The sequence below is a fragment of the Anolis carolinensis genome, unplaced genomic scaffold, assembly GCF_035594765.1.
Source record: "Anolis carolinensis isolate JA03-04 unplaced genomic scaffold, rAnoCar3.1.pri scaffold_8, whole genome shotgun sequence".
Lineage (NCBI taxonomy): Eukaryota > Metazoa > Chordata > Lepidosauria > Squamata > Dactyloidae > Anolis > Anolis carolinensis.
The window spans coordinates 23,763,098-23,835,186 of record NW_026943819.1 but is presented as its reverse complement, the minus strand read 5'-3'; the positions used below and the strand labels follow the sequence as shown (position 1 = coordinate 23,835,186).

General features: G+C 41.8%; 1 protein-coding gene across 1 annotated transcript; it reads left to right on the top strand.

The window, feature by feature from the left end:
• Positions 1–20,255: 20,255 nt before the first annotated feature.
• adamts15 (ADAM metallopeptidase with thrombospondin type 1 motif 15) lies at positions 20,256–56,559 on the top strand. Its single transcript, XM_062960891.1, has 8 exons — positions 20,256–21,472; positions 40,484–40,616; positions 46,530–46,697; positions 48,553–48,836; positions 49,172–49,349; positions 50,946–51,127; positions 52,245–52,420; positions 54,192–56,559. The coding sequence occupies exons 1-8, from the start codon at positions 20,483–20,485 to the stop codon at positions 54,970–54,972; spliced, it is 2,892 nt and encodes a 963-aa protein (XP_062816961.1). The 5' UTR covers positions 20,256–20,482; the 3' UTR covers positions 54,973–56,559.
• Positions 56,560–72,089: the final 15,530 nt, after the last annotated feature.

The following is a 72,089-nucleotide window of genomic DNA, read 5'->3' as shown; positions in this document are numbered from 1 at the left end:
TTGTGTTACATTTTTATTTAAATGTGATTTTTTTTGCACTCTCCCTTTTTTCCAGGCTGTCTCTTATAAATGGTTTCCCCCCATTCCTTGATAGCTTAATGTCATCTTGTCGATTTCATTGTTTGCTTCTGATTCTAGATCATTATGAGGAAATCAACAAATAGTGATCCTAGAGCAGAAACTTTGGGGGACCCACTTCCTATTTTGGGTTTTAAAAAATCCTTTTTAGTACAGTTTTTGCTGTGTGCCTTCAAGTCATTTTGGAATTATGACAATCTGCTATCATAGGGGTTTCTGGGGCTGAGAGTGTGTGACTCGCCCAAGGTCACTTAGGGGGTTTCCATGGTTGAATGGGAATTGAACCCTGGTCTCTAGAAACATAATCTAAGATGCAAACCACTACACCATACTGGAGAATAGCCTCCAACATACCATCTAAGAAGAAGTAATATTTGTGCATAAGCAACATTTATGTGCTGTTAGGTCTCTAACAGCATCCCTCTCAACATCTGCCTGATACTATTTAAGGAAGATTATGTTGAGAACCAAAAATCAATTCTGGTTCTAGGATATGATCCTAGGAACTATATCAAATTCCCACCAGTTCCTGATCTATTGGTTAGGGACCGATAAAAGTTTGATGTAGTTCTGTTGCCTTAGATAATAACTTTCTCTTCTCTTTATATTCAGAAGAGAAACTGTGTTTGTAGTGTTGAAAGTTTTGCCACCAAGTTTTGTTTACCATTTTCATCTTGAACAGCTTTGCGATGGAGAGCTATAAAATGTTCTTCTCTATGTTGAGAATCCCTGTACTGAAGGATGGCGGAGAATTTCATTTGATTTATTTTTGTTAAGAATAACTCATCATCTGGATTTGACTTTTCATTGTAAATTAGAGAGAAAGAGGTAGAGATTTAAGAAATGAGAGAGAAAAGAATATGGACAGATTCAGCTGGACATAGGAGAAGTGCATCTGGGTCATAGGATAACCACAGAAATCTTAAACTTCATACAAGTGAATACAAGTGAATGGCCGGGACTTTGCATCTGTGTGATACTTGGCCATAGAATTGTTTGAGGCATCCAGATGTGATCATGTAATACAATCTTCAATTGAATGAACTGAATGAAGATTTTAAAAACAAACAAAACAAAAGTGCAACTCTCTCAAGCACTTGCTTAACTCAGAAAGCAATTCAGTTGCCCATCTTTGTGTTATCTGGGGATGATCAACTGGAATAACCACAGTCAACATCAGCTGGAAAAAAACGAGAAGGCTCTCATCCAGACTGTGTGGGTTGCTGTGTTTAGATAAAGAAATGAAGTTTAAAAAAGAAGACAAAACCATTGGCCTGGCCACGATGTACACGCTTGGTATTTGGGTAGTGAACATGCTGTGAGCCAGGTTTATTCCAGATGTGTAAACTCTGAGCAACCTCTCGCAGCCTGTTGCTTTGCAATTTGGTATGGGCAAGTTTCTTTTGACACAAGCTAAGGCTCTGCCCACACGTTTCCAGTTGGAGATACCCAGCAGGGGGTTTATTAATCTGGAAGGAACCTCCTACAGAACAGGTGTATGCAATATAATTTATATCAAAATTGGCTGGGCACTAAAGCCTCAATATATGAAGACTCAGTCCAACACACTCCACTGTACAGATGGCCGTTCTGCTACATATGTGAAAAGCCTTCTGTGATTGTGGTGAGCATTCCCCAAATATCCTTTTGGCCAAGCTCATTTCTTTGAGCAGAGATTGAGAAGCTCTGTTTTTCCAGATGTTTAGAGCACCATCTCCACATTCCCTTACTATTGACTATAATAACCAGGGGTGTATCTACACTGTAGAATTAATGTATTTTGACACCACTTGAACTCCCATGGCTCAATGGTATTGAATCATGGAGACTGTAGCTTTATTTTGGGAATCTAGACTAAAAAAAAATAGACCCTCTTTTGAGGGTGATTCCTCAAAAATACAGCAGAGTGGCAGAACCACGATTCATAAACAGCAGAAACTTATGTGTGGTGAGATTGGAAAAGCCTTTGTTTCTTAGGATGGCAAAGGATTGCAAAGTCTCCTTGAAAGTTCAACAAATCATTTACTGAGGTAAAAAGAAATCCTTTGTGGATAGAAAAGTTTCTTGGAGCTAACTAGCTCTCTAAGCTAGCATCTAAGGAAAGTAAGTAGGTAAAAATAACAAAATATCTAAATAGCTACATTTTCCCAGGCGAGTGGGCAAAATATGTCCTTCTCAGGTAGAAGACAAAGGAGGAAGAGATATGCCTGACCACACAGTCCAAGCCTTTGGGGCAAATAACATTCCAATCTAGATAGAGGAAGTTGCCTCATCCCTAAAAGGGTTCACATTACTATAACAACAATGTGGGGAGTGGATGTAAACAGGAAAGGAAGAGAGAAACCAGCAAAGGCCTATCTAGGCATGCATGGAATATAGAGAGAGGTTTCCCTCATTCTAACCTATCCACTACATAACTAATTGAGACTTGTGTAGTCCAGGATGATATCCAACACTTTATAAAGCCTTTAGCCTTCTCTACCAAAGAGTCCTGGTACCTCACCAAACTATAGCTCCCAGGATTCCATACCATTGAGCTATCACAGTTCAAGTGGTGTCAATTTGCATTCATTCTACAGCAGTGGTTCTCAACCTGTGGGTCTCCAGATGTTTCAGCCTTCAACTCCCAGAAATCCTAACAGCTGGTAAACTGGCTGGGATTTCTGGGAGTCATAGACCAAATCACTTGGGGACCCACAGATTGAGAACCACTGTTCTACAGTGTAGATGCACTCCTAGTCATTATAGTCAATAATAAGGGAATGTGGAGATGATGTCCTAAACATCTGGAAAAACATGGCTTCTCAACATCTTTTCAAAGAAGTGAGCTTGACCAAAATAATATTTGGGGAATACTCACTTCTGGTGTCAAACTGCATTAATTTTACATTGTAGATTCACATTGGGTCTTCTGGGAGATGAAGTCTAAAATTTCTGGAGAGTCACAGTTGCGCCATCTCTTGACACAGAGATTAAATGGTAGGCAAGCTTCTGCTTCTGGGAATGAAGATTTGCTTCTCTTTCGAAGACTGCAACAGCATATTTCTTGTTTACAATATTTACTCGTTGCACCTTACCCAGTTCATTTTATCCTCTTTACTTGGGTGCCAAATCCATGTTTTTATTATGTTTATTATTTTTATATTTTAAAATGTTCATTTAATTCTCGTGTTTTGTATTTTCTGATGTTAGTTTATTTTGTTTTGTTTGCTCTATCCGGGCTTGGCCCCATGTAAGCCGCCCCGAGTCCCTTCGGGGAGATGGAAGTGGGGTATAAAAATAAAGTATTATTATTATTATTATTATTATTATTATTATTATTATTATTATTATTATTATTTCCTTCCCCAGGTCCTATCATTTGAGAATTCATTCATTAGCAGCTGGTGGCTTCCATGTCAGCGAGAAAGTGAATCTATTCTTGGTTTTCAGCTGAACTTTAAAGATTGCAATGTAATTTATTAACCTATTTTAGGAACTGAGTTCAGCACCTAGGACAACATTAAAGCTGAGGCTAAAATATGGAACAGATTCATTGCCTTACTGACATGGAAGCCACCAGCCATGGATGGAGCTGCAGCTAATGACATGTAGTTGCAAATATACACTTGTTTCATTAAAGCTTTCTATGTCCTGGCTTAAAACATACTAGATGTATTTGTTGAAAAGAAATCTCTGAAATCCTTCTTTTGTTGGGTTGTTCAGGCTACTGTCTGAACACACAAAGCTTTTGTCTGTACTCTGCATCTCTTCTTGTCATCGGTTATCCTGACATGAACTGGCATACCTTTTTATTCAGGCAGGTCTTTGCCAACTGTTTGTTGCCGCAGGGTTTACTTTTGTGTGTGGAAAAAAACTGGATGAGTGTAGTATTTTTCCTTTACTGGGGTATTTTTAAATTCAGCTTTTAAACTTTTCTTTTGCATTGGCTCACTTTATGTATTTATATTATCTTACTGTTAGGTGTGTTAGCCCCATTTGAAAGAGGCAGGATATTAATTCAGTGGGTTTACTCTAGAAACCCAATTTGATAGAGACCTTTCTGTGACTCATGGGGTTGAATGCAGGACTCTCAGCTACGTACGACTTTCTGCATGTATTGAAGTTCAAAGTCAGGGTTTCTACAGGCTTTGATGGGCATGTGGTGAACTGGGTTTGCTGGGTCACATTTAAGATCTTATTCACAGATGCCAACTCTCTAACTGTAGTGATACAATTGAAATGTGTCAGGCTGGATGTCTCCAGTTTTTAATGCCCGAGTTCATTCCAGATTAAGCACTATTTTCTTAAGATGTCTTTTTCTATTTAGGAAGTTTGGCCTGAAATGCCATTGTGCACTGATGCTCATTGCACATGGATGTGCACACACTTGGTTGCACACTCGGTATCTCAGTTCAATTGTGGAATGTTGCCATTTCTAATGTGATTAATGTGTAACTCTGTATGTAGGGATGTGATTTATGCTATGTAAAAGATCTTGGCCAGATAAGATAATAAATAGTGACACACAGGCAAGATTTCTATTTCATCTTGGAATGTATTACACTATAAACAATACAAAGTGCTGTTATGAATGGAATCCATATTTTAACACAAAGACAGGCCAGGTTAATCCCACTTTAACACCAGTAGAGCCAGCGCAGTGTAGTCATTTGAGTTTTGGCCAAGAACACTGAAATCCCAGAGTCTGAATCCATGCTGAGACGTGGAAACCCACTTGGTTACCATGTCTGCGTAATGTAGTGTATATTATCATTTATTGTTTTGTTCAATGTGTTATGATTTGTTGTTCTATTTATATTCTGTTATATTGTATTGTTCTGGGCATGGCCCCATGTAAGCCGCCCCGAGTCCCCGTTGGGGAGATGGTGGTTATTATTATTATTATTATTATTATTATTATTATTATTATTATTAGGCAAGTCACATTCTCTCAGCCTCAAAGAAAGGCAATGGTAAACCCCCTCTAAATATATTTTGCCAAGAAAGCATGTTTGCCCAAAGGTCACCAGAAACCAGAAATGACTTGATGACACACAAAACCAACAAAACAGGTCCACTGAAATCAGCTGGACATATGTCAATAGTGACCTAGTGTATTAACTCCAGTTGGAACTAAAGTTGGATTTAGTCCTGCGATCTGCACAGGACTGTGCAAAGTAGCTATTGATGGCTGGAACATTTTATGAAACCAGGGACTATTTATTATCTTTGGATAAGAACCAGGTAAGTGGGTTCACATATGCATGGAGGCTATTTGGTTGAGCAACATTTGATAAATAAATGAGAGAAGAGATGGTGGGGCCAGAGCAGCTCTTCCTGGTGCATCATGGAAAGGGAATATAGCCAGTAGTATCCATATACAAAAATATATTGTATATGGACTACTACTGGCTATATTCCCTTTCCATGATGCACCAGGAAAATATAAAAATATTCCTGCAAAAATATTCCAGTTTCAATCTTTGTTGGTCAAGCTGGAAAAGACCTCTTCTTGCAACCTTGGAAGAAGGCAAGACTGAACTAGATGAACTAGTGGTGTGATTCATGATGATGGAAATTACTATATTTCCAATGGCAATGGGAAGGTCCATAGTTCAGTGGCAGCATTTTTCCCAGGTTCATCCTGGAAGAACTCCTTTGCACCATCATCTTCCCAAGCCTTGTGCGATTGACCTCCCACTTCTCCTCTGGAAGCCCACCGACTGAGCTTTATTCCCCACCATGTGTTCATTATTAGGCATTATTTGTATTTTCTTGAAACATTTTATCATCAGTTAAGGAAAAACTATGGATGGGAATCGTTCCAAACTTCATTCTGCAATCAAAGAAGAATTTCAAATTAGTCCTCATATGTATCAAATACCTGTGATCTAAGAGTAATTTTGAATGAATTTTAAGAAAGATGTCATGATAATTCTTCACTCAAATGTGCTGTTGAAGGAAATTATACAGAGGTATAGCTATGTCTCAGGTTAGGGCCAATGCAGTTTTAAAATCTGAATCCCTGTTAAGATTGATGTGTGAGATGCAGGGGGAAAAGGCACTCTCCTTGGACTCTGCCTCCTATATTTTGTCTATTGATTTTGTCCATTGATTTAAGCCTTAAGTCTTTGCTTCATAAATGACTGTGGTTTTCAGGTATGTTAATAACCCATCATCTGTATTACTTGGCTACAAGAGGAAAGCCTTTTGCCTCTTCCAAATCCATCACCTGGATTTGTTTAAATTTCCAGGAGGAATCTTCTCCATTGCCAGGGTCCAGGATGATACACGACGACTCGATCCAACTGGCCTGCCTTTCAAGCAAGGGATGAAACAATGATCTGGAACAACCCACTCCTTTTCGAAGGCATCCTGTTTAAATATAACACCATCCCTCACCTTCCACATTACTGACAACCGGCTGCCTTATTTGGTGGCCACTTTGAGGGCTCCAGACAATGGAGGATGCTGTGTTGTTGTTGCCAGGCAACCCTGGGATGTGCTTTTGAGAAGGTGACAGAGGAGCATCTCCTAGTGTTGCCTGGCAACTGTTGCATGCCTTTCACACACCTCCGTTTTCCCTCGCAGAAGGGCTGGCACTACATTCATGGCAATAGTAAGGAGACGCTACAGGCAGGAGTATTCTAAGAAAAGTGACACGTGGGCCACTTTGCATATTAGGTATGCCTAGCATGCTTGTTTACATCTAAAGCATGTGTCTTATCAAATGGACCGCAGTAGTATATCCAGTGTGGTGTAGTGCTTTGAACATTGGACTACGACTCTGGAGACTAGGATTCAATTTCCTGCTCAGCCCCAAGAAACCCCATTATCGGTTTACCATAAATTGAAAATGACTTGGAAGTGCATAAGAACAATATGCTCAGACTGAGAATACCATTGGTGGCAAACCCATCATTCTTGATCCATAAAATGCAGAAGAGCCTTGCAGGAGAGTCTAGGAAAGATCCAGAAACTGGCTCTGCATCAAGGGAGAGGGGTAATGGAAGGGAAACTAATGAGGAAGCTGTTCCAGGTTCACACTGGGGGGGGGGGGGTCACTGAGTTATTATAATTGTTGAGGATCATCCTGTATCTTTAATGGCTGTGGAGAAGAGGGGATTTCAGCATGGGCTGCTCATCATGCATCCAGGTAGCATGATGAGTTGTCGAAGGCTTTCATGGCCGGAATCAAAATCGTCCAGCAGCGTGTGGAAAAATGAGGAAGTAATCCATCAAGGACTCGGTGTCACAGTGGATGATGAAGCAGCAGCTCCCCCTGTGGCCAGAATCGAGCATACCCTCAAGAAGCCAGAAGCTGGAAAATGTTTAATTGCCTCTTTCTCTTTGTCTCTGTCTCTGTATGTCATATGGCACTGAATGTTTGCCATGTTTATATATATTGTGATCTGCCCTGAGTCCCCTTGGGGTGAGAAGGGCGGAATATAAATACTGTAAATAAATAAATAAATAATCACTGGATTGGTGTGAGTTTTCCAGGCTGTATGGTCATGTTCCAGAAGCATTCTCACCTGATGTTTCACCTGATTCTATGGCAGGCATCCTCAGAGATTGTGAGGACTGTAGAAAACTAGGCAAGAGGGATTTATATATCTGTGGAAAGTCCAGGATGGGAGAAAGAACTTTAGTCTGTTTGATGTAGAAATTGGTCATCTTGATTAGCATTGAATGGTCTTGCAGCTTCAAGGACTGGCTGCTTACTCCCTTGGGGAATCAATGTGATCAGACTGCTACTTTAACACTTGCCTCAAACAGACAAGCGTTCCAGAAGAGTATCTGCTTCAAATTGGTTTGTATGAGTCTACAAAGCAGATAATCTGGAGTTAGAAATTGGATTATATGGCAGTGTTGATGGGGCCACAGTTTATTCCCATCAAAAACAGCCATGACAGTTCTGAGAATGTGTGATAGATAGATAGATAGATAGATAGATAGATAGATAGATAGATAGATAGATAGATAGATAGATAGATGATAGATACATGGTTTTGCTCCCATCTGGAACATGAATTGGAAGGAGAGATTCAGGGGGCCAATGGAAAATGCCAAGAATCTTTGAGACTCATACATGTCAGGTATGGGGGCCTTGCATGGTCCATAGGCTATGCTCTCAAAACTCTTTCCTCCCATTGTGAATACTTGGCTTGAGAAGGAGGAAGAATGCACTTGTTCCCCCCTTGGGCTAGGATCCAATTTGTACCACTGCCAGCCTCCTAAGTAAAGACAAGTGGAGTGCAGATACAAAGCCAGATATTTATTTTCAGCATTTTAGGTCATTACCAGTCTATCTTTGGCTCGGAACACTCAAAAGAACTGTATTAAAACAATATTCTTCTTGTTGTTGGGAAAGTAGACTCAAATCTCTTGATGTCTTCTTTTATCTCCTTTAGCAGAAAATAGTGACTTTTTTGGGTTTAAAAAACCAAACTCCAAAAGAGATCAGACTCCCAAGGCAAATTTTGAGTCCAATGAAAAAACAGACCTGTTCATTTGTAAAAATTGTATAATGGTTTCCAGATTATGGCATAAAATTTTGAATTTGGAAATGAGCAAGTTAGAATATAATTACCTGGTTGTGGAAAGTGGATTTATATATTGTTTTCTGATATGATCTGCAAAATTTCATAAAGTCAAAGGAAAATCCGAAAGAAATTGATGTTGATAGAGGCCCCATCTGCACTGCTATATAATAATAATAATAATAATAATAATAATAATAATAATAATAATAATAATAATAACTACTTTATTTTTATACCCCGCCCCATCTCCCCGAAGGGACTTGGGGCGGCTTACATGGGGCCTTGCCCGATAAAACAATCAAATATCAAAACACAGCAATAAAACAATTATCCAATAAAAACATCAATTACAGTAAAAACAATCGTTAAAATCGACATAAAACATACAATATTAACACAGGAGACTAATTCATTGAACCCAGGCAAAGTGCAGAATGTGCCAAAATGGGCCGAAATGGGGAAGGTAATTTCACAGTAGAAATGGACAAAATGCAATATAACATTGGCAACACCTTGAGAATGGGGCTATTATAAAATGGGCAGATAGATCAGTCCGACAACAAATTAAGTGTCAAAGGCCTTTTGAAAGAGCCAGGTTTTGAACCTGCATTGTATGGTCAGTATAGAGTCATGTAATGCACTTTAATTGCATTGAACTGCATTATATGAGTCTACACTGACCATATAAGGCAGTTTCAAACTGCATTGTAAGGCAGTGTAGATAGAACCAAAGACTTGTTATTCCAGGTTTGTACTGCATTCAATAAGCTATACATCATAGCTGGGAAACATTAAAATTTGCACAACAACCTCCAGAATGTCTTGCCAGAATTAATATGGGGCATTCTGCTTGGGGATTCTGGGAAATGAAATCCACAATATCACTTTTTCTGGCCCTGCAATTGAAAGATTAGATACGATATTGTTGGGCAGTCAATCCCATATGATATATATGAGCTGATTAACTTCCCAAGTTTTGTTCAGTAACTAAACTGGCTACTATACTGCCTTATAACGGGTGGTAGGTTGATGATATGGAATGAAGAAAATGAACTAATAAGACAGGAATGTTGTTTCAGTCCTTCATATTGCCTTTTCCCCCAGCTGAAATTAGACGTTGGTGGCAAAAGCGGCATTTTGCCACTGATGCTTGAATGATTCTCCAGATGTGCCTCTCTTTCAAAAATAGAAACCCTAAGAATGTTTGCTCAAAAATTAAAAGTTCAGCATATGGACTATATCTTGATCTTAGTCCTAGTATTTTCCCTTTCCACCAGTCTTGACCTATGGCTGGACAACACTATTATTGACAGATACTGCTCTAAGTCATTCTTGCATCAACAGCCCTTCTCTGGTCTTGAAAACTTATCCTTCTATAATGTCATCCTTCTTTTCCTATTGCCTGCCTTCTACTATGCCAAGCATCATTGTCTTTCTAGTGAGTTATGTCTTCTCATGATCAAGCCGAAGTACAACAGCCTTGGTTTAGTCATCTTGGCATCTACAGAAAGTCCAAACTTGATTTACTCTCAGAGCCATTTATTTTTCTTTTTGGCCGTACAAGACAGCTGCAGAAGTCTCCTCCAGCAGCCTATTGTATTAAGATAATTTACATGAATTGCTTGAACACTTGAAGTGCATCCTGTTAAACCTTGGCCCGAATCCTGTCCTTTAGTCTCAGCAACTAAGCTTAAGGCACACGTGATAATGACAACCTGCAAATAAAGAAATTGCTTATTTTTTTATTCTAGAAAATACTTCTCTAGAAATGTCTACATCTTCCAGAATTGCAGTATGGTTATTTCTATTGGGAACTTGTCATAGAAGCACTGCTTGACTTTCTAGCTTCCCTAGTTTCATTTGTTAACAAGCAAAAAGTGGGCGCTAGAAATAACCATACAAAAGTTGACTGGCACAACCTGGGGATCATAACCAGATAGTGAAGACATCTGCCCTTGCGCTTTGCTACTCTGCTGCTGAATATGCATGCACAGTGTGGAATACAACTCACCATGTTAAAACAATGGATGTGGCCCTTAATGAGACATGCCATATCATCACAGCATGTCTATGCCCCACCCCACTGGAGAAATTATACTGTTTACCCGGCATTGCATCACCTGACATCTGTCGGGAAGTAGCAGCCAGCAATGAAAGGACCAAGGCATTGACATCTCCGGCCCATCCTGGAGATGTCAATGCCAGCCAGCATGCCAATGCCTTAAATCAAGACATATTTTTCTAATATCTACAGAGATACTTGTAGGATCACCTCAGCAAGCAAGAGTCCAAAAGTGGCAGGCTAAAACCCAGAACCTCAAACAGTGGCTGACGCTGGATGAGAGACTCCCTCCTGGGCACACAGAAGACTGGGCGACTTGGAAGGCGCTGAACAGACTGTGCTCTGGCACCACAAGATGCAGAGCCGACCTTAAGAAATGGGGCTACAAAGTGGAGTCCACGACATGTGAATGTGGAGAAGAGCAAACCACAGATCACCTCTTACAACACAGTCTGATCCCTGCCACATGCACTATTGGAGGACCTTTTTACAGCAACCCCAAAGGCACTCCAAGTAGCCAGCTACTGGTCAAAGGCTATTTAGTATAATGCCAAGTTTTTGTTTTTTAAAAACTTTGTGTTTTCAAATACATTACAACTTGTACCCTTGGTTCGCTTCTGACACAATAAATAAATAAATCATAGAGTCCCATTGGAGGACCTTGAGACTCCTAGACAGATGTTCTTTCTAGAAACCTAGATCCATCAACATGGCTGAAGCAGGACTTTTGAATTTCTAGAGAGAATTTTTCAAATCCGCAGAGAATCAGATCCTCAAAAGTCAAAATTGCAAATGTGGAGGAATTACTGTAGAGCAGAGCCACTGAATCAATGGCTGTCAACACATAGGTAAATCCCGATAATTTTGAGCAATGAGATGCAACCCATTAAGTGTGAACATGTCATCCTGCCTGTTTGCATCCTGAGAACTTACAAAAGTTACCTTTGTGGGTACCAGCTTCCATAATCCCCCATCTAGCATGACCTCAAAGGAGCTGCAATAGAAAAAAGCAACTTTTCAAACTCAGTGACCTCGCCATGCCTTCCATTCTGAGGAAACACACCTTTATAGTGCATCTACTTGTGCCTGAAGTGCCCTACTGCCCTTAACGATGCAGTGCAATTAAAACGTGCTTTTCTTCCATGGAGTACAACTGTTATCAGCTCCTTTTCAAGAGCCTGCCTTCCTGCCGGATGGATCTGGCCTATGCCATTGTGTCCCAGTGCCCTGCCCTCAACAGTTGTTGCCCAGCCTTTGCCAAAAAACGATCCAGGTGCCCAGGAAGGGAAGGAAGGCATGTCGTGTTGACTTAGCAATTAACAACTCCTGCTTGACCTCTCCATCTCCTTTATATACCCGCACTTGAAACACAACTGACAAAAATAATATAGTAACTTAGAGGAAATTGAACAAAACACAAGGAGAAAACATAGGGTCCATCTATATGTTTCAAAGGCTTTGCCAGCAGTCATAGTGAATTGTGCAAGGCATTCCAGCAAATATGAGTTTCTCCACAGCTGCAGACGGCGGACTTAAGATAAAGGCTGGTTCGCACACATGACAAAACTCTTATTTGCTTAAAATATTAGCAGACTGCTTTTCTGGCATACGCAACAGTAAAAGAGAACCTGAAGATTTTACTCAAATCTAACAAGTAACAGCTACCATTCTGAAAGCGTAAACACCAGAAGAAAGCATTGAAGGTTTTGATTTATAGACCTATGTTTAAAGAGCTGCAATCTTCTTTGAAGAGCTGTTGTTCTGCCCCGTCACCATCTCAGGCTTGTTTGGTGGGAGCAAAGGAGAAAGACATCTCAGGCTGGATCTACACTGCAATATACCGTATATACTCGAAGATAAGCTGAGTTTTTCAGCCCTTTTTAAGAGCTGAAAAAGCTTTCCCCAGCTTATAATCGGGTCAAGGTCAAGCCCACAATGGAGCCTGCAAGCTATTGCTTGCAATATGTAAATATTCAAAAATATTTAACCTACTGATGCCTCAATTAATGAAATTTTACTGGTATGCATTTTTATTTTGAAATTTACCCATAGGTGCTGCATTTCCCACCCTCGGCTTATACTTGAGTCAATAAGTTATCCTAGTTTTTTGTGGTAAAATTAGGCACCTCGGCTTATATTCTGGTCGGCTTCTACCCGAGTATATACGGGTAATGCATTTCAGGATGCCTTTTAACTGCGTTGAATGGCACTGTATGAGTTTACATTGATATATAATCCAGGTTAGTGCTGTTAAACTGCATTCCATAGCTGCTCCCAGGCTTTGAAACACTATTCTTTAGGAAGTCAGAATGGCGTCTCTGCTCTCCTTCCAACAGTAAGTTAAAACATCTCTATGTTTTCAGGCTTTTTGAATCTGCCCAGGATTGGCATGTAATTGACTGCCATGCTCTGCTGTATTGTGGTTTGTTATGAAGGGTTATTTCATGTTTGGTTTAGTGTTTTGAGAATTGGACTATGGCTCTGCAGACCAAGGCTTGAGTCCCTGTTTTTGCCACGGAAAGCCATTGAGTAACTTTAAGCAAGTCATTCTCTCTCAGACCCCATCTGCACTGCCATATAATCCAATTTGTCAATCCAGATTATCTGTGATGGGATTACTTTATGCCAGGCATGGGCAATCTTTGTCCCTCCAGGTGTTTTGGACTTCAACGCCCACCATTCCTAACACACAATGGCTGATTATTCTTTTTGAAGGAATCCAATTTTAAAACACACATATATCTCATCGGAAATTGCTGGAACAAAGTCAAAACAGAGTCATTTTATTTTTTAGCACTCCTTTATTGAGAAGCCATAGAATTGGGAGGAATTCTTTGAAAATGCAAGATATCTGATTCTATTTTTTTTAATAGAAAGAGTGTGTGAGATGCACTTTGCAGTGAAATTAAGTTGGCCTGTGATAAAAACCCTTCACCTCAATAAAACACTCCCTTTTTTTCATCCGGTCTGCTAAACACAGTTCATAAAGTTAACTGAGCTCATTAGCTAAACCTGCCCACATTCCCTGAGTCTGGGGAATTCAAAAAACCTTTGCTGGTCAAGTCTTTTCGGAGTGAGGAAGAGAAATCTCAGGGTGAGGATCCTGCCTTGAAAGGTATATATATATGTTTATGCATATTATATGTAATAATGTTCTATTATTATTATTATTATTATTATTATTATTATTATTATTATTATTATTATCTTCACTGGTTCAATTTTACAGGGTTCTTTTTATTGGAATGGTGCATTCTTTGTAACTGTGATCAATTAACGTTTAATATAAAATGTTGAATGACATCATCATGGTCCACTCCTAAGTCTCCGTTTCTGGCTCCGCAACCTAGGGGTCTACAATAATCCTGACCCGGCAACACTAGGTACAGCTATTTCCCTGCCACATCTTTAACTCAAAGCAAGGACTATTTTGTCTATTAGAATAGTTTATTAACCACAAAACCCACGCTGGGTAGTAAAAATGATCACGAATTCTGATATTGTGACTTATGTGCAGACTTCCAGATGCTGATGAATTGCAGTTCCCAGTGGCTATGCTTCCTAGGTTTGCTGGGAGCAACCATTTGGTGATATCCGAATTCTTTCAAAAGTTGATCAAAGTCATGCTGTAGCACCTAGAAATTTATGGAGAGAACACCTTTCTCTTTAGATTCTCCAGAATGATTCTGTGGTCAACCAATGGAAGCTGCTGAGTAAAGTGTTATGATGGAAGACCTAGAGATTCCTAGGGAGATGTTCTCTCAGGTTAAAAAAAAGCAAATTTTAATTCATGTTTTTTCATTTTCATGGGAATTCTGTGACCCTAACTCCAGAAAATATGGAAAGTTGGCTATATATAAATCTGGGGAAGGAATAATGTGATCTTCTAGATATTCTTTAGTTCCCAGCAACCCTACCCAAGTTAGCCAATGGTGCATAATGCTGAGAGTTGGAGTCTCACACCATCTGAAGGACCACATGGCTCCCACTCCCAGAGGCATTATTTCAAATACAAAATAAGCCCAATGTGTCACAATGGTTTTAAGTGTTTATGAAATCTTGGAAGTCTCTTCTTTTTTATGGGGAGGGTGAGATCATGCTGGCATTGCAAAAAAATTTAAAAAATGGATTAATTGTTTTAGAGTGCATAACTCAATAAAGACTTCCTTTGCTCTTTTCAATAAAATGAAATTGTTTGTATTGGTTTCAAGTGAAGAACAATTCTCATTTTTGCATTTCTTTCCAGAAATCTGCTCCATTTGATGCTTTGGCCGGCTTTCACCATTTGTTTTTATGTCTTTTGAAAAAAGCAGCAAACAGTATTGTCTTCTGCTGCTGCTGAAGTCAGCACGGAAGGATAGTTTTGGAGGCTGCAGGAGAGGCTACAAGAGGGCTGAGATCCCAGTGGAGTCTTTTTCATTTCCACATGTACATTTGTATTTTATTTTGTTCTTAAAGATCGCTGCCACATATTGTGTCGATCACGGCTCAATTCAGATGGTTCCAAGATGGCCTGAGATGATGGGAGCCGTAGTCCAAACATCTAGAGAACGTTGGGCTGGGAAAGGGTGATTTAAAGAGAGATTATTTTGTGAGTATTCTGCATCAAACATATGCACTGCAGGAAATTTGGCAGAGTATATACATTTGAGGATTGTTTGGGTTATATATTTCAAAAGAATGTATTTTTACACACTTGGTTAAGAAACTATGCTAGATTCAAACTGAATCTCTCTTCGCTTCAGGATGGAAGCCAGAGGTACCTCTCTAGCTTTTAATTTTCAACAGCGTGGCAAAATTACAACTCCCAGCATTCTTTAGGTTAGGTCACAAGAATGTTTCTTCTGTTGATGTGAATGTTTGCATACATGATCTGAAAGATGATCCCAGTAATGCTAATACAACTGGGGGATAAGTTTGGTTTAAATACCACACACACATACCTATCCAAGTAACCTGTCAATGTATGGAGACCCATGGATTTCACAGTTTTCTTTAGCATTACTTTCCCCTGCAATGTAGCCAACAACTGCTGGTATTCCTATACACAAACTGACCTTGCTTGGCTTCTAAGATCACACTGAATCTGGTGCCTTCAGGATATTGATCTCCAGAGCCATAGTCAATGCTCAAACCACTACTAAATATGACATAAGAAGAGGAGGAGGAGGAAAAAGAAGATGTAAATAGCAAAAGGAAATAGATCAGTGGGACTTTTTTTTGGTGCTGTTTGTTTTGTGTGTCTAGTTTCTGCAGGGGATACATTCCAAGTTTCTCCATTGATACTACAGGTGTGCAATTTGGTTAAACCCCATGCCGTTTTCAGGGTCTGGATTTCAGTGACCCCCTGATCTGTTTTTCAAGGGTCTCCGAATTCAGCTGGGGAAAAAAATCCAGTTTTTGGTTTGGCAGCCGAAAGATCCAGGAAGATCTGTTCCATTGGTGGCAATGGGGAACGTACGAGGCTCCCCTTTCCATCATTTTAGGGCATCAGTCTTAAGACTGACACCTGCTTCTGACATCATTCTATATAATCTCCTTCAGATAGCCTTGGGTTAAAGCAACTGTCTTAAGAAACCCCTGCTTCCAGTTTCCTCCCCTTTAATCTCCTTCAGATAGCCTTGGGTTAAAGCAGTGGTTCTCAACCCGGGATCCCCAGATGTTTTTGGCCTTCAACTCCCAGAAATCCCAGCCAGTTTACCAGCTGTTAGGATTTATGAGAGTTGAATGCCAAAAACATTTGGGGACCCCAGGTTGAGAACCACTGGGTTAAAGCATCAGTCTTAAGAAACAGCCATGTTTTGGCAGCCATGTGGTCTGTTGCAGCCGATTAAAAAAAAAGGTGGTGGCACCTGTGTTGTTACGACTAGCCGAAAGAACTGAGTGAGCTGAATCAGCCAGAGCCCATTTTACAAAACAGATACGTGCACAGCCCTAATGGATACCTGAAACTGTGGATAAGAGCAAATCCTATACTTTGAGTATATCTGGGCAGGAGGCATAACATAGAATTGTATTAGAAGACTGAAGGAGGCCCACAAGCACCTCCATGGGGGAATATTTTTGGAAGCATGGATAAGAGAAATGGTGATCAAATCTATGCATGAGGAGGTTGTAGGCAAAGGTAAAGGTTTCCCCTGACATTAAGTCAGTCATGGCCGACTCTGGGGGTTGGTCCTCATCTCCATTTCTAAGCCGAAGAGCCGGCGTTGTCCGTAGACACCTCCAAGGTCATGTGGCCACTGGCATGACTGCATGGAGCGCCGTTACCTTCCCGCCGGAGCGGTACCTATTGATCTACTCACATTTGCATGTTTTTGAACTGCTACCGGTAGGTTGGCAGGAGCTGGGGCTAACAGCGGGTGCTCATTCCGCTCCCGGGATTTGAACCTGGCACCTTTTGGTCCACAAGTTCAGCAGCTCAGAGTTTTAATGCACTGTGCCACCAGGGGAACTGAGGATGTTGTACTAGATGGCAAACAGCTGAAACTTGAGGCAATGATTTGCAAGTGTTTGGCTGATGCAGCCCCAGAAAGGATGTTGCAACTCGAAGTTCAGCACGAATCCTGTACCCGAACATGACTCTCAAAGCACACCACCTCCTGGTGCACAAGTACATGTTCTAGCCTGGATTGCACTTGGAACAAATTTCGCTCTCAGTCCAGATGCTTGTCCTGCAATGTGTGAACTTGGCCAGGGGTTGGACTCAGCAAGAGAAGGGAAAGGAGGAGGACAATAGTAAGAATATAGCTTCTTGGTTGGATTTCAAGTGACCGGTTGCTCTCAGAAGAGCACAGGGAGAGCTTTCCAAGTCGGAAACGATAAGGCCGACACTAATGAAGCGAAGGGAGACAGCAGGCAGGCCGATGCTCTTTTGGGCCCACTTCAAATGAGTTTCCCTTCCTCGCTCCCTCCCCCAAAAGAGCATAAACAATTAAACATCCTCTCGGCTGTCGCCTTTGGCTCGTGGAGGCTTTTTCCTGCGGCTCAGGAAGACTCCAAAGGCTTGGCCACAAACAAAACACAGCCCTAGGAAGGGAAAACAGCCGAGTCAGAGAAACAAGAGGAACTTTAATTAGAGAAGGAAGGAAGGGCAGAAAAGAGAGAGAGAGAGAGCAAGGGCACAGCAGCCTTGAAGTAGAGCGAAGGGGGAAAGGGGAGGCAGGAAGAAATCCAACCCCAAATAGGGAAAGAAGTCATCCAGGAATACCTGGCCACTCTAATGAATTCAAGTCCCCAGAGCCAGATCAACTACATCCAAGAGTATTGAAGGAACTAGCGGAAGTTATTTCAGGACCACTGGCAGTCATCTTTGAGAGCTCTTGGAGAACAGGAGAAGTCCCAGAAGATTGGAAGATGTCATCCCTATCTTCAAGAAGGGGGAAAAGGATGACCCAAACAATTATCGCCCAGTCAGTTTCACATCAATACCAGGCAAAATTCTGGAAAAGATCATTAAGGAAGTGATTTGCAAACACTTAGAAATGAATGCAGTCATTGCTAATAGTCAACACGGATTTATCAGAAACAAGTCATGCCAGACTAATCTGATATCTTTTTCGATAGAATTACAAGCTGGGTAGATGCAGGGAATGCCATGGATGTAGTGTATTTGGATATCAGGAAGGTCTTCCTTCAACAAGGTCCCCACAACCTTCTGGCAAACAAACGAGTCCAATGTGGGTTAAGCAAACATTAGGCGTATCTGTAATTGGCTAAGTGAATGAACCCAAAGGGTGCCCACCAATGCTTCCTCTTCATCCTGGAAAGAAGTGATGAGTGGAGGGCCATAAGCAGGGTTCCGTCCCGGTTCTGTTTAACATGTTTGTTAATGATTTAGATGAAGGGTTAGAAGGCACAATCATCAAGTTTGCAGATGGAACCAAATGGGGAGGGGTAGCCAACACTCCAGAAGACAGGAGCAGAATCCAAAACGATCTTAACAGATTAGAGAGATGATTGGCCTAAACTAACAAAATGAACTTCAACAGGGACAAATGCAAGATAGGTACTCTACTCAGGAAGAAAAAATGAAATGCAGAGATACAGAATGTGGGACACCTGGCTTAACAGCAGAATGTGTGAAAAAGATCTTGGAGTCCTCGTGGGGAGGAAGGTGAACATGAGCCAACAATGTCATGCGGCAGCTAAAAAAGCCAATGGGATTTTGGGCTGTATCAATAGGAGTATAGTGCCTAGATGCAGATAAGTCATGCTACCCTTCTATTCTGCCTTGGTCAGACCACAGCTGGAATACTGTGTCCATTTCTGGGCATTGCCATTGATTGGAGATGTTGATAAGCAGGAATGTGTCCAGAGGAGGGTGACTAAAATGATCAAAGGTCTGGAGAACAAGCCCTATGAGAAGTGGCTTAAAGAACTGGGCATGTTTAGCCTGCAGAAGAGAAGGCTGAGAGGAGACATGATAGCCATGTACAAATATGTGAAGGGAAGTCATAGGGAAGAGGGAGCAAGCTTGTTTTCTGCTGCCCTGCAGACTAGGACGAGGAATAATGGCTTCAAACTTCAGGAAAGGAGATTCCACCTAAACATTAGGAAGAACTTTCTGTGAGGGCTGTTTGGCAGTGGAACTCTCTCCCCGGGGCCGTGGTGGAGGCTCCTTTTTTGGAGGCTTTTAAGCAGAGGCTGGATGGCCATCTGTCGGGGGTGCTTTGAACGTGATTTCCTGCTTCTTGGCAGGGGGTTGGACTGGATGGCTCACAAGGTCTCTTCCAACTCTACTATTCTATGATTCTATGATTCTAGGCATGCTTTGGATACAGGGAAAGGATTCCCTCAATCTAATCCTATCATCTATCTAACTACATTGAGACTTGAGTGGTCCAGGGTCACCCCCAACACTTTGAACATGATTTTCCTGCTTTTTGGCCCAATGGGGTTGGGCTGGATGGCCCATGAGGTCTCTTCCAACTCTAGGATTGTATGAAGAAAGGAAACCCCCGTTCATCCTAAGACTCTTTCCAAAGTGAAAGCATCTCCACAAGGTGTTGTCGAAGGCTTTCATGGCTGGGATCACAGGGTTGTTGTATGTATTCCGAGCTGCATGGCCATGTTCCAGAAGTATTCTCTCCTGACGTTTCACCCACATCTATGGCAGGCATCCTCAGAGGTTGTGAGGCACATACATACAACAACCCAACATCTAAGGACATTAGGCTGGGAACCACTGGTATGAGGCACCATTCAGAAAGAATAGCAATACCACTGTGTAGACCTAGCCCTGTCTGAGGTGGATGTGTGAAATATATACATGCATCAAACAAACAAGCCCATTTCTTTGGCAGCTAGGATTGACTTTGCAGTCCTTCAATCCAAGAATGGGAAATGTCTAGTCCTCCAAATGTTGTTAGTCTACTATTCCCATGACACACGTTCAGCCAAGGCTGATGGAGGATTGAGTTGTAGTCTGGCCATAAGAGCCCGGAATAGATACAACAACTGCATCTCCACAAGCATCCCTGTCCGGAGTGTCCGGCCTGGCTCCTGCGCGAGTGCGCTTTAAAAGTCCACGAAGGAGCCCGGGAGGCGCCTCCCCTTCGGAAGGAAAAGGCGGGAGAGAAGGAGGAGAAGGAGGGGAAGAATGAGAAGGAGCAGGAGGGGAGCAGCGCCGCTCGCGAACCCATATAAAAAAGAATTGGCACATGACAGCGATGTATATATAAAGCCCTGACACGTCCGAGGGCCTTTTCTTTGCAAAGAGAGGGAGAGAAGAAAGAAGGGAGAGAGAAGGGAAGAGAAAGAGAGATGCCCCTGTGAAGCCACTGCTGGAGGAGAGTCGGAGGAGGCTTTGGGCATGGCTCTCCTCCTGGCCCTCCTGGCCCTCCTGCCTGCCTTGGCAAGCCCCGTGGCAGACGAGGCCGAGGTGGTGACTCCTCTGCGCCTGGATCGGGACCCCTCCGCCCGACGCCAGCCCTTCCACCCCGGGCAGGAGCGAGGCCGCTTCCCCGCTCCCAGCGAGGTGACTTTCCAGCTGCGCGCCTTCCGACAGGACTTCTCTCTGCGGCTCAGCCCGGACTCGCGCTTCCTGGCTCCCGCGTTCGTGGCGCAATACCTGGGCGGGCCCCACTCCGCGCCCCCGGACCTGCGCCACTGCTTCTACTCGGGCGACGTGAACGCGGAGGCGGACTCCTTCGCCGCCCTGAGCCTCTGCGGGGGGCTGACGGGGGCCTTCGGCGTCCGCGGGGCCGAGTACCTCATCCGCCCGCTGAAGGAGCCCGGCCTGGGCGGGGGGAACCGGGCGCGGTGGGTCGAGCCCGGGGAGCACCTGCTGCAGCGCCGGCGCCCCCCCGCCACGCCCGGCCCGGCGCCCGCCTCCCGCTGCGGGGTGGCCTCGGGGCTCAACGCCGGCGCCCTGCGCGCCCTCCAGCAGTACAAGCTCTCCCGCGAGGAAGGGCGCGAAGGGGACCCCCACGACCCGTCCTCGCCCCCGCCTCCGCCCCCGCCGCGCCCCCGAGCCAAGCGCTTCGTCTCCCTCCCGCGCTTCGTGGAGACGCTGCTGGTGGCCGACGAGTCCATGGCGCTCTTCCACGGCGCCGACCTCACGCACTACCTGCTGACCCTGATGGCCACCGCCGCCCGGCTCTACCGCCACGCCAGCCTGGGCAACGCCATCCAGCTGGCCGTGGTCAAGCTGCTGGTCATCGGGCGCGAGGACAAGGGCCCCAAGGTCACCGGCAACGCCGCCCTCACCCTCCGCAACTTCTGCGCCTGGCAGAAGAAGTGGAACAAGGGCAGCGACAAGCACCCCGAGTACTGGGACACCGCCATCCTCTTCACCAAGCAGGTCGGGAGCCGGGACCCCCCGCCGGGGAAGGGGCCAAGGGAAGCCCTCCCTCTGCCTAGCTCTCCTTCCCTCCTTCCTTCCCTTCCTTCCCTTCCTTCCTTCCTTCCTTCCTTCCTTCCTTCCTTCCTTCCTTCCTTCCTTCCTTCCTTCCTCCCTCCCTCCCTCCCTTCCTTCCTTCCATCATTCCTTCCTTCCTAACTTCCTTCCTTCCTTTCCTTCCTTTCCTTCCTTCCCTTCCCTTCCTTCCTTTCCTTCCTTTCCTTCCTTTCCTTCCCTCCCTTCCCTCCCTCCCTCCCTCCCTCCCTCCTTCCTTCCTTCCTTCCCTTCTTCCCTCCCTTCCTTCCATCCTTCCATCCTTCCTTCCTTTCCTTCCTTTCCTTCCTTTCCTTCCCTCCCTTCCCTCCCTCCCTCCCTCCTTCCTTCCTTCCTTCCTTCCTTCCCTTCTTCCCTCCCTTCCTTCCTTCCTTCCTTCCTTCCTTCCTTCCTTCCTTCCTTCCTTCCTTCCTTCCTTCCTCCCTCCCTCCCTTCCTTCCTTCCATCATTCCTTCCTTCCTAACTTCCTTCCTTCCTTTCCTTCCTTTCCTTCCTTCCCTTCCCTTCCTTCCTTTCCTTCCTTTCCTTCCTTTCCTTCCCTCCCTTCCCTCCCTCCCTCCCTCCCTCCCTCCCTCCTTCCTTCCTTCCTTCCCTTCTTCCCTCCCTTCCTTCCATCCTTCCATCCTTCCTTCCTTTCCTTCCTTTCCTTCCTTTCCTTCCCTCCCTTCCCTCCCTCCCTCCCTCCCTCCCTCCTTCCTTCCTTCCTTCCCTTCTTCCCTCCCTTCCTTCCATCCTTCCATCCTTCCTTCCTTTCCTTCCTTTCCTTCCTTTCCTTCCCTCCCTTCCCTCCCTCCCTCCCTCCCTCCTTCCTTCCTTCCTTCCTTCCCTTCTTCCCTCCCTTCCTTCCATCCTTCCATCCTTCCTTCCTTCCTAACTTCCTTTCCTTCCTTTTTTCCTTCCTTCCTTTCCTTCCTTCCTTTCCTTCCTCTCTCCCCTCCCTCCCTTCCCCTTCCTTCCTTCCTTCCTTCCTTCCTTCCTTCCTTCCTTCCTTCCTTCCTTCCTTCCTTCCTTCCAGCAGCTGTATCCACTAGGAGCTTTGCCCTTCAGCTTCCCCTCCTCCTACCAGCTGTACCCACTAGGCCAGGGGTCCCCAAACTAAGGCCCTCCATGGTCATTTACCTGGCCCCCACTCTCAGTTTTAGACTTAGGTTTGCCCAAAGTCTGAAATGACTTGAAGGCATACAACAGTCCTAATTAACTTGACTATCTCATTGGCCAGAAGCAGGCCCACATTTCCCATTGAAATACTGATAGGTTTATGTTGGTTAAAATTGTTTTTATTTTTAAATATTGTATTGTTCTTTTATTGTTGCTGGTTTTTTTGCACTACAAATAAGACATGCTCAGTGTGCATAGGAATTTATTTGTATTTTTTTTCAAATGATAATTTGGCCCCTCAAAAGTCTGAGGGACCATGAACCTGCCCTCCACTTAAAAAGTTTGAGGACCCCTGCACTAGGCATTCTGTCCAGTCTTGCATCTGTTCTGCCCACTAAGAGCTCTGCTCTTCCTTGCCCTTTTTACACACTCTGCCCTACCTTATGGTGACTGTGTACACTATTTATTTATTTGTGACATTTATATCCCACCCTTCTCACCTCGAAGGGGACCCAGGGCGGTTTACAAGTATATATAAAAAAGGTAAAGGTTTCCCCTGACGTTAAGTCCAGTCATGTCTGACTCTGGGGGTTGGTGCTCATCTCCATTTCTAAGCTGAAGAGCCGGCGTTGTCCGTAGACACCTCCAAGGTCATGTGGCCGGCATGACTGCAATAGGTACCGCTCCGGCGGGAAGGTAACAGCACTCCATGCAGTCTTGCCAGCCACATAAACTTGGAGGTGTCTGCGGACAATGCCGGCTCTACGGCTTAGAAATGGAGATGAGCACCAACCTCCAGAGTCTGACACAACTGGACTTAATGTCAGGGAAAAACCTTTACCTTTACCTAGTCCCTGGTCGGGGATAATGGCCAGGTCATGTAGTGGCTGGGGTCTCTGGGAATGTAGTTCTCAAATGTCTAAATCCTAAACTCTCAAGTTTCTGCTGGGAGTACCTTTCTCCCCCTTGCTGTCTTGCCCTTTGCCATGCAATGATACAGGACCCGAACTTGGGACTCAGTGCATGCAAAGCATGTGTTTGGATGCTATGCACAGTTGGCCTCTCCGGTCATTGGTCATTGCTTGTCGGCAGCTCTGAGAGAGGGCAGCTCATGGGGCGGGTGCTTGGCATACGTGGAATTCCTTTTGAACAGCAGTCCAGGGAGAGAGAAAAAAGACAAACACCCATTGGCACAGTTATTGTAATGATTATTTTCTTTTAGTGAGGCCAGTAAATGGGTCAGACGGAAGGCATTCTTCCAGAGGAGGCAACTCTGACAGGGCTGGAGATTGCCAGTGGGCCCCTCTCTGAGGATCTTTGGAGCTGTCATGCATCTCTCTTTCTCTCTCCACTCATTCTGTGTCTCCGTCTCTCCTTCCGCTGCCTGTTTTCAGGAATATAATTGTTTGTTACCCAATGTAGTCACTGTTTATAGCCTGGAGGAGCCATTGCTTGCTGTGTTACAGCTGGGAAATTGTGGCCGGATGCATCTTTAAATGCATTTTGTGGATTTTTTTTTTTTAAAAAATGGAAGACATGTCAGAAATGTAGAAAATGTGCGGAAGCTAGGGGAGCTGGGGATAGCAAGACATTTTCTTTCTCACTAAATGTTAGGGTCACTTTTCAAAAGTGCTTAGCAGCTTGTTGAGCAGATAAAAGAAAATACATTTCTTCGTTGTCTGTTCTGACCCAAGACAGTTCATTGCCAGATACCAGAGACAAAAATGTGCTTTCTAGTGGTAGCCAGTGGTGCCAGGAGGGCTGCATGTCAATCTGCTCTGGATTTAAAGGGAGCTGTCCAGAGTGCTGAACTCTTGCCCCCTAAACAGAGTCAGCCCCTTAGATGCCGGAAAGTTCAGACTGAAACATGGAGTGGATTTTCTTTTCTAGTCCTGCATTCAGGGCACAATGAACCCATAGGACTCATGGCCACAATCAATAGACATTGCCATAAGTGAGGCATTTAGGGGCAGTGCACCTCTGCAGAACAGCGCAAGGGAAAAGAAAGTGCGTTCCTTTTTTTGACTTCATTGTACATATATTATTATACATAAATTATACATATAAAGTGGCACACAACTTTGTTCTCATTGTAGTCATTCAAGCTATACATCTACACTAGCCCTGGGCAAACTTCGGCCCTCCCTCCAGGTGTTCTGGACTGTAGTCTGTTAGGAATTGTTGCAGCCACAATCCAAATCACCCGGAAGGGCTCAAGTTTACCCTTGCCTGATCTACACTATCGAATTAACACAGTTATAGTTTTCCAAGGCCTTTTGCCTCCTCTATTTAAAAGTGCTGCTGTCTCACCTGGGAGTTATAGTTTTCAATGGTCTTTAAGCCTCCTCTGTTAAATAGTGTCATTGTCTCACTTGAAGGTTATACAGTAGAGTCTCACTTATCCAACACTCGCTTATCCAACGTTCTGGATTATCCAACGCATTTTTGTAGTCATTGTTTTCAATACATCGTGATATTTTGGTGCTAAATTCGTAAATACAGTAATTACTACATAGCATTACTGCGTATTGAACTACTTTTTCTGTCAAATTTGTTGCATAACATGATGTTTTGGTGCTTAATTTGTAAAATCATAATGTAATTTGATGTTTAATAGGCTTTTCCTTAATGCCTCCTTATTATCCAACATATTCGCTTATCCAACATTCTGCTGTCCCGTTTATGTTGGATAAGTGAAACTCTACTGTAGTTTTCCTTTTTTAACATTTTTTTTTTACTAATCATTATTTTATTGTGGAATAACACACACACACACACACAGAGAAACATACAATCTTGATATTCCACAATCAAAATACAAATATTTTTCCCCAGTCCCGCCACCTCCCCATTCCCACCCATGAACCCCACCCTTGACTTCTCCTTACATTATATGAAGGTACAGGAATACAGTAGAGTCTCACTTATCCAACATAAACGGGCCGGCAGAACGTTGGATAAGCGAATATGTTGGATAATAAGGAGAGATTAAGAAAAAGCCTATTAAACATCAAAATAGGTTATGATTTTACAAATTAAGCACCAAACATCATGTTATACAATAAATCTGACAGAAAAAGTAGTTCATTACACATTAATGCTATGTAGTAATTACTGTATATACGAATTTAGTACCAAAATATCACAATGCATTGAAAACATTGACTACAAAAATGCGTTGGATAATCCGGAACGTTGGATAAGTGAGACTCTACTGTACTATTAAATATTTATACCTCAGTATGATCAAGCATGTAATCGTTTCCCTTGATTTCACCAGCTATTCTATTATCGCTCAGAATCCTATTAATCTTATACATAGACATCTTTCTGAGGTTCTCAAAAGTACTCATTTTATTTTCTTCATTATCCTGTATTCCTTTTTACATGTGTTCCTACAGATATTTTTGGGCTGCAATATTAATCTTTCCCAGCTAGTATAGTCAATGGTGAGGAGTGCTGGGGGTTACAGTCAGGCAATAACTTGAGGGGACACATTTGCCCACCTGTGCTTGTTGTTGTTGTTGTTGTTGTTGTTGATGTTGTTGTTGTTGCGTGCCTTCAAGTCATTTCCAACCTATGGCTACCCTAACATTTTCTTGACAAGATGTGTGCAGAAGAGGTCTGCCATTGCATTCCTCTAAAGCCAAGGGAGTATGGCTTGGCCAAGATCACGCAGCTGAGTGGGGATTCAAGCCCTACTTGTTGTGTTTTTATTTGTTCAAGCAATTTCCCCCCCTAAATATCTTCTCAGAAGGTCTATGAGATAACTGCAAAGGCATTTCTACATCCCGTGGGAGCTGGGATTTCTTTCCCAAGGGTCATTTTTCACTGTGAACATTTTATTTACAGTCATGATAAACACACTTAGGTTTATCAAATTGCATGACTTTTGGCCTCAGAGGAACATCCCTGTCTTTGGGTCCTAATTAGAAAGACTTCCTGCTCCTTGCTGTGCTTGTCTTTTGTTTTGTTTGCATGCTGATGGGAATCCATCACAGTCCAGTGAAGACAAGAGTCTCTAGTGTTTTAGTCTCATTGTTTATAGCTCTGGAAAAAGCCAAAATCGATCATGATTCCCTGCTTGTGAACCCTGCAGGGAGACCTTGGGAAGGAGACAGAAGATGGCTTTCTAGCACCTCCCGACTGGTCCCTTCCCTCTTCAGCTGGAGTGTTGTTTGCCATTGGTCGTGTCCGATGGCTTCTTGCCCAATAGGAAAATAACCACACACTTTACCCTTCATCTTTTACTTCCCTTCCACCTGGACTGGCTTCAGACCGGTGATTGACATGCAGCTTCCACAAGGAATTTCTGGCCGTGCTCCAGGGCAGCAATCCCAGTGACGCTCATGGGAAACATCTCTGCGTGTCCAATTGGGATTTCTCATTTGACATGCAGATACTTCAGCCAAAGCATGCGGCGAAACATTCTTGCTGGTTGCGTTTCCATTTTTATTTCACCACTACTCATTTTCTAATTTTTCACGATTCCCATACAGGGAGTAATACCTTTTCCCCTACATCTATATTGTTGACTGCCATCATTTGACATATTGAAGACTACCTTCTCTTGGGCCTAGGGCAAGACGAATCACTCTACATCTCTCCTTGAAAAATATTGTAAGCTTAACCCTAGAGGTACTACCATAGGCTGGATTAGCAAAATCTGGCCATGGACCACATATTGCCCCTGAAGGCTATTTTTAAGGGCCTTGGTTCTCCCGATTGTGGAGGGAGGTTTGTTGCTAAATGTGCTCTCAAGCCTCTAGGGAGTAGGAAGGGACATTTTATCATGTTTTATCCACATCCAGATGTTTTAGGTGGGGGTTAGTTTTTAAAACTAACAAGTACCCTGGAAATTCATGTCAGGTTTACATCCTGGCTTAAAAAGGCATGCTGTAGATATAAAACAGGTTTTCTTGGGGGAGGGGAAGAGAACATGATAAACATATTCTTCATGCCACCTAGGACGTGCAGAGGAAAGGTTAGATCAGTGGTTCCCAACCTTTGGGCCTCCAGGTGTTTTGGACTTCAGCTTCCACACTTCCTAACAACTGGTAAGCTGGTTGGGATTTCTGGGAGTTGAAGTCCAAAACATCTGGAAGCCGAAAGGTTGGGAACCACTGCAACTAGATGGCCGAAGCTGCTTTCCTTATCTTTTCTCTCTATGGCACCCTTTTCAGTGCCAGGAAAATGTTGGCACAAGCTGTGGGGAGGGGGGTCCTGCTGTACAGGATAACTTGTGATGCCAAGGAGAGGGGGGGAGAATCCTTGAAAATTAAGTCAAAGATCTCTGTTTGTGAATGGAGCTCTTCCAACTACCAAAGATAGATTCTAGATCCAATCCTTCAGAATTCTTGATGTAGTCTAACAACAGCTGGAGACCTACATGAAAAATGGTGACTTCGCAGATTCATTGTGTCTGTTCCTGTTGGGACTGATGACTTTATCACACCAGCCTGTTCTGTCATCATAATCACATTGTTTAACTGAATGGATACATAATTGGAACAATCACTTTTACGCCTCATTGCAATTGCACAATATCAGCACTTTATTGATATATGTTTCCATGATTAGGCTTCCATGCAGCCTCACTTCCTATCCATCATTACCCTGTATTTTTTCCTATGTTCCTGTCTTCTCCCACTCTGCCAAATTGCACAGTCACACAGCTTTGGTGTCCTTGTGAGACTTTTCCCTGCTTCGCAGTATCGGGATTGCAGGAGGAGAACATTATTGCACAAAGAAGAGTGGCAGAAGAACATCAATATTGGTTTCATTGGTCCCCCCCCCCCCTCCATTGATGAAAAGGAAGTTCAACCATTATTCAGGTGCAATGCGACCAAAAGAGTGGAGAACAAAATGTGGTAAAAGGTGCTTTTATCCTTCGGTAATTGCACTTTACCATCCTCGTGTGATAAAGTCCTAAGAATAGGATTTAGATCTCTCTCCTTTATATGAACCTACAAGAAGGGGATGAAAGGGAGGACTGTTGAAAAGCAACCCACAAACTGCTGTGTCTTGTTATCTCTGTCCATGTTTTTGGCACCAGCCCTCTTGTACATGGATAAACTTCCTTGAAACAGCCATGGATTTTTGTGTAGTGAATGGGCCAGTGAAGCCAGCCCTTAGGCATACCTTCTGCTTCTCCTCCCCTATTTCCCCCCATTCTTCCCATGATGCTGGATTGGAAGAAGTCAGCTTTGGCTGTTTTCACTCTGCCGATCTATGGAGCGGGGCTGTAGAAACCTCACATGGTATACATTAGAGCAGGATGTGGCTCGGCGGATGAGACCCCTTGTCTTACTGAAATGAGACCTGGAACTTTTCCACCGGCTTTGAAAGGGAACTGAATGTTTTTCTCCAATTGCTGTGTTGCTGCACTGTGGCAAAGGATACGAATGTTTGACAAATGTGATATTACTTACTGGGTTGTCAAGCAACTCTTCATGGGGAACAGAAAGGAAAAAGAGAAAGAGAGGAGAAATAAGGAATTGCTTTTGATTATCAGCAATCAGGAAGAGCGTTTCAGGCTCATGGCTGTTGAGGGACCAGTAAAAAAGGAAAATATGATATTTTTAATAGATAAAGCGAAGGTGTCTTGTATTTTCCTTCTCTTTCTGGTTCTGTGGAATTCTATCCCGGAGCAGATGAGGAACTCAGCTCAATGTTTTTTAATATTTCATTTTCTTTGGGGAAGCTTTTTTTTCCACAAGAAGTTTCAAAGTAGAAATACTTTTGGAAACACAGGAAATTTATAGTCATTTTGACAATGCAATGACTAGAAGACTGGATGTAGGGCTGAGTTTCAGTTCAACCTGGGAAGCTGCAACAAGGAGCACTTCCAGAGCAAGGAACAAGAGTCCTCTCTTGTTTTTAGTTATGCAACCTCAGTCCTATTGCTGGCAATGGGTTTTTAAAAACATGACAACTGCTCTTTGTGTCTCTTGTGAAGATACCAGCAAAAGAGACAGCAGGGTCTTCTTTTGCATTTAATGTATTGCTTCCATGAGAAGGATTCTAAAATTACAAGTGAAAGAAAGAAAGTGTGCTGACTCCTTCAACCTGATGGATTCTCATAATTCATGGTAGAAGCTTTTGGATGCCTTCAGACTTACATTTGGGATGGGTTTGGTCTCCAGCATTTAAGGCCTTGTTCCTACTTTCGAACAATACCCCGTGTGCATATTTTCTGCATTACTGCAATGTTCATTCCTCAAACCCCGATGTGAGGGCACTGGATCAAGCAAGACATCTGCCTCTCTTGAACTCATCCATCTGTGGTCTCATGATACCATGGAATTCTTCAGGCTGCCAAAGGCTATTATGCAAACCCAAAACGTTCCTTTCATTACGGATGAAAAAAGAAACGAAAAAGTTAATTGATAGGCAGTTTGGGGTTGCAGTCAACATACTAGAGATGAAGTGTGAATGCTCATTCTTAATTTGGCATTTTGAGATTCTTTCCAAGGCCAGTTCTCTAAACAGTAAATGGCGCCATACTGGAATCATAAAATCTTATAGCTGGAAGGAAAAAACAACAACTTGAAGACATAAAAAAATGACATGTTAACATTAAGAGGTGGTTGGCTGCATACAGAGGCTTTGGAAATCGAAGCACCAGAGTGCTTTGGGAGACATGTTTCTTGTTCTTGCTTTCCACTGTGTTATTTTATGGGCATTGGCGTTGTATGATTGCTGCCCTTCTGAGATGTATTTGCCCATAATCCTTGACCATGTCTCATGCTAGGTTGTGGCTTATGGAAGTGAAGTCTAAAACACGTGGAGAGTGTCTGCCTACTTAGCTGTGGGGAGGGTTAGTCTGGATGTTATGGTCTTTATCAGTTATGCCCCGATGTCCACTTGAGCCTAAGCACAAGAAGAGCAAGGGTTAAAAGCTTCTTGTTAATCCCTGTTTGGATTCAGCAGGCGAGATCCACCAGAAAATGTGTGTCAGTGTGTCAGTGCAGGTGTTGGGCGGGAAGCCAAAGGCTCTTTTCAGCTAGTGAGGAAACAGGAATTAAAAAAGAAAGAAAAACGAAGGAATGAGTAAGGCAAAACAAATGGCCAGTCTCTACAGAGCAACATTTTCCCTTTTCGGATTAACTGATGTTCTACTTTTGGATCACACTCTCTGCATCTAGACGAGTCTCTGGAACCAAATACCTATAATGCTTTGTGTCTGTGGAACTAATTGCCTGTAATGCTTTGTGCTTTCATCCAGACTTGGCAGGTATGGACAAAGAGCAAGCACCAGCTAGCACCATGTCTTCAGCAGGTGCCTTCGTCTTAACTCAAGGCCAATTTGTAGCCATTCAGATATTATTGGAGTACAAATCCTATGGGCTCTACTCAATGCAACTAATAGGAAAGGATGATGGGAGTTATGATCTGTCAATGATGTTGCTTATCCACATTCTAGGCTACTATATTTCTAATTCAGAACAGATGTGGAAGGATATGTCTGCAAAATCATCATCATCTTCTCCTTCATCTTCCTTCTCCCCCTTCATCTCTCCCTCTTCTTCTTCCTCTGCCTTCTCCATCATCTTCTCATTTGGAGAGAGAATGGAGATAAAACCACATAGATTTTGCTATGAGAGGAAAAACTCATTTGATGAACAAGACAGAGGGTCTATCTAAAGCCATATTGTATTTCCAGCTGTGGCTAGTCAGTTGTCTTTGAGGATCTCACAATCATGACAGTTGAGACATCCAGCTCCAGGTTGGGCTTACCATTTTCTTCATGACTTCTGCTCAAATAGATTTTTCATTCTAAAACAGTCTTTGATTAGGCAAACCCCAGGTTCAAAGGGTCAAGTGGAGCCCCCGGTGGTGCAATGGGTTAAACCCTTGTGCCAGCAAGACTGCTGACTGACAGGTCGGCAGTTCGAATCTGGGGAGAGTGGGTGAGCTCTCTCTGTCAGCTCCAGCTCCCCATGTGAGGACATGTGAGAAGCCTCTCACAAGGATGGTAAAACATCAAATATCTGGATATCCCCTGGGCAACAACGTGGCAGACGACCAATTCTCTCACACCAGAAGCAACTTGCAGTTTCTCAAGTCGCTCCTGACATGAAAAAAATAGGGTTGAGTAGGGTCGACCATTTTTGTTTAGACTGGAACTGTAGACTCTTACATTGACTGGGAAGACTACACAAGCTGTAATCTCAATGAATGAGGTTTCAATGTATACATTAATCAAATATATACATTGAAACCTCAATGGAGTAAGAAAAAGGTAGCCATGGCAATCATGGGTACAATATCCTTAAAGCCTCATGCAGGTGCTCCATATATTATGTCCAGACTTTTTCATACTCTTTATGGATGATGCTCTTTGAAACTGCAATTTACGTTCTTTTCTGCGAGGTCTTCCTGAGGTCATTTGTTTGGCATCAAGATGTTTGAGGCTAACATTTTCACAGAGTTGCAGGATTAGATTTGGATCTTTGCAAACTGGAAAGCTAATAGAACTATCCATGGAGTGAACTACCTCTGGCCTCTTCTGCGCCTGTTTCAGGAAAGAAACATGGAGACAGATTGAGGAATTCAGTAGCTTTCTCATTCTATCTCTTGAGAAGCAGAAAGGATGATCTTGGTGATGAATGAATTTAGCTGCCTCTCATAACTCACTTGACACTGCGAGACAAGAGAGAGAAAGAGATAAATTCCTTCTGTGGTTGATGGAAAGCAGCACTGGGAAAACCGTTCCTTCGGAATGTCTGCCAAGGCTTTCCCCTTCACTGGCACTCACTGAGTGATTTATGTCTTATCTTCAGAAGAGATAAGGCCTCAATACCCCAAAGGTACCAGATCCTGACTGATCTTGGAAGCTAAGCAGGGTCAGCACTGGGTAATACTTGGATTAGAGATCACCAATAGTGCTGAGCAAAGGAAGAGAAATGCTTTTGCACTGTGGTGTTGGGGAAAAATTCTGAGTGTGCCTGAACTACAAGAAGATCCAACCAGTCCATACTCCAGGAAATAATGCCCGACTGCTCACTGGAGGGAAGGATATTAGAGTCAAAGATGAAGGACTTTGGCCACATAATGAGAAGACAGGAAAGCTTGGAGAAGAATAAACAACAACAAAAAACAGTGCTGTAGGTTATATTTCACAGGAAGAAACTGGCAGTCACTTCTGAATAATCCTTGCCTAAGACAATCCTATGAAATACAATATACATACCATAAGTCAACTTGAAGGCATGCATAAACCAGCAGGCATTCAGGCCTTTGCAACTAGTACCCTGTGTCAGGAGTTGTCAGGATGGGACTTTCTCTTCCCAGCTTCTTGGCTCCCCTTCAATTCATATGGTTCACCAAACTCTAAAGCTTAGTTTGCTTTCAATGGGAGGTCCTAGATTTGTCCAAGAGCGCCATTGCAATGTTCTAACAAACAAGCAGACAGCATGACATTCTGGCTAATTCCTTGCATAGGGGTCAAACAATTTTGCAGGTCGGCAAAGATACAAATGTTTGGGTGCCCGGGCTGTGGTGCAGGCTGGGGAGCAGCCAGCTACAGCAAGCTGCAACAAATCACTCTGACCAAGAGGTCATGAGTTCGAGGCCAGCTCGGAGCCTGCGATTGTCTGTCTTTGTTCTATGTTAAGGCATTGAATGTTTGCCTTATACAGTAGAGTCTCACTTATCCAAGCTAAATGGGCCGGAAGAAGCTTGGATAAGCGAATATCTTGGATAATAAGGAGGGATTAAGGAAAAGCCTATTAAGCATCAAATTAGGTTATGATTTTACAAATTAAGCACCAAAACATTATGTTATACAACAAATTTGACAGAAAAAGTAGCTCAATATGCAGTAATGCTATGTAGTAATTACTGTATTTACTAATTTAGCACCAAAATATCACGATATATTGAAAACATTGACTACAAAAATGGCTTGGATAATCCAGAAACTTGGATAAGCGAGGCTTGGATAAGTGAGACTACTGTATGTGTAATGTGATCTGCCCTGAGTCCCCTTCGGGGTGAGAAGGACAGAATATAAATACTGTAAGTAAGTAAATAAATAAATAAATAAATGTTTGCAGAAAGGGGTTAATTATAGTGATTAATTGTTAAAATAAGCAATTTAATCTAATTAACATCTAAATTATCCATATGTTACATTGCTATTTGTATTTTAAGTTAAGTGTCTGCACTGAAAACTTTACCAGAATGAAATGGAAACATATTTTCTCCTCTTACTACTTCTCCATCCTTGTTTTGTGTTTGATAGAAAAGGGAAAAGCTACATGATTCTTTTAAAAACATATTTCACATCCATCCTTAAAATGGGGTGGTATGGAGGAGGATCATTTACTGACAGGGCTGATCTGAAAAGTTTCGAACACACATCATCCCACTGGAACTCCTCTTCAGTCAGTGGTTTTAATGTTGTGACCTAAAGAGTGTAGTTCCTCGATCTTGAGGGACTAAAAGAAAGCAAGAAGCAATTTTGCAAAAAATCCAGGAGAGTTAGGCTTTGGGAAAAGAACCAGCTGGGAAATGTAATAATTCTTGGCACTTCGGCAAGGTCTCTCATGTAACAATTTAATTAAGTTATTTCTGGAATTTAGTTAATGCCGAAATTCTAACTTCAAGTCAATCAAATAATTTAAAACATAAATTTACGTAAGTTGACCCTTCTTGTTAGAAAATTCATAACCCAACTGATAAATGAATTGGTTTAATGAAATTGTTGCTGTAACAGTGTGCTGCTAGCCTTTTTTAAAATGAGAAAAACAGTCTGGAAAGCTGGCGCCTAGAAGGAAAGGACCTGTAAAAAGTGAGAGGATGCGCTGTATTTTCCCAAACTACTATTTCTCCATTCCAAACTTTTCCTGTGCCAGGCATCCAGTAAGTGACATAATGATGGCATAAGTTCAACTGAATGCCATACTAAGTCCCTCTAGTTGTGGTTGCAGGGTTGAAATAATTTACTGAACTTCTACAATGACAAATCTTTCATTTTAACTGACAGGGCATATCGTCCACAGCCATTTAGTGACTGCTTGAGAGCACAAAGCATTGGCGAAAGATCTGGCTGTGTCCCTATTGCCAGATAAAGAGCAATGGCATCATCTGCCAAGATATCTAGAGGTCTTGAGAGATAATGCCATTGTCCTGCTTCTGATTATAGGGACATTAAATGACCACAAAGAAGGGAATTCTGCAGTAAAAACTAAGGCTGGGACAGTTAGGGGAAAATGTAGTCTAGTTCTGTGTTCAGGACTTCTACACATGGTCTCTGCAATGCAAAGTTTTGCTTCATCTTTCAAACCAATCGTTGCTCAGCATCATGGAGAGCATTTCACACTCCATGATTATAACATTATAATTCCACTTTCCTTCATCCATATCTTGTGGAATCCTAGGTTATACAGTTTAGGGAAAAATAACAACAACAACAACAACAACAACAACATCACACAGTCCTAGACACTTGGGAAGTGTTCAACTTGTGATTTTGTGATATGAAATCCAGCATATCTATCTTGTTTGCTGTGTCATAAAATAATAATAATAATAATAATAATAATAATAATAATAATAATTATTATTATTATTTTATTTTTATACCCCGCCCCATCTCCCCGAAGGGACTCGGGGCGGCTCACATGGGGCCAAGCCCAGGCTAAACAGGCAATGTAAAAACACAACAATAAAACAAATCAATTAACAATAAAACAGATTATAAAACTAATAAGGTCACATAAAATATACACACTTTGATAAAAAGTTGCTGAGAATTCTCAGCCAATGAACAATAGCGTTTCACTGAATTGCAAACCCTAGTATTCAATCCTTCAGTAATGGATACTCTGGGTTGTTGTATGTCTTTCGGGCTGTGTGGCCATGTTCCAGAAGTATTCTCTCCTGACGTTTCGCCCACATCTATGGCAGGCATCCTCAGAGGTTGCCCGAAAGACATACAACAACCCTGTGATCCCGGCCATGAAAGCCTTCGACAACACATTCATACTCTGGGTTGTTTGTTACCTGGCTGCCACCTGAATTATCTGTGATTTTGTTATATGTGTGTAAAAAAAGTGCTGCTACATCCTGTCCAGAGACCTTTGCAAAACCTATCACACTTAATTTCACTTGTTCTGGATGCTGGCCTACAAACTAAGTAGCTGCTTCTTAAACCCACACCATCTGATAATATAGGCTTCCTCTTAAGAACCAGTATTTGCCTAATGGGAGAAATTTCTTTTTGGCTCACTACAAAGTTTTCTTTCCGCTTCCTTTTTAAAAAAGATTGTGCCAGATTATCTAGCATCCGCCACAAAGGAGCAAGTGGAGCCTGCAGTGATGCAGTTTGCAGAAAGACAATGGAAGCTGTCCGGTTTCCCTGTCCAGATTGCTGGATGTTTGAGATTAGCATCCAGAAAGAAAAAAAAGAAAGTGAACATGGAGACACTGGGGCTGCAGTTTCTGTAGTAAACTGGGCTATGGTTTACTACTGAGGCAGAAGCTTTTTATGTACAAAGACCCTATAAAGGGACAGCTCGTGGCTTCCATGTTAGTGGAATAGTGGTCCTGCTTCAGGTTTTCATCTAGCTAGACTTTAAAGTAACAGTCCAAGGTGGTGAACCCAATCCCTTATCTTAGACTGGGGGCCTGGGAGAGCGACCAGTAGCCAGATGACAACAGGAACAGAGGAATCTTTCCCTGGAATCCCCAGTGGCTAAGAAATGATGTTTTGGTTGAGGGAGGGGAGTTCAATTTAGTTTTCATCTGGCATTGCAGAGCTTGAGAGGAAAAAAAAACATTGCACAAGGAGGTACTGGTTACCTTCTTGCACAACAGCTGTAAAAGTACTGACGTGTGTGGTCCTTGGTTGCAGAAGTCTACATCACAAAGAGGATCCCAATCTTAGTTATTTTTTGATATTAAAAATAACTAATGTCAAATAACTTGTTACTTTTAATTAGTTGGTTCCTAGCTCTGCTGACCACACAACATAAGAGCAACTGATGACCAGACACGGTGGCTCCTGACCCCTTTGATTTATTGCTATTATGGATTGGGCCGTTCTAACTTCTGCCCTGTTCCATGATATTTATGGCCAAGTTGGATAGGTCCCAGCTGTTCATACCATGAGCATCTTCATCTTGGATTCCTCCAGCATTTGGTGAGATCCCAAAAGATGATAAAGGTGAAATATGTTGCTCAAGCCTTCCTGAAAAGATTAATGTTCCTGTGTTTAAAATTTGTCAACCATTTGTCTTCTTCTCTCACCTCCTCTTCCTTGACCTTCTTGTGTGGGTGCAGTTCAGAGGAGATCCACCTCACAGGAAAGAAGGAAACCACATTTGTCTCTGATAGAGAGAATCACATCCAAGGACGGCAATCAGAGGATGGTTCCAGGACAGCAGATTATTTGTATTTTTACTGGCAGGGATGGGGAGATTTGTATGGACCTTTTTCTGGTTCATGTGCCCAAATAGCTTGGCTTTAAGTACAGTGTACTTCTGAGTACTACATAGTACATGCCTGAGTTGGGAGCTATGGTTTGTAAAAGTAACTTTTTCAAACTCTAGCATTTTGAAACACTTCTGCTTTTATGGGACATGAGCCATAACCAGTCTGCTTTTGGAACCAGCTGTTTTCCTGTGTCAAAAATTGAATAGAGATGTCATAGTCTCATAGCCCGGGGCTGTGGCGCAGACGGGAGAGCAATGAGTCACTGACCAGGAGGTCATAAGTTCGAGGCCCGCTCGGAGCTATGTTTGTTTGTCTTTGACCTGTGTTAAAAAGGCATTGAATGTTTGCCTAATATGTGTAATGTGATCCGCCCTGAGTCCCCTTCGGGGTGAGAAGGGCGGAATATAAATGATGTAAATAAATAAATAAATAAATAAATAGTCTGGAAAACATCAGTAGGGTGTACCAGTGTTCAAGGTGGGGAGATGAACTAGCTCCCCACTCCTAGGTTATCACCATTTAAATATGCCTTGTCTTGCTACTTAAGGGTCAACTCCCTGCTTAAAGTTGAGAAAGGACCCAGAAGATTTTGGAGGCCAGTTTTGGGCAAAACAGCAATGCTCCATTTTGCCTTCTAAACCCAACTGCTGCACCCTCTGCATCAGACCATACTGAGGAATCGTGAAACATGACAGCATGTGTTCCTGTTTTAAACGTTTTTTCAGCTCTCCAAGGATATGTCTTGGAGCTGTTCCTGTTGCTCTTTCAATGAGAGGATATGGAAGCAATTTGGAGTGCACAAATAAAGGCACTGCCCTCACTCAGGCTTGTGGACTGGCCTCTGCAGGCAACATCTGGAGGCCATGATGTCAGACCTGGCTCCTGAGCAAGAGCAAGAGGGCTTATCGCTTAAGATGAGGATGTGGCAGAAAGCCCCTGTGATGTTTCTGGCATTGGGATCAGCCATTCCTGTCTTTTCCAGCTGTGCCGGTCATTGCCTTAAACATTCATTGCTATGTGACGAGAGTCCAGTAACTGTAGGAAAGCCAGCTAACCTTAAGAATTCTATTTGAATTCTCTTGAATTGCCTCAGCTAATCTATTGAGCACCTCACATATACTGAGCTAACATCCCACCACTGAATGCTTGAAGCATGGCTGACAAGAAAGACTGGGAGTTCTATCAGTCATACATTATCAAAGAGCTGGAGAATCTTCCATTGGGGTGACGGAAGGGCTTCCTAATGTTGAAAGCAAAGCCATTTCTCTTACTTCTTTCTGGCACCGTGAATTTTCTGTCCTCTGCCCAGTTCTTTAAATGCTTTTCCAGCCCCGTCTCCTGTGTCCACACCACAGAGCCGATCATCCTTCCTCCTCTGTGTTTCTGCTGTGGGAGATCTTTTTTCTCTGCCAATTCAACCAAAGGCATCTGTGTCCAGGAGAGCTCTGTGTACTTGAGTTATTTCACAGTTACATCTAGCGGATCCTAGAATAACAGGTTTGCCATTCAAGTTGACCCCACAGATTACGTTATCAGATGTACAGCAAAGCTAGGATGTTCTGAGTGTATATGTCAAGTGTGAATACAACAGGCAGGGATTTGCAGGCAGATAGGCAACAAGTGGAGAAGATACAGCGCTTCTGAGGTCATTGGGTTCCTGCAAACTAAAGAAGAGTCAGTTTGGGGCCCAAAGCAGCTCAGAATTGATTTGGACTGCAGCAGTTTTGTCCCCACAACCTCCAACTCACTAATTTTTTTTGTTGTAATGGCTATGTCAGTGTGTCTCAGAGTGTACAACAGGGGTCAAAATTGGCCCTTTCTGCTGTTGCTCATCCTTGTCATAGAGGGACATTTATTTATTTCCAAAAACATTTATATCCCGCCCTTCTCACCCGAAGGGACTCAGGCAACACAATTGGCAACAATTCGATACCTACACATAATTAAAACATAGCAATGAAAATCCAATTACAACAATTAAAACAATATAAAAATATGTTAAAAATGTAACTGTTCATGGTTTACTTTGAAAGTATTATTATCAATTTCATAGCTGATTTGGGGAGTTGGAAGCAGAGAGAGCAACCTGCCAAAGTCTGGAGGAAGGCAAAATGGTCCCTGGACTGTTAGAAGTTGCCCATCCTCAGTATAATTTGTGAAATTGCCTTTGGCATTAGTCTGAATGTAGTCATGCTTTGGCCTTTAAAGCATAACCGTTTGCACTGAACCTCAGTAAAAACACATCTGTTTTCAGCTGTCACCCGCCCACCCATTTTCGGGACTAAGTCATATTATAGTAGTAGCACCAGAAATCCTCAGCTTAGTGTTCATGTGTTGAGCTACAGGACAGTCAGGTTGCAGCATTTCTCTAAGGAGTGAAGGGTTCCTGGGTATCACGTTGTCCTTGCCCTCTATGTTAGGCTCTTGGCTCTTTATGGAAAGGACTGCAAGGACTTCTTCAGATTGGCATGGCTTTGCCTGAGCAAGGCCACTCTTTTCTGTGATCCTGGCTTTTAGCTCCAGTTTTTGGGTTGGACCATCCAGCTTTTACTGCCTGCAAAACTCTTTTTCTTTTCTTGGCTGTTGCTTGACATCTCTCTCAGCTCAGCTCTGATACCTTTTCAGCATGAGATGAGCTTTTTCAGTAGAGCTCAGCACGTTGAACTTGCCTTGAGAATGGTTCACCATGACTGTGGGAAATGGGAAAGGGCCTTCTAAAATGTGGGCAAGCAAGAGTTCAGACTTGGAGCGTTTTCAAATTACATAGTTATAGCAACTTGATTGCATTTGACTTCCATGGCTGCATCCTATGATAGCTTTGGATTCGTAGTTTAGGATGGGATATTAAAAATACTCAGACATCACCAAGTGCATACCCTAAGATTCCAAAAAAAAAACTAAGCAATGGCCATTTAAGTGGAACTTTTAGTGCCCATAGTTCTCTTGTCTTGAGCAAAACCTATCCTGTTGACTGTTCCTTCCCTTCCATCTAGGTCTTGGCTTGACTAACTGTAATTCTTGCATACAGAATCAGCTGCATATGAATGAAATTGTTATACACACATCACAGAATCAATAAGACCTGTGGGGTATCCTCTAGGCCAGTGGTTCTCGACCTGTGGGTCCCCAGGTGTTTTGCCCTACAACTCCCAGAAATCCCAGCCAGTTTACCAGTTAGCATCATCAGCGGCAACACCTCTTTGGGACTATAAGTCCCAGAATGTTCCAGCTAACATGGCAAATGACTATGGTGGATGGGGATGTGGGAATCTGTAATAAAAAAAGCAGTATTTCCAAGCTGTGACAACTCAACCCTTGTGTAACATTTCTCTTCCTTTTTTGCATTGAGACTAAGATGCAATCCTTTCTTTATGGCAGGACTTGTGTGGAGCTACAACCTGTGACACCTTGGGAATGGCAGATGTTGGCACCATGTGTGACCCGAAACGCAGCTGCTCAGTCATTGAAGATGATGGCCTTCCCTCCGCTTTTACCACGGCCCATGAGCTGGGTAAGGAATGACTTTGGAAAAGAGGGAGAATGGGGCAGACGTTGGTAATATCCATACTATTTAATCTTCACAAGGACAACTCAGTCAAACAACAGGTTGCTCAGGCCTGACCTAGATCTACCACAAACAGGATGTTTTCGGGTTATAGAATTCCCTAAATTTCAAGTGATATAGGGATGCAAAACATTGGGAATGGCAGTCAGTACAAAGCTTCTTGGTTGGCTCAATGAAATATAAACACATAGCGATTGGCCAGAAATGCAGAACTTTAGTTGCACTTCATTCCCTATTTCTAGCTCTAATGTCAGTTCCACATCCTGATCATGGGGACTTTAGGTTCAAGAGGACATCTCCTCCGAGCTTGGATTATAATTTAACTGCCTGAGGGATAGGACAAGACATAGGAAATGCTTTAGAGCCAGTCCAGATTGTTTGTCCATCTAGTCCAGTATTGTCAACTCTGGTCAGAGCTTTTCTGGATTTTAGGCAGGAGGAGGGGTTATTTCCGATCATTAGTACATGATTCAGAAAAACATGTCATCCAAACTGAGATGGAACCTGGGACCTGTTGCATGTAAACAAGCATTTTACCAATGATCTGTGCCTTTCTTGAAGTAAAGAGGCAGATACAACCTCTCTGTGTATTCACTGAGATCTGTCTATGCCAGAGAGAAAGAATGGTGTTGGATCTGTGGATGTTGAGAGTTTCGATCTCCAAAATATTGCTCCATTTCTTTATGTGTTTCATCCAACTGTTGCATGTTGCAGGTCACAACAGGGTTGGGTGAAACACATAGAGAGATGGAGCAATAGTTTGGAGATCCAAACTCTCAACATCCACAGGTCCAACACCATTCTTTCTTCCAGGCACAGAACCACAGATTTCAATGTTTATAATGCTTGTAATGCCAATGTTTATAATGTTTATAATGCCAAGTTTTAAAAACTTTCTTTGTGTTTACAAATACATTACAACTTGTACCTTCAGTATGCTTCTAACACGATAAATAAATAATCCAACTCTGTTGTAGCGGCCAACCAATCATGGCCTGTACGTTGCCTTTGCCCAATTTTGCATGCTCCCTTTCAAATGTTGGCCGAACATCTCTACATCATTCTGTGGCTAAGGAAGTAGCCACTTAACTCAAAGCCACAGCAAAAAGACAGGCACCATGTCTGCGGTGACTACCTGGGCAGCAGATTTCCTTAGGATAGTGAAGCTGGTGACAATTGATTCCTTTTCTTCCCTCTTCCTTTCTTTGCTAAAAAAAACCCCACACAAAATAAATCCTCTTGATCCATAATTAGGAGGGAGACAAGCATGTTGTTTAAAATAGAATAGTTCATTTAGATTCATTAAAATAGAATGGTTCATTCAGGAAGTTTAAACAATAACAAATGCATCAAGAAGAGTCGTCTGGGGAAACTCCCCTCTGGGTGCATACATAGCGTTGGGAAGTTACTTTTTAGAATCACATCTCCCATACTTTCCACCAGCAGGGCCAAGATCTGTACTTGAAGCTTATAGATGTTGTAGCCCATAATTAACTTTGGTAAGCTCTCTTTCTCTGAGTGAAAGAGACAGGAAGACCACGTAAAGCCAGCATTTTAGTCCCAGTGCTGCAGGGAGGTTTGACTGGAACTGCTGGAAAACAGCTGTTAGGAAGTCAAACAAGCCCAAGCTGGAGAAAGCTCTCTCCTGGCTCTGCTATAGCTTCGTTTCCCAGACTCCAGAAATCCTAAAATAACATGTCACGGCCAGGATGCATTCGATACACACCTAGATCCGGAAAAAACCTAGTGCCAGATTGTCAACAGGATTTAAAGCCAAATTGCCTGACTTTTTATTTGGAAAACAGGAAAAGACTCAGGGTTTCTGATTAGCATCAGAAGAAATCCTCCATTCCCAAACTTGATTCGGAAGCTGTCCCACTGACCAAAATGGGATCAGTTCAGCATTGGATTTTTACTGTCTCACCATTTTTTATTTTATTTATTTATTTACAGCATTTATATTCCGCCCTTCTCACCCCGAAGGGGACTCAGGGCGGATCACATTACATATATAAGGCAAACATTCAATTCCTTTTAACATAGAACAAAGACAAGACAAACATAGGCTCCGAGCGGGCCTCGAACTCATGACCTCCTGGTCAGAGTGATTCTTTGCAGTGATTCATTGCAGCTGCTCTCCAGCCTGCGCCACAGCCCGAGCCCATTTTTGTTTTTGTCACTTGCGAGTCACTTGTGTATTGGAAGCTGAGCATCTCTTATCTGGAATTCCAAAATCTGAAATATCCCAAAATCATTCAAATGGTGACAAATTTTGGTTAATGCACAACACTATTAAAAATATTATATGAAATTATTTTCAAGCTTTGTACATAAAGTGTATATGAAATTAAAGCTTTGCAATGGGATCACTTTGCTTGGCTGCGGCAGGGCCTCAAATAACATGCACTTTTTCATGTGCAAATGAAGCCAGTCAAAACAATGATTTGATGTCTGTGGTGGCATGAATGGTACATTTGGCAGTGTTAACGCTTTCAAAAACATTTATATGTAGTCTAATAGGCAGAAAATGAAGGCTTGTTCTAATAGCACCTGTTTGCCCATAAAGAATAATACAGCAGAAGGTGTGATGGTTGGTAGTTTTGGAGTGTAGGGTAAGAAAACCAAAAGAAATAAAATCCAAACATGGTACTAAAGAGAGAAATTGTCGAAGTTGTATTAAAGGAAAGGGATAACAACATGTTTTCATCTTCTCTTTCTCAGAATAATAGAACCAGTGGTGCTCAGTGACTTCCATGTTTATAGCATGATCAATCCACTTCAATTTCCCCCATAACTTTCAAGGAACTATCCGAGGTGCTGAACTGGTTCTCCAAATAGTCTCAGTATTGTGGATAGCTCCTCTAAAGTTTGAAATAAAACCTAGAATAGGTTCATTGCACCCTGATATGGAAGCCACCAAGTGATTTCAGCAGCATATTTAGGAGATAAATAAATTCACATTATTATTTGGTGGAATATGGGAATAGCTAGAGCCCTGGATATCTTTGAAAGTGGATTTAGATTAAGTCATGGTGGAAAAATTGGCTCAGTGATTGCTAGATGTCAGGAAGACTATATGCTCTCTTGAGCTTCAGAGACAGAATGCTAATAAAAACGTTGTTGCTAGAGAACAACAGTGTTTATGTAAGTTGTTGTCTACATGGCATTCACTTGAGCATTATTAGAAACAGGATATGGTATCCGAAAGGTCTTTAGTCTGATCCAGCTGAACTTCTAAACATTATATAGGACTTCCTGGTGAAATAGCTGTTTAATAGTTTTGGCGGGTATTGTGAGCTCTCTCATTTGAGATCTTTTAATAGATGGCAATATCTCAAGAAAATTTTAACTACAGTAGAGTCTCACTTATCCAAGCTAAACGGGCCGGCAGAAGCTTGGATAAGCGAATATCTTGGATAATAAGGAGGGATTAAGGAAAAACCTATTAAACATCAAATTAGGTTATGATTTTACAAATTAAGCACCAAAACATCATGTTATACAACAAATTTGACAGAAAAAGTAGTTCAATATGCAATAATGTTATGTTGTAATTACTGTATTTATGAATTTAGCACCAAAATATCACGATATATTTGAAAACATTTGACTACAAAAATGGCTTGGATAATCCAGAAACTTGGATAAGCGAGGCTTGGATAAGTGAGACTCTACTGTATTTCTTCCTGGAAGGTAAGGGGTTGGACCAGATGACCCTTATGGTCCTCCCAACTCAATAGTTCTTCTATGTTTAAGAATGACATGCAGTAGGACAGGTGCCTGCAGGAGTATTCACATCTCAACATGTCAGCTCTGTTGTTGGGTTTAATCCAAATGCTTTGGCCAACTTTGAACTGAGTAAAATTTATTTTAGGTCTAATTTCTAACAGGGGACTGTTCAGCTGTTCCCAGCGTATCAGACATCTGCTTTCAGATGTTCAGAAGAAGCCCAAATATTGGGAACATGGGCAAGAGGACCACGGCTGTATGAATAAGGACATCATTTCTCTCTGCTCCTCCCCCATTTCCACTTCTCCCCCAGTTTCTCGAGTTTCCTTCCCATGTCTTTTGGAAGGGCGAGTGTCCACACACAAAGCAGATGGTGTGAATCTTGGCCAGCAAATTGCTGGCTTGCTGACTTTTGCTGGCAAGGGCTGCGTGCATCTGTTGTAACTTTTCCTGCCTTTGGGGGCAATCTCCTTGAGAATCCAGCAAGCAGCGCAGCCAGGAAGGAGACTCGGAAGGAGCAACAAATGCGCTGCAGGCATTTCCAGGACCAATCAGCCTCATAAGAACTAAAAGTGTCTTTTATGGGTTGTTAAAAGGAAGGGTATAGTTGTGAAGAAAGGCAGGTAGGCCTGTCCAGTTTATGACCCACCAGATCAAACACATTCCAACAGATGTATTTTGTGGCCTGCCAGGTTACTGACATCCCTTCCATATGTCTTGCCAATTGGTGCCTTTGAAACATGTGCATCATATATCCTATGTTAAAAGAGCTGTAATGGCAAAACAAAAGGAAATAAAAAAGACATAGAAAAAGAGATGAAAAGACATCTCTTTAGTGCAGGAGTCCCCAAACTAAGGCCCGGGGGCCGGATGTGGCCCTCCAAGGTCATTTACTTGGCCCCCGCCCTCAGTTTTATAATATAATATTTTTATATCAGTTTTAATAATATAATATATTGTATATACATATAATATTGATAATGATCTTATGTTATACAATATAATACTGACAGTAATACCATACAATAATATTAATTATCTGTATATATAAAAGAGTGATGGAATCCTGGCACCGGGCAAAACAACAAAACTAAATACCCCCCAACCTCGAAATTTCACAACACAATCCATCATCCACACCTCGAGGTTGAAACCACAAAATATCACATCACGAGCCTCCACAGGGCCTAAAAAACCCCAAAAACCGGAGCTATTCAGTGCAATTCCAATGGGCCACAGCAACGCGTGGCAGGGCACAGCTAGTATGTTATATCTTGCATATTATATAATAGTATAGTGGTATAGTTCAATATAGTAATATATAATGCTAATATTGTGTTATGCTAATAATATAATATATTGTATGTACATATAGCTGCTCTGAGTCCCCTTCGGGGTGAAAAGGACGGGATATAAATGTAGTAAATAAATGCAATAAATAAATAATTAATTTTAGACTTAGGTTCGGCCAAAGTCTGACATGACTTGAAGGCACACAACAACAACAACAATCCTAATTAACTTGACTATCTCATTGGCCAGTAGCAGGCCCACACTTTCCATTGAAATCCTGATAGGTTTATGCTGGTTAAAATTGTTTTCATTTTTAAATATTGTATTCTTTCGTTGTTATTGTTGTTGTTGCACTACAAATAAGACATATGCAGTATGTATAGGAATTTGTTCGTTTTTTTTTCTTTTCCAAATGATAATTCGGCCCCTCCACAGTCTGAAGGATTGTGGACCGGCCCTCTGCTTAAAAAGTTTGGGGATCCCTGCTTTAGTGCCTGCTGTCAACTATATAAAACCTAAGTTCTTACCCAAATTCCAGTGCTTGCAAAGTTATCTTTTTGGATCACAACTCCCAGAATCCCTAAGACAGCATGCCCACTAGATTAGAGGGTTCTAGTGGTTGTAATTCCTCAAGAGAGATGTTTTCCAAGCTGTTCCAAATTCAAGATGCATACCACCAGACCAGCAAAACATTTTTATTCACCCCTTCCAGCTTTCCCTCCAAGCCTCCATGAGAAATTATCAGTGAAGACCTTTGGCCATTGATAATTTCATTGACACAAAGCTGTCTGCCTGCTTCCTCTGTGATTTTTAATTGAACACTCTTTGTCTTTCTAGGGCACGTATTCAACATGCCCCATGACAATGTGAAGGTCTGCGAGGAGATCTTTGGCCGGCTGAAAACCAACCACATGATGTCTCCCACCCTGATCCAGATTGACCGCACCAACCCATGGTCAGCTTGCAGTGCGGCCATCATCACTGACTTCTTGGACAGTGGACATGGTGAGCAGGGGATTGGATGTAGATATGTGAAAGGAGATCAAGGACAAGGGAGATCTATAGGGACAATATCTCCTGGCATATTTTTTTTTACTATCAACATGCACAAAACTAGCAAATAAATAGGTAATATTTTACACCAAGAGGGCTTTAGATGATTAGAAATGCAAAGTCTAAATGCTGCTCTGAATAGCATGTGGTTTTAACTCTGAGTATGTTTTAATGGATTTAAACTGTGACATTGTTAATACTGTTTGTACAGTAGAGTCTCACTTATCCAAAACTCGCTTATCCAATGTTCTGGATTATCCAACACATTTTTGTAGTCAATGTTTTCAATATATCATGATATTTTGGTGCTAAATTCATAAATAAAGTAATTACTACATAGCATTACTGCGTATTGAACTACTTTTTCTGCCAAATTTGTTGTCTAACATGATGTTTTGGTGCTTCATTTGTAAAATCATAACCTAATTTGAAGTTTAATAGGCTTTTCCTTAATCTCTCCTTATTATCCAACATATTCGCTTATCCAACATTCTGCCGGCCCGTTTATCTTGGATAAGTGAGACTCTACTGTATTTCATTTTGTTTTAATGTTTGCTTACTTGTATATTTTAAATTGTATGTTAATGCTTTTATGTTAAGCCGCTTTGAGTCTCCTTCGGGAGAGATAAAGTGGGGTATAAATAAATAAATAGAAGAAGAAGAAAAAGAAGTTGAAAATGTGTGACATCAGTTTGGCTGGATTCCAACTTAATTGCTTGAAATATTTTCATTTCAAATACAGTAGAGTCTCACTTATCCAACACTCGCTTATCCAACGTTCTGGATTATCCAACACATTTTTGTAGTCAATGTTTTCAAGACATTGTGATATTTTGGTGCTAAATTCGTAAATACAGTAATTACTACATAGTATTACTGCGTATTGAACTACTTTTTCTGTCAAATTTGTTGCATAACATGATGTTTTGGTGCTTTATTTGTAAAATCATAACCTAATTTGATGTTTAATAGGCTTTTCCTTAACCCCTCCTTATTATCCAACATATTCGCTTGTCCAACATTCTGCCGGCCCGTTTATGTTGGATAAGTGAGACTCTACTGTATTTCATTTTGTTTTAATGTTTGCATACTTGTATATTTTAAATTGTATACTAATGCTTTTATGTTAAGCTAAGCTGCTTTGAGTCTCCTTCGGGAGAGATAAAGTGGGGTATAAATAAGTAAATAGAAGAAGAAGAAAAAGAAGTTGAAAATGTGTGACATAAGTTTAGCTGGATTCCAACTTAATTGTTTGAAATATTTTCATTTCAAATACAGTAGAGTCTCACTTATCCAACATAAACGGGCCAGCAGAATGTTGGATAAGTGAATATGTTGGATAATAAGGAGAGATTAAGAAAAAGCCTATTAAACATCAAAATAGGTTATGATTTTACAAATTAAGCTCCAAACCATCATGTTATACAACAAATTTGACAGAAAAAGCAGTTCATTACACATTAATGCTATGTAGTAATTACTGTATTGACGAATTTAGCACCAAAATATCACAATGCATTGAAAACATTGACTACAAAAATGCGTTGCATAATCCAGAACGTTGGATAAGTGAGTGTTGGATAAGTGAGACTCTACTGTAGTTAGCTTTTGGTTGGCTTTTATATACTACCTTTCAAATGAGTTCTGTTTGAAGTTCATCTGAAAGCAAAGCTTTTGATTATCTCAGTTATCTCATCTAGCTTCATTTGTGATTGGAACATCAGATTCTGAATCTCAGCCTGAAAAAAATGTTCCACGTCCATGATGCTTTCTATTTTTTTGCTGAGTTCTTTCCTGCCTTTTCTAGGTGACTGCCTCTTGGACCAACCCACCAAGCCTATCCCATTGCCTGAAGAACTCCCCGGCACCAACTACAACCTCAACCAACAATGTGAGCTGGCCTTTGGTACTGGCTCCAAACCCTGCCCTTACATGCAGTATTGCACCAAGCTGTGGTGCACAGGGAAGGCCCGCGGCCACATCATGTGTCAGACACGCCACTTTCCTTGGGCTGATGGCACCAGTTGTGGAGAAGGAAAGTTCTGTTTGAAGGGCATCTGTGTGGAGAGACATAACATCAGTAAGTACCGGGTGAGTACCTGACTATTCTGTGCTGTGGATGTTGTTGGGGGACAGATGAGGTTCTGTTTGCAGAGGTCTAGGTTGCTGCACAATGTAGCTCCAAGTCATGCAAAGAAGTTTATAAAATGTGGGGAAAGACCCCGTTTGTTTCAGCTACGGAATTGGGGTTATGCATAATTTGCAATTTGGATATGCAGTTTTCAGGATGTGGCACATGCAAGTCCCTGGTTTTGGAGATTAAGGCTAGGAAGTGATGAAGAAATTGAGATGGGATGGTTCAGATGAAGCACTGGGGATAATGGGTGTAGGTTTCATGCCCCCTTAACCAAATCTACTCTTTTTAGGTGGATGGCAATTGGGGGAAATGGGCACCTTATGGCCAGTGCTCTCGGACCTGCGGCGGAGGAGTCCAGTTGGCCAAGCGTGAATGCAACGATCCATCTCCCACCAATGAAGGGAAGTACTGTGAAGGGATTAGAGTTAAATACCGCTCTTGTGGGCTGGACCCCTGTTCTGATTCAGGTAAGGCCCTCTTTGAAGGGAGATAGGATAGTTCAAAAAATCATAGGAAATCCATGTTGTATTTTTGAGCATCTGTATTCTATTTATTTATTTACAGTATTTATATTCCGCCCTTCTCACCCCGAAGGGGACTCAGGGCGGATTACAATGAACACATATATGGTAACCATTCAATCCCAACAGACAAACAACATACATTAGACAGACTCAGAGGCATTTTTAACATTTTTCCAGCTTCACGATTCCGGCCACAGGGGGAGCTGTTGCTTCACCATCCATTGGTGGCTGTTCTTCCTCTTCTTTTCCTCGTGAGCAGTTTTTATGGTGTTGTAGATTAGTTAAATTAGCCTCCCGCATAAAGCGTCCCTAAATTTTCCCTACTTGACAGGTGCAACTGTCTTTCGGGGCTCCATAGGTCAATAGCAAGTCGGGGCTATTAATGGTCGGAGGCTTAACCCGACCCGGGCTTCGAATTCATGACCTCTCGGTCAGTAGTGATTTATAGCAGCTGGTTACTAGCCAGCTGCGCCACAGCCCGGCGCTACAAGGAGCCCCGGTGGTGAAGTGTGTTAAAGCACTGAGCTGGAGACCGAAAGATCCCAGGTTCAAACCCCGGGAGCGGCGTGAGCGGCCGCTGTTAGCTCCAGCTCCTGCCAACCTAGCAGTTCGAAAAAATGCCAATGTGAGTAGATCAATAGGTACCGCTTCGGCGGGAAGGTAACAGCGCTCCATGTAGTCATGCCACATAACCTTGGAGGTGTCTATGGACAACGCCGGCTCTTCAGCTTAGAAATGGAGATGAGCACCAACCCCCAGAGTCAGACATGACTGGACTTAACGTCAGGGGAAACTTTTACCTTATTCTAAGCTAAGCAGACAGAACACACAGGAATATACTATTTCAAAATAAATGAGAGAAGTTGAAAAATCCTGGAGATATTGGAACCATAAATCATCCATCAATCACCTGGGCAAATGGTAGTGAAATATTGGAATGTCAGCACCAGTCAAACATTTCAGTCCATCCAGAAGCTGGTGGAGTGAAAATATTATCTCTGTTCAGGCAACCAGTCATTTTGCCTTAACCCAGGCTGAGCAACTGTGGCCCTAAAGCTGTTTGCAAATGATAATTCCCACAAGCCCCCCTGACTATCTTGGCTGGGATTGATGGGAAATCTAGACCTAGAATTCTAGGATTGCCTTAGGATGCAATCCTAACTCATCGGGATCACCAAGGGCCAGCAGAAGCTGTGTTGAGTTCACACCTCTCCCAACCCAAGTGTGCTAGAAAATGATGCATGAGGCTTACCCTTTTCATGGACTAATTTGGTGCCTGGATAAATATCCAAAATTTCATACAGTTTTCTTAGGCCAGGAATACTCAGAAGTAGTTCTGCTACTTCCTACCTTCCTACGGCACCTGGTATTCTATCCAAGTATTGACCGTCTTTAGATTCCAAGATCAGACAGGATCTGGTGCCCATGTGATGAAATACATTTTTTTTTGGGGGGGGGGGCGTATTTCTTATTTTGTGACACAACTCTAGAATATGTTTTGAAGAAACTGGACTTCTGAAAGGAATTGTTTTGTCATAGTTCCAGGAAAGAGCTTTCGGGAGGAACAGTGTGAAGCTTTTAATGGTTACAACCACAGTACAAACCGGCTCACTGCCACAGTCTCCTGGGTCCCCAAATATTCTGGAGTTTCCCCTCGGGACAAATGCAAACTCATCTGCAGAGCCAATGGAACAGGATACTTTTATGTCCTGGCACCAAAGGTGAGTGGGAATCTCTTGGTGGTGGTGATACTGGTTGCTGTCATTGTCTTCCAGATTGACACAGAATGGAGACAGAAAACTAACAACAGTGAAAAGTTAACATTATTAGTATTATCACAAAATAAAAATTGCTTTAAATCTAGGGGGGTGACTTTACATCCTTCCTAAAAGTGTAATAAGCGAGTGAATTGGTCCCATTTGCAAGTACAGTAGAGTCTCACTTATCCAAACTAAACAGGCCAGCAGAAGCTTGGATAAGCGAATATCTTGGATAATGAGGAGGGATCAAGGAAAAGCCTATTAAACATCAAATTAGGTTATGATTTTACAAATTAAGCACCAAAACATCATGTTTTACAACAAATTTGACAGAAAAAACAGTTCAATACGCAGTAATGTTATGTTGTAATTACTGTATTTACGAATTTAGCACCAAAATATCACGATATATTGAAAACATTGACTACAAAAATGGCTTGGATAATCCAGAAACTTGGATAAGCGAAGCTTGGATAAGTGAGGCTCTATTGTAGATGTAATGCTACTGTGAAATATCAATCAATCAATTTATTAATGCCCCGATCAATGGTCATATGCATTTACAGAAACAACATCAAACAAACATCTATACAAAACACTGTAAAATCCAACAGTTAAAAGTAGGATGCAAGCAGGATAAAACAGAGCATGCAAAATATACATTGTGAGGTGCAGCAGCACAAGTGCAACATGTGCTGGGAACTGCACAATTACTGGTAAAATGCCAATATAGAAGATCAGTCATTTAAAAAAACATAAGTAACAATATCAACCAAGCATCTATAGAAACACTGTAAAATTCCACAGTTAAAAGCAGGATGCATGGAGTATAAAACTTGGATAAGCGAGGCTTGGATAAGTGAGACTCTACTGTAGATGTAATGCAACTATGAAATACATTGGTTCAAAATGTTGGCTTCCATCCCTTTCGCTGCCTGTGGACATAGTGGTCACATACATTCTTCCCTTGACATCTCAGAGAGCTAAGCCAACGTGGCATGAGAAGATGGGAATGGTATATGTTCCTGTATGACCAAAGTAATATTGAATGCTTCTATCCTGCCTTGGTGATTTTCAGGTGGTGGATGGTACACCATGTTCTCCGGACTCTACCTCACTATGTGTCCAGGGGAAATGTATCAAGGCCGGTTGTGATGGGAAGCTTGGTTCCAAAAAGAAGTTTGACAAATGTGGAGTGTGTGGAGGAGACAACAAAAGCTGCAAAAAAGTCTCTGGCTTGTTCACCAAACCCATGTAAGTGATAAATGCCCCCCTCCCTACAGCCACCTAATTGCACTTTGAGGAAGACACTCAATATAAGATTCAATTTCTATTTTTCTTGGGCGAGTAGAGCAGGGAAAGATCCCTGCCTGAAATCTTGGAAGTACTTCATATGGAGATAGGTAAATTATTTATAATGGTTTACACTCCAAGGCATGACAAACAGTGAACAAGACGAGCACCCACTCCTTTAAAGCAACAGGTTGAGAATAATTGTAGTATGCATTTTGCTTCAACTTTTTAGAAGACATTACTGAATAACAGTATTTAGTCTATAATGAAAATACTAGACATTTGGTGAACAGCATTGGAAGCAAGTGAGGTGCCATTAAAAATTCTCATGATGCCTTGAGATAATGTTTTGGGGGGAGTATTCAGGGAAGTGTCAATGGTGGATCTAGGACCAATGGTCAACTCTGACTAGTTTGAAAGCTACACTTTCTAGATATTCTCCACAGAAGACCTCTTATGTGTCATGTAACTACTGTATCTACTCAAGTATAAGCCTAGTTTTTCAGCCTTTTTTTAAAGACTGAAAATGCCCCCCTTGGGTGACGGTCCTGGTCGGCTTATATTTGGGTCAGCTTATACTCGAGAATATATGGTACATTTATTATTTTTCTCTATTATTATTGGTATTATTACATTTATTATTTTTCTCTATTATTGTTGCTACTATTACATTTATTATTTTTTTCTATTATTGTTGCTACTATTACATTTATTTTACTCTATTTTTATTATTAATACATTTTTATTTCACTCTGATATTATTATTACATTTATTATTTTACTCTATTATTATATGTATTATTTTCTTGTATTAATTATTATTATTATTATTACATTTATTATTTTACTCTATTATTATTAAAATGATACATAAGCACATTTACATTGAAGAAGATGCAAATAATGATTGCATCAGAGTTGGATGGTCTTATCTTCAATTTGAGCTTTATGTAAATACAGTAGAGTCTCACTTATCCAAGCTAAATGGGCCGGCAGAACATTGGATAAGCGAATATGTTGGATAATAAGGAGAGATTAAGGAAAAGCCTATTAAACATCAAATTAGGTTATGATTTTACAAATTAAGCACCAGAACATCATGTTATACAACAAATTTGACAGAGAAAGTAGTTCAATACACAGTAATGCTATGTAGTAATTACTGTATTTACAAATTTAGCACCAAAATATCATGATACAGTGAAAACATTGACTGCAAAAATGCATTGGATAATCTAGAATGTTGGATAAGCGAGTGTTGGATAAGTGAGACTCTACTGTATTACATTTATTTTACTCTATTTTTATTATTATTAATACATTTTTATTTCACTCTGATATTATTATTACATGTATTATTTTCCTGTATTTATTATTATTATTATTACATGTATTATTTTACTCTATTATTATTAAAAGGATACATAAGCACATTTACATTGAAGAAGATGAGAATAATGATTGCATCAGAGTTGGACAGTCTTATCTTCAATTTGAGCTTTATGTAAATATTCAAAAACATTTAACTTACTGATGCCTCAATTAATGTAATTTTATTGGTATCTCTTTTTATTTCTGAAATTTACCACTCTTGGCTTATACTTGAGTCAATGTTTTCCCAGGTTTTTTTGTGGTAAAATTAGGTGCCTCGGCTTATACTCGGGTCGGCTTATACTCGGGTGTATACGGTAATTCATATCTTAGTAGCTGTTTGTTTTTTTAACCTTGAAAGGCATGGCTACAACTTCGTGGTGCTCATCCCAGCTGGTGCTTCTAGCATTGACATCAGACAGCGGGGCTATAAGGGCCTGATCAGCGATGACAACTACCTGGCTGTGAAGAATGCACATGGCAAATACCTCTTGAATGGGCATTTCATTGTCTCAGCTGTAGAAAGGGACCTCATTGTGAAAGGCAGCGTGTTGCGTTACAGTGGGACAGGGACAGCAGTGGAAAGCCTCCAGGCCTTTATGCCTGTCCAGGAACCTTTGACTATCGAAGTGTTGTCTGTTGGGAAGATGACTCCACCTCGGGTGCGCTATTCCTTCTACTTGCCCAAGGAAAGCAAGGAAGACAAGTCCTTGTACCGGAAGGACGGGAAGCGCCCGCCGGTCCTCACCAACAGCATCCTCAGCTTCTCCAATCGCTTGGACACGGGCCGGCCGGATTACAAACGGCCCTCTTACAAATGGGCCACCACCAGCTGGGAAGACTGTTCTGTCACCTGTGGCAATGGGCTGCAGAAGCGCATGGTGATGTGTCGTGACACCCTTGGCCAGCTGGCCTCCGCCTGTGATGCCACTCAGCGGCCCATCGATATCCGGATATGCGGAGACCCATGCCCCACCTGGGAGGTCTCCCCTTGGTCATCGTGCTCCAAAACCTGTGGCAGGGGGTTCAAAAGGCGGATGTTGAAATGCACAGGGCGGGGTGGCAGCCTCTTGCCCCGGGACCGTTGCAACCTCCGGAAGAAACCCCAGGAGCTGGACTTCTGCACCCTGAGGCCATGCTGACTGGGCTGGACCCATTTCTGACTTAGGTGTCATGGGCAGCATTCTGATTCTTGATGATGCAGTGGTGGAAAGTGTACAAAATAAAGATGTTAAAAAGCCTCCGGGGGGAGGGAAAGGCAGTTGACTGAATGGAGGGGCGGTGGCTGTTACATAGCACATTTCAATAAACAAAAGGATCTTAAGTGGTCATAAAGAAGAAGAGAGAGAGAGAAAGGGAGCATGTGCCAGAAAGACAAGGCTGAATAGTGGGGGTTTGGAGGATTCAGTCACTCAGTGGTAAAGCAGGAATAAACAACTACCTCGAAGCTGTCATCACCCCAAATTTTGTCACAGCCTAGTGATGTATTTTTGGGGTCTGAGGAGAAAGAAAGGCAAGACCAGAATTGGGAGATATTGCCGTCCACAGATTGGACCAAAGACAGTCATTCCTAAGAACTATGGCTCCATTTTCCCATCCTCTCCAGCATCCTAGTCTTATAGTGGACCAAAAGTAAGCACTGTTAACACCTGCCATGAAATGTAAGGTTGAACAGCTGGGACCACGTGGTACCTCCAAGGGCTGCCAGCAAGTGACCCTCAGCCCTGGTGCATTGCGGGTATCTTGGCACACACTTTACTTCTTCGTCTTGTTTGTTTTTGACTCTTGTGCTTTTATGAAGGGCTGACAACCAGTCACTGATTGGTAGCTTTAATTCTGTTAACATTTATGGACCAAACAGTATACTTCTTTTTTTAAAAAGAAAAGGTGCTTAATTCTCTTTTCTCTTGGACCTCCTTGGTTGACTTAATTGCCAATTTCCCTGTATCATACACTGTTCATGGAAGTGTGTTTCATCCCTCTTCCCTAAAAATGAGATTGAGAAGACCCAGACTCCCTCCCTCCCTGTTAAATTCTAAAACCACATGCCTTCTAAATGTGTGGTTTTGTCTGAGTGTCCCACTGCAAATTCGTGCCAAATCCCTGTGGATCTAAAATTCCCTTCATCTGCAATGTTTTGCAATTTTCCCCAACCAATTATGTACTGTGTATGCAAAATCTTTTCTGCCAACCTAGCAGTTTGAAAACATACAAATGTGAGTAGATCAATAGGTACCGCTCCGGCGGGAAGGTAATGGCGCTCCATGCAGTCATGCTGGCCACATGACCTTGGAGGGGTCTATGGACAACGCTGGCTCTTCGGCTTACAAATGGAGATGAGCACCAACCCCCAGAGTCAGACACGACTGGATTTAACATCAGGGGAAAACCATCACCTTATGCAAAATCTTAATGGTCAGGGTAGTGTTATAATAAAGATCCCTGTGTGTTACTTGAACCATTTGAGTAGGTGGTTGGGCAGCTTATTCCTGAGTAGAAATGACATTACAGCTGCTACAATGCCAGAGACCAAATCGATGGGTTTACTAAGTGATACAGAAGAGATTCCTTCTCTGCTAGGATATGGCAACCTTGTCTAGGTGCTTAACTGGTAGTGTAATATTGCATCTTAGAGTTTTCTACCTTGTTTTTTTTCTGGAATATAGTGGTTGTTACTTACAATGAGCAAAATGTGGCTCACATGTTGATTTAAGCCCAAGGCCATTTTTGTATTTTCTGGGGTTTTCCCAGACCCCCTACTCCCCAAGCAAAGCAAAACTATAAGTCTCAGGAGGAGTGATTTCATGCTAGAAAAGTGGTTCTCAACCTGTTTGAACTAAAACTCCTAGAAATTTTAACAACTGGTGTACTGGTTGAGATTTCTGGGAATTGTAGGCCAAAACACTTGGGGACTCACAGGTTGAGAACCACTGTGTTAGAAGAAGATGCAAGCGCATTGGAAGGGGGAGATCTCGTTTTCTTTTGATTGACTGGAAATGAAGTTCTGATTGCTTCCAGGTTTGAAATAAAAGGAGGAGAATTGACATTTTTGAAAAAGGATGCAGCTGTAACAGGTGGCAGAGGGACCTAAAGAGCCCTTAGGCTGATGTTTCCTACCTATAGGTTACAGGAAGATCAGGGGGAGCAGGTGTCACATTGCTGTATGGGACATCAAAAACAATCATATGCTTCTTGCCCAGGCTTCAAGAAGAAGGAAGTATTTTCCCTATTGTCTAGCTGGAGTAGGATTGCTCTGCAGGTCAAAAGGAGGAGTCATTTTCAGATCTAAGATAGGGATTGTTGTACAAAGTGTGACTTGCTGAGCAGAGTGAGAACCTGTGAAATGTTGGATTGTGTGTACAAATGGTAAAGGCTTGCTTCAAAGCCTTACCTTTCAGTTCAACAACTACTGTTTTGAACCTCTACAAAACACCAATGGGTTTTCTTTCCAGAAATGATTCTGTTATTGTATCCATGTAGCATCTGCCACATGTAGCGAAGGCAACTCTTCTTTTCAAGATGGTGCTCATTTGATGAGTATTTGAGGGAGGGCTCCTGGACACTGAAAGTGCTAGCAGCCCACACCCTCCTTAAAATTGTTTACAAGGTTTTAAAGTTGTATTAAATGTCATAGAAGCAATGGACTGAGATAGGTTATCTACTTGTCCATACCACAGGCAGTCAAAGTGGCTTGACTAAAATCAGATTAGCGGTGCTGGTAAAATAATTTGATAATGGGATGGGGCCTCCCTACCCTCTGAGATTCTAAAGAAGCCTATAGAGCAGTGGTTCTCAACTTGGGGTCTCCAGATGTTTTTGGCCTTCAACTCCCAGAAATCCTAACAGCTGGTAAACTGGCTGGGATTTCTTGGAGTTGTAGGCCAAAAACACCTGAGGACCCCAGTTTGAGAAGCACTTCTATATTGAAACCTGGCCTTAGTAAAACTAGTCTAAATGGGAATTCTAGGTTGGATGACTGGATTCAGAGATCATTGTGTAGCACCCTCAATTCAGGTATCACAGTTTAGATTATCAGCAGATTAGATTATTATTGCTCACCTTTACTTGATTTCCATTGTCTCCTTGATCTCAGGGATGTGTTGTGCCAATCTAGATCAGCCTGAAGCATTCAGTCATTGGCTATGAAACATCATAGCTATATGCTGCCAGTGGACAGGAGAAAGGACAAATGACTTTGATGCTTATGCGCCTCCAAGGCATATCTGGTTATCCAGTATGGTGACATTGATGGACTAGATGGATTATTACCTTGATCCAATATGACTGTTCCATTTTTAAATAATGTCCTTGTCCTTTAGATTGGGGATGGGAATTATACAGCCTTCCATTGTCTGTATTATAGCTCCCAGCATTCCTAAGCACTAGTGGGAGTTGGAGTTCAATAACATTTACACAGTTATACAATCTCCTTCTGCTTTGAATGCTAAACAGTCATCCAGGTAACCTGATGTTCTTTGCTTCATTTGATGCTTTTGGTCAGTCTAGTCTCAAAGTATGCACAAGAAAGGCATATCAGTTTTATAACCAGTTTTACAATCATTGTTTCCACATCACACTCCTGGGGAATTTGGGAATAAGGAGTGATGACAAGTCCATTGTTTCCATGTCCTGGAGGAAGGAAGAGATTACTAAACCAGTTTAAATCTGTGGTGTATACACACCCTCAAGGAGAGCAAATGGAAAAAGAAGGAAGAGTATTCTTCACACAATGAAATAATTATGGAAGTGCAGAGTTCAGGGAATGGGACAACAAAATGATGCTATAGACAATTTGCAAATTTTGTAACACAGCAGACAACCTCAATGTCTGAAGTCAATCTTGTACATTCTAAGCCCTTAAGCAAATTTAGACCTGTTCTTTAAAATATGCCTTTCAGCCTCAGTTGTATTAACTTTCATAGCCCCAGATACATTGGAGATCGTCCATATTACATCACCAACCTTCATCCTCCCACAAAGCTTTATGTGGCTGTTGTCAGGCTAAGAACAGTCCACTCAATTTTTCTTTCTTTGGGTCAACATTGAGAATCATATTTCTTTGCTATCAAGATACTATATTTCCAAATAATCCAATCACTGAAGGTCCTGTCTCATGGAATGAAGAGAACAACAAATCTGTGTTTTATAGTTTCAAGTATTAACTGAATCTTTTTTAACGTTGGATCAAGTTCTACTTGTCATCCAGATGTTTCTCTCCAAAGACATCAACATAGCTGTTGATGTTTTAAAGATGGGAAAGTTTATGTTTTTTCAGAAGTTTTGATCTGCAACTCCCATCAGGCCAAATCTGAGTAGCCTACAGTAAAGATTCATGGGAACTTCAGTCCCAACAACAACTAGTGGTCCATGACTTTTCCACCCAGATCTTTAGGTCCTTTCCACATTGCAAATCAATGCTGAATTTCTATCAGTTTAACCAGGTTGGCTAAGTAGCCTCTTGTTCAATCTTCTGTGATGAATAAGAAGTGATTAGAAAAATAAACTTGATCAAAGTTGTTTCCTTTGTTTTTCAGTCCAGTGGTTTTCAACCTTTGGCTTTTCAGATAACTTGGGCATCAACTTCTAGAAGTCCTGGCCAGCAGTCAGGCATTTGGAAATTGAAGCTCCAAACAACTGGAGGCTCAAAGGCTGAGAACCAGTGGGCAGATCAACAAAGAAATGACATAGAGACATGTAGCACCAAGAGCTAGGGCACTTCATAGACATAGCATGATGAATTGTAGTTGTGGCTTCATTCCAGAGTCCTGGAAATGGCAATTGGTGCTTAGGAATCCATTAGCAAGTTTTGTACAACTACAGTTCCCTGGGGGAGGGCAGTGAAATATATGCTTTATGCTATAGGCAGACTATAGTATCTTTGCTATGCCCTGAAAATGCATCGTCATTGTCTTTTCTGTCTTACTCAGTAATGCCTCGATTGGTTACTGATTTTCCCAGAGGCTTGCCTTAAACATTGTAGGGCCAAAACCCATTGATTTCCCCTAAACTACACAGCGCTGACATCCTTTTCTGTTGGCGGTGTTATTTGGGTAGGGAGGGGTTTCTTTGTTTGTTTTTCCAATATGGTTCTTTTGCAGAATGTACAGCAAAAGGATGGGACTGCCGATTGTACTGGCTGCTTTGTGTATACCATGTATACTATATGTGGGTTACTGCTGTTTGTGTGTCAATGGCAAACCTGAAATAAAATTTTTAAGTATTTAAACAATGTAAATGCTGTTGCAATCTTTGGGTAATGTCTTGTATGATGACCCATGGCATACATCGCAATTCTAATGTGAAACATTTATAATTCAGCTATCTGTGCCCAGCCACACGTTGCTGTGGCAAAGTATGAAAAATAAAGTACAGTAGAGTCTCACTTATCCAACATAAATGGGACAGCAGAACGTTGGATAAGCGAATATGTTGGATAATAAGGAGGGATTAAGGAAAAGCCTATTACACATCAAATTAATTTATTATTTTACAAATTAAGCACTAAAACATAATGTTTAACAACAAATTTGACAGAAAAAGTAGTTCAATACGCAGTAATACTATGTAGTAATTACTGTATTTACGAATTTAGCACCAAAATATCACGATATATTGAAAACATTGACTACAAAAAATGCGTTGGATAATCCAGAATGTTGGATAAGCGAGTGTTGGATAAGTGAGACTCTACTGTATTAAGGAACACAACTGAGGGGGTTGCTAGGGCACGAAGTGAGTGAGGCCTAAAGGGGGCGGGGCCTACCTTTCTGACTGGCAGCCAGGGGAGAACAGCTCTTCCTTGTCCTCTATCATTTGGACTCTATTTTTCCAGGTTTTTTGATTGAAAGACATAGATTGGATGAATATGTCTTTTGTGGCCAAATTTGGTGTGATTTGGTTCAGTGGTTTTGGGAAAAATGCACACTACATTTTTTATATATAGATTTTTCGTGACCAAGATGTTTTGTGTGTACATACACATGCCATCTTAGAGCCCAGGAGAAATTAAAATACTAACCTTAGCTCTCCCTGGGCATTTCCCTCTATACTGGTTGCTAACTGTAAATACAGAGAATGTCATAACATGCCAGGCAAGGTATCCTGAAGGTCTCTCATTCATAAGGTTTCCATAAACCACAACCATTTTGACAAAACCATCAATGGCCACTTCTGGAACATGGTATCCTCACAGGTCTCCCCAGAGGTAATGTTGATTTCCATGGGAAAATTATTCTTTGGTCTTGGAGTAACTAAAGTAATGTGAATGGAAAAATCCTTTCACATCCACATATGTGCCATCCTGAACTCAAGGTAGGAAAGATCCACATCTAATAATAGTAATAACATTAATTTAGAGGAAGGCTAATTCTCTATGAATACTGTGGGAAGAAAGGAGGATGATTCCTGTAAACCAATTCAAAAATAACTTGAATGAGGCTTCATTGTATGTAGATGGCACTTATGACTCAGCTGCAGGTGGGTTTGGGAAGCCAAACCTTGAAGTGCACTTGTAAAACAATGAAGACCATGACTAACTTGGGTGTGACCAGTATTGCCCATAGAAGAAATTGTTAATGTTATCACCATTGCCTTTTTCTTTTGTTCAGAACTTTCCACTGTTTGCTAACTTGGGGACACTGTTGAGTACGCAGATGATACAGTTGTGTTATTAGTCATGACTTCTGCAGTGACCATCAGGATAATAGAATCATAGAGACCGCATGGGCCATTTAATTCAACCACTTGCCATGCAAAAAAAGCACAATCCAAACACCTCTGACAGATGCCTTTTTGACCTTCACTTTTGGACTTGGTTCTAGAGAGCACCACAACGAGGAAAGGGGCTTTGGACTTTAGATCACAGTAAGCACTGAATCAAAATGTGATACGTACTTGACTTATCATTTGGACCTCATGTGTTATGGAAGGGCATTTGCAAGCATTACATCAGTGTATATCTTCCTTTGTTTGATGTGGAGAATGAATTCACATACATCCTCATGCAATGGGTTAAACTCTTGTGCTGTCTGGACTGCTGACCTGGGCAACGTCTCTATAGACAGCCAATTCTCTCACACCAGAAGCAACTTGCAGTATGTTCTCAAGTCGCTTCTGACACAATTAAAAAAATACTGAAATTGTAACTAGATATCATGTAACTAGATCACCTTTATCTCATGCAAGTAGATCACCTGTAACAAGGGCCCCTTCTACACTGTCTCTATATCTCAGGATCTGATCCCAGATTGTCTGCTTATTTGAGATTATCTGGGAGTAGAGACTCAGATAATCAAATTTAAAGCATACAATCTGGGATCAGATCCTGGGATATAGGCAGGGTAGAAGGAGCCTAAATTTCATGGTCTCGTTCTGAGTCTCCAGTTATCACGAGCTATCTCCAGATGGAAGTGAAAAGTACAAATTCTCCAGTTTTGGTGGGCTCAAGTCCAGGCAAAAGGAAATCGTATGCAAATTTTCAGATTTGCTATTAAAGCAGCCTGTTACAATTTACAAGGCTTCATTGATTTGATCTTGCAGCTTAGGATCCACTCGCAAGTGTAATCCTGGCTGCAACACCTCCGTCTGGGTTGCAAGTCTTCCTCCTGGAAGTGTTTGATTTCCAGACCTCTCTGTCAGCTCCACAAGGACCTTGAGCCAAAGGTTTCCACGACTGCCATAGAAGCTGGTCCTCCAAAATCTTAGTTTTGCAGCTTTCTAGCTTCCTGCTAGATCAAACATATGAGGAGCCCCGGTGGCGAAGTGTGTTAAAGCTCTGAGCTGCTGACCTTGCAGACTGAAAGGTCCCACCTTCAAAACCCGGGAGTAGCGTGAGCGGCCGCTGTTAGCTCCAGCTTCTACCAACCTAGCAGTTCAAAATCATGCCAAGGTGAGTAGATCAATAGGTACTGCTCTGGCGGGAAGGTAACAGCGCTCCATGCAGTCATGCCGGCCACATGACCTTGGAGGTGTCTACGGAGAATGCCGGTTCTTCGGCTTAGAAATGGAGATGAGCACCAACCCCCAGAGTCAGACATGACTGTACTTAATGTCAGGGGAAACCTTTACTTTTACCTTTAGCTCCCTGCATTCAATCTATTTTCCAAACTGAACAACTCTTGCATTATTGCCCTGCATGCTTTTCCTATTAAACTTCATGATTTGAGGCTATCAGATACGCTCAAGGCATCTTAATGGGCAGGAAGTCCCTGCACAAAACATATACAAGTTACTCTAATGCAGTTGTCTCGCTCTCTTTTTCTCTCTGGCTTCCTGACTCAAGCACTTTCCGGTTTCTCTGGCTGGAGTGTATTTTGCAAATGCAATCTGTTTACCATAAAAAAGTAGAACCTCTTGTTCTGTTCTTCCATTGGAAGGTCAGGACAACCCAGTTGCCCAGGCCAAGCTTAAGAGACCGTCTTTGCTTGGCCATATTCCTCTCTCTTGCTTGGCTTGTTAATGTTCTGCTTCGATACTTGAATAAATCACTAAAGAAAATAGAAAAAGAGGCCACAGCTGACAGCTTACACAACACTGGAATTAAAAAAAAATCACACCACATCACACCATAATATCCCTTTAGATGTATATTCTCATATGTTTGATCTGAAAACGTAATTTTGATGCATCTAAGGAGAGCAGAGGAGGTGAAAAATATGCACAATGTTTGCAAGGTATTTTAAAATTTGTTATGTATTTATCCATGTGTTTGTTTTTTTTTGTTTTTTTGCATTACATCTTCCCACGTAACAGGCAGGTGAGATGACAGCCAGGAAAAGAGCAAAATAAACAAAGCAATTCGGAAAAGGTCATACCAATAAACACAAGAACACAAGCATAAATCAAATCAAATCTGAGCGCTACAGTTAACGTTGAACGGAGAGAGTGAGATGAAACAATAGCCAGCAGCCATAAAACCCAGCTGGAATGAAAGAGGCATTGTTATCCATCTCATATATAGTGATGGGGAAATCAACTTCGCCTCCCTTCGGAGGGTGTTTTATAATCAGGATTCAACCCAAATTGTCTTGTTTTGAAGTGCTCACAAGTTTCGCCTCTATAAATCTAAGCTTTATGAGGAGCATCACAAATAGGGCATTCAAGTGTTGGTGCCTCAGGGAAATTGTGAAGTTATGGTTTACCCTAGAGCTGCACATTACACGTAACCTCCCCCCGCCTCAGAAAATAATAGAGATTTATGTTGGGAACCAGAGACTCTTGCTTGTTCTCAGAATAGGTAGTTATCAAAATGCTCTCTTGTACTGAGTGTTTTTTTAAAATGCATCAGAGACCCACAAGTCAGGTTTGCCCAGGACTAGGGCATAGCTTGATGCATATATTTTTACTTTCCACACAACCCAGGCCCCATCTACAATATCATATAAAATCCACATAACCTTATCTACTTATCTGAGATTATCTGGCAGTGTAGATTCAGATGGTGCAAGCTGGTGAGCAGCCTGCTGCAATAAATCACTCTGACCAAGAGGTCATGAGTTCGAGGCCAGCCCGTGGCGGGGTGAGCACCCGTCAATAAAATAAAATAAAATAGCCCCTGCTCGTTGCTGACCTAGCAACCCGAAAGATAGTTGCATCTATCAAGTAGGAAATAAGGTACCACTTATAAAGTGGGGAGACAAATTTAACTAATTAACGACTTTGGAATGAGGAAGTGCTGTCACAGTGGATGATGAAGCAGCTGCTCCCCCCTGTGGCCAGAACCGAACATCCCCTCAGGAGAAGGTTAAATTGCCTCTGCGTCTGTCTCTGTCTCAGTTCTATGTGTATAAGGGCATTGAATTTTTGCCCTATATGTATATAATGTAATCCGCCCTGAGTTCCCTTCGGGGTGAGAAGGGCAGAATATAAATACTGTAAATAAACAAATAACTAAATAAATAAATATAATCCAGTTCAAAGCAAAAAACAGCATTATCTGATTATCCTTGCTTAAGAAAATTCTTTGAAATGAATGTGGTCGCCATAAGTTGATAGATGACATGAAGGTATATATATATATACCTTCATGTCACCTATCAACTTATGGTGACCACATTAATTTCATTCATACACACACACAGAAATGCAAGCCTAGCCCTATTGGTAGGTGAACAATTGAAGTTTCTCATTTTTCAAGATGTCAATCGGTATCCATCATCAGTATCATCTATCTATTCATTTATCAATGCATTAAATGTGGTATGGAGAGGAATAGAGAAGGACTCATAGTGAAGCCTAAAGCATTTCAGGAATCACTTCAGGGATGTCATTTACCAAGTAGACTATCAGACATCCCAACAAGAATGGGAATACAGTATGATCCCCATAGCGGCAATTTCATCTAACCAATAAAATATTTATTTATTTATTTGTTTGTTTATTTATTTATTTACAGTATTTATATTACGCCCTTCTCACCCCGAAGGGGATTCAGGGCGGATTACAATGTACATATACAGGCCGGGCTGTGGCGCAGGTTGGTTAGCAGCCAGCTGCAACAAATCACTCTGACCAAGAGGCCATGCCTCTGTTCTATGTTATGGCATTGAATGTTTGCCTTATATGTGTGCAATGTGATCTGCCCTAAGTCCCCTTCGGGGTGAGAAGGGCGGAATATAAATACTGTAAATAAATAAATAAATAAATAAATAAATACATGACAAACGTTCATTCCATTAGACATACAACATATAGACACACACAGAGGCAATGTAACATTTTCCAGCTTCTGGCTTCATGAAGGTATGCTCCAAAATAGAATATGCCCTTTCTATGCATTTTTGAAATCCTCCAGCACAACCCTATGGTATTCTTGGGCCAGAAGTCTAAGCTTTAATAAGGTTTGTTATTATTTGTGGTTTTGCGTATCTAACCAAAGTCCAGGGATATATCCTTAGCAGATACAGAGGTCCTGCTGTATTCCCTGCTCATAAGATGGAGAAACCCATGGCCTCCTTGGAGATAACAGCCAAGAAAGCCATTAATGATTGCAATGATGGTGGTGTTTTGTGGGACTTCCCACAACAGGATATGGGTTAATTCCCACCCATCCATCTACTCTAAACCCCACCAAACTCCAAGGGGAGGTGGTGCCTTCTCTTGTCCCTGATCTCCCTGCTTTCTAATTCTCATTCCTCATCATCCCTTCAGGCTATTCAGTCTGGAATGTTTAAGTAATCAATCAGTATGGGATTTTTGGACAACACTAGAAAACTGTGAATGTTTTTGAGAAGACAGCTCCGTGTTTTAACGTCTTATTTTCCACTCTTGGAGGCTTTACTACACCCTTGGCTCATAATGCGAATATTTATGTATGTGTATGATTTTTAAATTCTGTCAAGTGTAACCAAGACGTAAGTTGATCTCACAGAAAATTAATACAGAGGATAGGAATAATTTACCCTTCAAAATATTTCAGGTTTAAAAGTGGTATATTCTTATTAAAATGTCATACACTCCAATTGTTCTGATTTGTAGGGACAGCCCCAATTAATCCTGTTGTCCCCCTTTAAAATGTCCCAGTTTCTCTCTTTTCCTCCCACTCTCTCCCTTTGTCCTTGCTTGATCGAGTAGTTGATCAAAACCCCAAATTTGTTTGCATTCAATTAACACAGCAAATGGGAGAGAGAATAATCTTGGCCTTTTCATTAGACTCATATATCCCAATTTTCATATGTGAAACATTTGAGAGTTTTCAATGAGGTTCCAGAAAGGAAACAGCAAGGAATCTTACTAAAGGCGATGAAATTCCAGTGTATAAAAAATAACATTTTCCCATACTCTGTGACGAACACAGATCTTTTTCCAAATCCTATATAATATTCTGGTCACCATATCTCAAATTATGACTGATATCCAGCTTTGTGGAGTTTCAGGAGTTAGCCGAGGAGTTAAACACAGAACTACAACATTGTGGCTGCATGGTTGATGCAGGATCTGAGTCATCATCTTGGAGACGTTGGAGATTAAATCTGTGACCTTTTGCATGCCAGATTTGTCTCTTCTGCAGCTGGAGGGATCGTTGGCTGCCTTATACTGAGTCAAATCTCTGCCCAGTCTGGTTCAATATAAAGAACAGCAGTTGCTTTAAAGCAGTGGATCTCAACCTTCCTATTGACGCAACACCTTAATACAGTTCCTCATGTTGTGGTGACCTCCAACCATAAAATTATTTTTGTTGCTACTTCATAACTGTCATTTTGGTACTGTTATGTAAATATGTAAATATGATAATGTAAATATCTGATATGCAGGATGTATTTTCCTTCACTGGATCAAATTTGGCACAAATACCCAATGCACCCAAATTTGAATACTGGCGGGGTTAGGAGGGATTTATTTTGCCATTTGGGAATTGTAGTTGCTGGGATTTATAGTTCGCCTACAATCAAAGAGCATTCTGAACTCCACCAACAATAGAATTGAACCAAACTTGGCACACAGAATTCCCATGACCAACAGAAAATACTGGAAGGGTTTGGTGGGCATTGACCTTGAGTTTGGAAGTTGTAGTTCTCCTTCCATTGCATATATATCTACTCTTCTGCAACCTATGACCATTCCATGGGAGGAGGGAGCAAGCTTGTTTTCTGCTGCCCTGCAGACTAGGACGCGGAACAATGGCTTCAAACTACAGGAAAGGAAATTCCACCTGAACATCAGGAAGAACTTCCTCACTGTGAGAGCTGTTCGGCAGTGGAACTCTCTGCCCTGGACTGTGGTGGAGGCTCCTTCTTGGAGGCTTTTAAGCAGAGGCTGGATGGCCATCTGTCAGGGGTGCTTTAAATGCAATTTCCTGCTTCTTGGCATGGACTGGATGGCCCATGAGTTCTCTTCCAACTCTACTATTCTATGATTCTATGATTCTACATCCAGAGAGCAATGTCTGGATCAAACTTTGCATGAATACTCAATATGCCCAAATGTGAACACTGGTGGAGTTTGGGGAAAATAGATCTTGACATTTGGGAGTTGCAGTTGCTGGGATTTACAGTTCACCTACAATCAAAGAGCCCCTTGAACTCCACCAATGATAGAATTGGGTCAAAGACAGGTGGTCTTCAGCCTTCTCTGCCAGAAATATGATTCTGATGGTCTTTGGCAACCCCTCTGAAGCTCCATTGTGACTTCCCCAGAGGTCCAGACCCCCAGGTTGAGAAACACTGTTTTAAAGTTTGAGACAGGAGCCTTTCAAAGGGATCTTCTGCTTGTGAAACACATGGTCTTCTGCTCCGCTGTGGTCCTTCCCTACTACCTGAATTGATCAGCACAGCTTAACTTTCAAATGACTGTTGACATGACAAGAGTTGGGAGATTAATGCTTTTCTTCTGAAGCATCGTCTCTGTGACTCCACTGAAGGGGAATGAAGGGGAGGGAGGAACCCAGGCAGCTGTTAAAGATTATAACTCTTAACTAGGTAAATCCTCCTGCAGTTGTGGTCAGGACTGTTGCTGGTGGGCTTTGCAATGAAAGACCCCCTCCTCCATGATTCCCTATGTAGTTACTAAGTATTTTGCATTTAATGTAACTGACAGTGACCTCCAATGGGAGATGCTGAACCCACAAGGCTGTGAAATTCATGTAAGGTCAACTGGAGAGTAATTTAATTTTGGGTCTGCTATTTATTTTTGCACTGTTTTCTATGCTCGAGGGGGAGGGAGGAGGTGAAGAAAGCAAGGAGGGCAAATGAATGCAATATTCCCATAAGGTGCCAGACAAAAAGTCACAAAGAGCAACAAACCCATTGTCTCTGCGTCTCTTTGCAAAGCATCTTGAAGGCCCCAAACATGAAAGATCCTGGAATCCGTGATGATAGACAGGCACCTGTACTGGCAAGTACTGCATTATTAATAGAGACATCAATCTTCTCATGAAAGGAAGAATAATTTTACCCTGGTTTCCCTCACTGGTCAAAAACTCTGTACTGTTTGAAGATGATTTGTCATTCAGGAACTAGTGTCTACAAAAAATAATAATAATATTGTTGTGTTTTGCACAAAAAACAGCATTTTCTGCCCAGAAAACAAGTTCCCAGATAAAGATTTGTACTTATCTCGGATTCTCTGTGTCAGAGTTTCCGGATAGTCAAGAAAGCACTATTTCAACCATTGTCAAAGTATTTTTCAAAATATTATTTCATTCCTAGTTCTTTAATAGGACTTTGTGTGGAATTTATTTGGAAAACATAGTGACATGTCCAAAAACTTGTTCTCATGACACCTCATAGAAGGTGAGATAGAAGCATTTGTTGCTCTGTGGGTAGAATGGCAAAGATGGAAAAGGGTGTCTACTTTTATAAACCCCATGAACCTAAAGTTGTGAATCTCCTCTGGATTTTCTTCCAAACTTTAAATGATGTCCTTTAAGTTTAAAGGACAAATAAAGGGACAAGGGTAAAGCAAGCTCAGACTAGAAGCCAAAATGACTAAAATTAGACTATCATACTTTGGACATATCTTGGAGACATAGTGGCTGGAATCCTTTTGGTGTCATCTGTGAGTGTAAACTCTCTGAAAGAAGTGGTTTGATATTTTTGTCTGATGTAGGAATAGTCATAGGTTGCAGAAGAGTAGATATATATGCAATGGAATTGTGCAGATACATGCATTGCATCCAGATGCAAATACACACTGCATTTGGATAAGGATGTGCATTGCACATGGTTATGCATTGCAGCCTTTTTGCACTTTTTGTTGCCCTTTGGTCTCAGTTCAACTCAGTGAGAAGGGTGGCAGAGTAGAACGAATGCATAACTCTGTATACAAAATAAGAATTTGGGGATTTGTCTGGCTGTTGTGTACTGGATGAATTTGTCTCTGTTTGTGTTAGAAACTGTGTAGAAGCCTGCCTTCCCTTTAAGGTGCTTTGATGCCAGGACATTTTTCAGCAAACAAATTGGCTGAGATCCTCTGGGCTGCAGAGCAGATATGTTTGTGTCCAACAAAGACACACACACATCATTGTATCTGCTTCCCCGAGGGCATACATGTGCATCCGACAACTTCCGGTAACCCCTGACAGCCCCAGCGATGCAATCCCATTGCCAGATGGCAAGTATCTCAGGAAAGACAGATAAATACAAAATAGATAAGCTTCAACCGGAAGTGAGATTACTCCCTCCACATGCAGCATGCAAGGAAATTAAGGATAAACAAAAACTAATGCTACCAAAGAGGCAAACAGAAATCTTTGGGGCCTCTGTGATGGATACCAGATACACAACAAGGAAGACAAAGGAAGCTTATGCTGTTAAGAAGAAATCAAGAAACTTTGGATACCAAGAATCAGCTTCTTTCTCAGCCACCGAATCTTTTTATAGTCTCTGGCAAGTCACTTAATTAGAAGGGAAGATTTGGCACTTAAGGATGGCAAGGTAGAATGTAATAATTCAGATTGGCTCCAGGATGTTATTGGGGGTGAGACACAAGGAATTGTCAGAAGTGTCACATTGTGTTGCTAGTGAGGTCACACTCATGGTGGCTTTACGTGCCATTCTTTCTACAGATACAGAGCCGGCCCTAGGTATTTTTCAAGTGTAGGCGAACAGAATTTTGGCGCCCCCCCCAACCAATCACTGAAAAATAAAAGCGTTGGATAAGCAAAAATGTTGGATAATAAGGAGAGATTAAGGAAAAGCCTATTAAACATCAAATTACATTAAGATTTTACGAATTAAGCACCAAAACATCATGTTTTACAAGAAATCAACAGAAAAAGCAGTCTTAACTGCGCCCCCATATGTTTTGCCCCCGAAGCAACCGCTTAATTTGGCTCATTGTTGGACCGGCTCTGGGTGGAGACTATAGTTGTGTCTTCATTTAGATACTATAAGGTAACCACCCCAGGCAGAAATTCTGGGAGTCCCTGCACCCGTTCCTTTTAAGCTTCCAGGCAGGACAAAGCTATGAGTGCCACACAGCCCTGCCCTGAACTCTCCAAAACTAGCAGCTCCAACATCATTGCCAGTAAAGATGTAAGGTTTGCATACCAATCCAGTTAGTTTGGGTCAAGGAACAGATGGGGTGAGCATCTCATCTTTTTTCTGAAGCAGTTAAATGCTTTGGGCAAACCTTGGTGGACACTGTGCCATCCTTTCTATGCACATTTATTTGTGGAAGCCTCTTAACAGTTTCAGTAACTGCTGATTCTCAAAGCAAATACAGACACTTATGCCAAAAGATGCTTCTATGCCTATTTTTATGTTTTCAGCCAAAAACACACCTTCCCACATTTTACAGATGAAAAAACATGTGGGAAGGTATGGGAAGATGTTATGCAAAATGAAACACATAAAGACATCGAAATATGGTCTGGATGGTAAAAGTTTTTAATGAGGAATAATGTGCAAGCTGGAAAAGCTGCCGCAGTTTACTTTTGCTTTAGTTTACTGGAAAGTGAAAGATTTTGCCCCTTTCTGTCCTCTTGCTGAATTAATAGAGTGCAAACCACTTTCCCACTTTGAACTTCCTTTGCAGCAATTGAAGTAGGAGCCCTTGGTGGTGCAGTGGGTTAAACTCTTGTACCGGCAGGACTGATGACTTGAAGGTTGGATTGCTGATCTGAAGGTTGCCGGTTAGAATCCAGCCCGGGGAGAGTGCGGATGAGCTCCCTCTATCAGCTCCAGCTCCACGCGGGGACATGAGAGAAGCCTCCTACAAGGATGGTAAAACATTAAACATCCGGGCATCCCCTGGGCAACATCCTTGCAGACGGCCAATTCTCTCAGAGCAGAAGCAACTTGCAGTTTCTCAAGTCACTCCTGACATGGAAAAAAAAAACAATTGAAGTAAGCCAGGAGAAAGGGAGAAAGTGAGAGGAGAGAGAAACCAAGATGATAGACAAATGATTGGGACAGTCTTTGCCAAATTGGGATAGTTAGAAGGCATACAAATAGAGAGTCCTAGCTGCTAAATCAGTCTCTCAAAAGCACCTTGTTGCTTTCTTGGGTTTTGTTTGCCTGTTTGTTTGCTTGCTCGAGGGAACAAGAAACTCAAACTGGGATAGGAATTTGCCTTTCCCCACCACAAACAGAAACCAGAAACCCATTTGTGTTATTGTAAGGTGATGGCAGGCTCATTGACCAAAAAGAATCCTGGAGGGAGAATTTTAGCACATTTCAGCTTGGTGTCTGCTCCAAAGAGTGGGCGTATTCCTTCCAAGTGACACCTTGTTAAAAAGCAAAAGGTATGAACTGGGTCACCACCTCAACACCTAATTTCCATTAAGAAAAGCAATGAAAGTGAAATTGCCGCAGGGTTTTTT

Bases quoted from the DNA above. Each gene is read 5' to 3' on its own strand.
- adamts15 (XM_062960891.1), top strand. From the start codon at position 20,483: ATGGCTCTCCTCCTGGCCCTCCTGGCCCTCCTGCCTGCCTTGGCAAGC. The intron at 49,350-50,945 runs GTAAGGCCCTCT...GTTTTGTCATAG, and splicing joins GGACCCCTGTTCTGATTCAG to TTCCAGGAAAGAGCTTTCGG. The intron at 51,128-52,244 runs GTGAGTGGGAAT...GGTGATTTTCAG, and splicing joins TTTATGTCCTGGCACCAAAG to GTGGTGGATGGTACACCATG.